Here is a 60,948-nt window from a genome sequence, read left to right on the forward strand (position 1 = left end):
ACTTACTTCCCTTGGCACAATGTCCTCAAAGTCCATCCATGTCACAATGTCAGGATGTGAAGCTCACAATCTTGGGAAGTCTGATCTCTGGACCCAAACTTCTCCTTGGATGGACTCTTGAGAGTCCAAGGACTGCCAACTCATGTCTAAATTTGGATGATAAGTCTAGAGGCATTTTCTCCAGTCCTTATGTCAGTAACAATGTTGACATTCTGATACCCGTAAGTCCCTGTCCTTTTTTGTTTTCCTTTTTCCTTTCTTCCTTCTTCCTTCTTTTTCTTTTTTCTTCCTTCCTTCCTTTTTTCTTTCCCTTTTCTTTCTCTCTCCCTCTTTCTGTCTCTCTCTCTCTTCCTTCCTACCTTCCTTACTTTCTTTAATTGTGAGCCCAGGAGAGAAAGAGAAGGTTATTATCAATACATTGCCTAAAACGCCAACATCCCTTCCAGGAAGAAGTACCCTTCCTATCTCATTCCTCTTTGAATTCTAAATGCCTTGTACATGTCCAGGCACATAACAGACCTTGGTAAATATTTGTTAAATACATATTTACTGGAGTATAATTTCAGTGCATGTAACATTAATATTCGTTAAGTCTTAAATGTGTAGCCTGATGAATTTCAAGCCACATACACACTCTGGTAACCACTACCCCAATTGTTACAGAATTTCCATCCCTCTAGGAAATGTCCTTCTGCTTATTGCCAATCAATGTCTCCTTTCTACCAGAAAAAAAAACCACTTCTCTGATTTCATTAACCATACCCTAGTTTTGTTTGTTCTTTCACTTCATGTAACTGGAACCATATAGTGTGTATTTTTTTGGCAGGAAGGGGAATTGGCTTCTTTCACTCAGCATGATGTTTTTGAGATTCATTTATGTCATCCCATATTTCAGTAGGTTTTTCTCTTTTTGTATTACTGTGTAGTATTCCATCATATAAATATACGAAAATGTTTATTCACTCTTCTATTGATGAGCATTTGGGGTTATTTTCAGTTTTTGATTATATGAATAAATCTCCTGTGAAAATTGTTGTATTTTTTTTGTAAACACATACACTCAGTTCTCTCTGGTATATGCAGGAGTGAATTCCTGGGTCGTTGGTTGGTGTATGTTGACTGTATGAAACTGCCAAACAATTGAATACTGCCAGGCAGTATGAGTAAAGCCCCTAGGAACATCTTTGTATACAGCTTTTTGTGGATACACATACAATTATCTTGGGTATGTACCTGCAAGTGGAATAATTAAGTCATGTGGTAGGTGTATGTTACCTTTATTTGAAACTGCCAAACACTTTTCCAAATTGACTGTTTTATACTCCTGCTAGCAATGGTTGTATACTCATATACTCACCAACACCCAGTACTGTCTTTTTCAACTTTATTTATTAATTTTTAAAGATTCATTTATTCATTTGAGAGAGAGAGAGAGAACACACATGAGTGGAGGAAGGGACAGAGGGAGAGAAGCTTCAAACAGAGCCCCAAAATGCACTTCAGTCTCACTACATTGAGATCATGACTTGAGATGAAACCAAGAGTAGGCCATTCAACTGACTGAGTCATCCAGGCACCCCTGCCTTTTTTAAGTTTAGATATTCTGCTGGGTTTAATTTGCATGTAATTATTGTTAATAATAACATCTATTCTAATTACTTCATTTTTTCACATATCACTTTATTATTTCACATATCATTGTGGCTTTGATTTGCATTTTCCTAATGCAATAATAATATTGAGGATATTTTCATATATTTATTGGCTATTTGGATATCATCTTTTGTCAGGTGTCTAATTAAAATCTTTAGCCCATTTTTTAAAGTTGGGTGTTTTGTATTTTTTAAAAAAATAATTATTAGGAATTCTTCATATATTCTGCATAATAATGAATCATCTGACATATATATATATCTCAGATATATATCTGTTAGATGTATGTATGTCAGATATATAGATACAGGTGGCAAATATTTTTCCCAGTCTGTGGCTTTCACTTTCTAAATGGTTGCTGAATAAATTGAAACATGTTTTTAATTGAGAGGGAACAGTTATTTAAGAAAACAGTAAAAAATACCATATTGGAAAGAGAAATAAATCTCCTTTAAAGGGAAGAATTACCTTGGTAATTTTTTAAGAAGATTTTATTTATTTACTTGAGAGAGAGAGAGAGAGAGGAGAGAGAGAGACAAAGCATGAGCAGGGGGAGGAGGCAGAGAGAGGAGAAGCAGACTCCCCACCGAGCAGGGAGCCTGAAGAGAGGCTTGATCCTGGGACCCTGGGATCATGACCCAAGGCAGATGCCCAACTGACTGAGCCACCCAGGCTCCCTGTCTGTTTTTTTTTTTAATGATGTTTCTATATCTGATTTTCTTAGCACAGACATCACAGCCAGATAAAGTTTACAGTGAGTATGACCTTCACTGGATACATCGGCAGAATGGGTGGTTATTGTCATATTCCAGTGTTTTGCCGTCTTGGGTGGTTCTTAGAATTATCTGGGGAATCTTAAAGTCATTTTTAATATCAAGGCCCTGCACCTGGAGTTTCAGACTCAACCAGTGTAGGATGTGGCTGGGGCACTGAAAGGTTTTATAAAATTTCCAAGTAATTTTCAATTGTAGCCTGCATTGAGAAGCATGGTTTAAATGGTTACTAAGATTTGAGATTAAGAGTCTGGAAGTAGAGGGGCCGCCTGGGTGATTCATTCACTTAAAGCAGCTGACTCTTGGATCAAGCCCTGTGTGGGGCCTCACACTCTGTGGGGAGTCTGCCTGTGGATTCTCTTTCCCTCTTCCTGTCCTTCTGTCCCTCCTCCTACTCACATATGCTCTCTCTCTCCCCTAAAATAAGTAAATCTTTTTTTTTAAAAAAAAGTTTTGGAAGTGGGGGGGCATATGGTTTGATGTTTGAGAGTAACAGTAGGGGCCTTCTCAAAGATAGAGTGTCTTATGGAATATTTAGTTGCATATAACAGAAATCCAGTCAAGTAAGCAGAAAGAGTAGAGAGAGAGAGACAGAGAGACAGAGAGACAGAGAGAGAGAAGGAGAGTATTTATGGAAAGATATTGGGTACATCACAGAATCCAAGGAAAGCTGAACTAAGCCTCAAGAACTGGTGACTTTGTAGGAAAGTATGGACTGTCAGTCTAATGGTCCAGAATTAGAGGACTGCCCATCAGTACTCAGTCTTCTCATCCATTGATTCACATCCACCAGAGATCATCTGACTGGCCATACACAGCCAATGAATTGAATTTCCTTAAGGGCAAAAGTCCATTCCTGGTCCAACCAACTGTGCCAAAGCGCCATGGCCATATAATATGGTTATGGCTACAGGAATTCATTCGTGTGTGTGTGTGTGTGTGTGTGTGTGTGTGTGTGTGTGTGTGTTGGGGGCATAGTTCTCAAAGACAGTGAGTCTGGGCTGAGTAGGCACGCAAAAAAGAGTAAGGACAACCCAGAAATATAAAAGGAAGAATATGGATGGAAAGAATGAAATAATTAGAATATGTGGTGAGTTGCTCAAGGCTCAGCAACTCTTGAGTCTGTTTGTTGAATTTTTACTGCAATTTTACAATCTCAACTTAGCTTCTTTCTGTCTTAAAGCATACTTCTCTAAGCCTATATTTCTTTCAATTATTTTGAGCAGAGAAAACCTAAACTAACTGAATAACTGTGATAAAAACATAGATGAGAATTCAAACTGCTGCAAAATAATATATTTATACATACATCAAAAACCCACTGTGATGATTTGTTTCCTGTTTTGTATTACTTGTTCCCCTGTTCGTTTATGCACACTTCTCCCTCATTCTAGCCCATCAGTATAAAGTGTAAGATCTACATTTTTGTTGAATAAAAGAGGCATTCATACACATAACCTGCTTCAAGGCTCTGACACTGTTGCAGAGGGAAGTTTGAAAGAAGAGAATGGACACTGGTTGCATCATGTTAGTGGAAAGCAAAGCAAAGTCTGGAGCCCCTTTCTCAAGTTGCAGGGACTGCGATTAACTTAAGGGGGTGGTCACTGTTCAATAAATGCTTATTGAAATAATTGGAATAAATGTTTATCGGAATATTTAACTCCTTGGGCTGATGGAGTGAAAAGTAGAGGGCCAAGAATGAGACTAATTACAGCCATATTGCTCTGCAGTTCTCTACGTGTGGCTATAGATCAAGAATGGCAATGAGAGTGCCTTCTGATTGATAATGACGGTGATGACAGGACAGGTGTCACTTCAGACATTTGATATCTGTCCCATCTCTGTACCCTATCTATGCATTTTTAGATAGGCATGTAGTATTCTACTTACTTAACCCAGTCGCTGTCAAATATTTTGTAAAGCATGAAAACTTTCCTCTCTTTTTGAAACAAATGTATTAAATGAGTAAAGCCAATGATAAAACTGACAAAATCAGAGTCACTCTGGTTGAAGTGGAGGTGGGGGACCCCAAGGGCTCCCACTAGGCCTTTCCCTAGCCCCCACTCCCCAGTAGGCCCAGGGCCTCAAGATGTCATCATGGAACCCTGTGTACAGTAGGACCTTTTGAAAATCTAACACAGTTGGTTCGCTTGGTAAAGAATGCAGAAGCAACTGTTGAAGATCAACTGATAGGTACTTAGGATTAGAATATAACATTCAAAATAATATTGAATCAAATGCTTGATTCAAAGAAGCAGGCTTCTGGAGAGATGAGAAGGACTAGTATAGCATGTCAAGAGTTTAGAGATCTGCATGAACGTTTATCACCTTGAAACAGAAGCAGCCAAGAAGTATTTGAGAGAAGATTTAAGAAAACCATATTCCTAACATAAATTGCAGAATGTGGAGTTTAGATAATTCTTTTTTAAAAAAATTCTAAAAAAAAATAAAAAACAAAGATTCTATTTATGTATTCATGAGAGACACACAGAGAGAGGCAGAGACACAGGCAGAGAGAGAAGCAGGCTCCATGCAGGGAGCCTGACGTGGGACTCGATCCTGGGACTCCAGGATCACACCCTGGGCTGAAAGAAGGCGCTCAACCACTGAGCCACCCAGGCATCCCAGGTTAGATAATTCGGATAAAGGAATATCTTTTAGAGTTTCCACAATTCAAAAAAAATGTTCAGTGAGATAAATGATGTAATTAGGTCCTTTATGTCAGCAATTTGCAAACTTTAGAATGCATCAGAATCACCTGGAGGGCTTGTTACAACACAGATCGATGGGCCTCATCTCCAGTCCAAGGACTGGAGAATTTGCATTATCCTGGGAACTACACTTAGAGAATCTTGGCTCTACATTATTCTAATGGAGAAGAAGAAAGAAATGAGTAATGGTAGACATAGCAGGAATTTGGAGTGGGGGGGCATAACCATATTCCTATTTATTTTCCTGGAATTTGTGATAACCATAAAGGGAAAGCCTGGAAGCAATCAGACACATACATTTACCTTTAGAAAAGAATGTTGCAGGAGTTCACAAAAAGGCGGGCAGCATCAGGTGACATAAGACTTGGAGTAGAAAGATGGCCTGAGAAAGTTGGAAAGCCAAGACATTTCATTTCTGCTAGTATAATTGCAAGTAATGATGCCAGTGAGAGAGGAAATTAAATAACTTAAATGAGATTCTGAAAAACTAGGATTTCAAAAGTGCATGATAGAGAGGTAAAAGCAACGGTGAAAGCAAGATGAGCCACAGGTCCTTTTAATAGTATAGTAAAGCTAAAATCCAAATGGAGCTGAAATTTGAAAGAAAAGACAAAGTACAGCCACAACCGCTTTGCCATGAACAGTTAATAGTACAGAGACTACAGTGAGCCTAATTCTCCTTGCTTTCGTTTTTTTTTTTTTGTTGTTGTTGTTCATGAACATAGCTTTTTATATTTTTAAGAGGAAGAGATTGTTGGATAACACCTAACATCTCTTAACACAGTAATATTTTCTGGAATCCAGCAAGAGCTAATAAAGAAAATTTCAAAGCAGTTTCACAAATCTTTAACAAGTCATGGTTATTTCACTAGCAAGATATGATGTCATGGGCAGATTAAAATTATTGTGTCTTATTTCCTAGATTCATACCATTTATTTTATTTTCTCATCTGACTGTGTAGTCAGTATTTCCCAAGACAATACTCAACAACAGTGATAAGAGTGGGCATACCTATCCAATTCCTAGATTTTGATGAGAGATTTTTAGTATTTCATCATTCAATATAATAGTTTATTATTTTTAGTAAGTTTTCTTTGCACATTCAGTTATTTTTTACCATTTGGTCTACTTTTTGTCCATTGTAAATGATTGTGACCTTTAAACATAAACTACCATAGATTATCTAATAGGCAGACCTAGACGGTGCCTGAATGGACCAACGGTTTTTCATTTGAACACCTACAGATGCTCAACTGAGAAGATGAGCTATGATGCTGTCTAAAGGTATGTCTCAAAGCTTTCTAAGGGCTGTTACATGGAAGAGGAATTAGTCTTATTCTAAAAAGACCCTCAGATAGAACAAGTGCTATAAAGCAGAAGCAAAAAACAATATGGACTTTTGTTGCACGTAAGAATTTTTCTAGAAGTCACCACTGTCCAGGTATAGACAGTTTCTGGATACTGTTTCTGGCTCCTGGAAGTACTGGGTGGAAATTACTCTCTTTCCTCCCCACGTCACTGCCTTTTCCTCAAGAGAGCGGTATGATTTCCTGATTGGCCAAATGTCAAGAGTCTAGTAGAGGCTGTTTATGTTCTATATTTCTGTGTAAAATAGGTAGCATGTTGTCTTCAACAGTACAAGGCAGGCCTCTCCCTCACAGGGTTGGGCAGGAATCTGTTTTACACACCCAGTCCTCCCCATATGTATCACAAGGCCTAGGCCTAGACCTACCACCCACTACAACCTAGTTTTACCTTAGTAAAGCTAATATTTTGGTTCCTGTGTTCCTTCTTATAGGTGTTCTGGTCATCAATTTCGATGCAGAGGGCATGGGGCTGGGTGGTTCTCTCCATCAACAAGCAATTCTCTGACACCTAGTGGGTGTCCTACAAATTCAACTCAATTCTGATCCTGCCAACCCAGAGATAGTGTCAGCTTTGGCAGGTTAAATGTTCAGTCCTGCGAGACTGACTCCCCATGCCCCCCCCCTTGTAGACACCAACCACAAACCCAGGCTGCTACCTATACTTCAGACCAACTGGCTACAAACTGGAGGTTCTGACAACCCCCTCCACCTCAGGATACCCATTACAAGTCGAGGCTGTTACCTATACTTCTGACTGACTGGCTATAGATCACGGGTTCCAAAGATGCCTTTCTCGAGTTTGTTTAATTTGCTAGAGTGGCTCACAGGACCCAGGGAAATATTTTACTTACTAGATCACCGATTTATTATTAAAGGATGTACACTTAGAAACAGGCAGATTGAAGAGATGCATGGAGCGAGGTATGGGGAAAGGGCGTGGAGCTAACATGCTCTCTGAGCGTGCCCCTCTCCCTGAATCTCCACCTGTTCACAAACGGGGAGCTCTCTTAACCCTGTCCTTTTGGGTTTTTACGAAAGTTCCATTACAGAGGCGTGGTTGTTAAATCATTAGCCATCGGTGATTGAATTCAACCTGCAGGCCCTCTCCTCTCTCCAGAGGTCAAGGGGAGGAGTGGGAACTGAAAATTTCCACCCTCAGATCACATGGTTGGTTCCCCTGGTTACCAGTCTCCATCAACAGGTGCTTTCAGAAAGACACCTCATTAATGTAACAGCATTGACGGATCACTCTCATCACTTAGGAGATTCCAAAGGCTTTAGAAACTCTATACCAGAAATAGGGATGAAGACCAGATATATATTTCTTACCCTAAGTCACAAAATCACACTTCTTTTATTTCTCAACAGGTTCAGAACCCAGAGGGGAAAGAGAGTAAATTGATTAGCACCGTGATATCTCGATATGGGTACCATAGGAAAGATCCAAGCATTGAATATGGCGATGGGGCCTACAGTTTCTTTCAGCCCTCTGACTGTATGACTCTGTAACGACTGTTCAATTTCATTCCCTTCTCTCACAAGAGAAAGCAGAGTTGTATAGGAGTCATTTGTGGCTTTTGACAGGAGAATGACCCAATCAGGTTTGAAAAACATGGTTCAGATTTGCTTTTTTTTTCCTCTCTCTCTCTCTCTAGGATAATATTCAGGTCCAGCAAACAAAATGTCTCTTCTTAGAGCAGGGAAGACCAACCATCACAGAAGAGAGAAGTCAGTGGATGGACATGGATTAAATTCTGTTTTTCAACTTTTTTTTGGTAATAGAAACGGTGTTTTTGCTTCAGGAAGAAGTCTTAGATATAAAGGAAATGAAAGGAAGGGAGGAGGGATACCCATGAAAAAAAACAAGAAATTCACCAGTACTTCTTGTTCTGTTTCTCTGAAGGTCACAATTACAGATATTTTGATAAAGACATCCTCTTTAATGCTTGTGGTCTTTTCACATGATGGGGAAGATACAGTTTGCGCTGTTTATTCAGAGCTGTCTGTCACCTTACCTTGAAATGTAGCAGAAGGTAGGAGGTTGGGGAAACAGAAGAAAAGGTTTTTCATTTTCCCCAAGACCATATTCATCATATTTTTCCTTTTATTTTTTCATAATTTTTCTAACCACTCCTGAATGTGTCCTCTGTACTTTGCATCTTGATTTTCATGCTCGCTGTTGGAAACAATCCTCTGACTTAAGAATATGCACTTTAGAATATGAGAGTGTAACAGGGGGAATCATTATTTGGAGTTATTACACTAGAAAAAGAATTTAAATCATTAATACACCACTGAAAAGAATCAATAATCTATCATCAAGTTTGAAATTAAACATACTAGATATAATAGGCGATAATTTCTTGAAATCTTTATTGCAAAAGACATTTTTATGTAAGATACTAAATAGTATGCATGCGGCCAGTACACAAATAAGAGCAGGGAAATAAATTACTTTTTGAAATGAATATTAACAAGGGAATGCAAGCCCCCATAGAAGTAAAACCATCATAATTGCCGTGAATCTCTGGGAAATCTGGGAACATGTGCCCAATGAAGATAATGTGTGGGTAAGAATTGAGTGGAATTCACTTGAATGGAATTTTTTAAAAATTCAGTCTGATAAATTTTTGGTTGCTTGTTGAAAGAGTGTGGTACCAGAAGGAAGACCCTCTTCAGAGTTTCCTAAAGGGACCCCACAGAACAAGACTTTGTTATCCGAGGAGAGTGCTTTATCCGCCCAAAACACATGCCTCCTTTGTGCATGAGGATGGTTACAGATGGTACTGGAGGAATCATCTGGAGGTAGCCTGGCCACTAGTTGGCCTTGCCTTTATCCTCCTACATTCCAAATGTCTCTCTTATAGATCCTTCTCTCATTTCGTGTCCCTTAAAAGGAAAGAGAAGCAGATCCTTATAACTAGAAGAGGTCTTACGGTCATCAAGGTTATGATCTGAAATGGTGGTATTTCCTAAATTAGACACAGTTCTCCTTAGAACTTCACTTTGACCTAAATATGGCTTTTCTTTTGACAGAAAAGTAAATGAAAGCACAGCTAGTTCCCATTCCTGCAACTCTGAAGTCTGTCTGGAGTATATTTTGATGTATTGTGTGTGTCATGACATATTCACCTCAGTGACCCTTGTGATGCACCTGGGCTTCCTCTATCTCTTTGTCCCCTTTGTATACATTATACCCACTTGCAAGTTCCCTCTCTGTATTCAGCCCAGAGCTGAGTCATATACACAGTGTGAATAAAGTACTACTGATGATGATGAAATCCTGGATAGTTGTTATGTGTGCACGTTGTCTTCAAATGGCAATAACAGTGCAGGCCATTTGAATAGCGCCAGAAGCAATTTAAGGACTCACTGCCTGCCCACCAGGAGCACTCAAAAGTGAGAGTACTCAGCTCTCTTCTATTACTTCCTAGATATTTCTGATACCTCTGTCTTTGAAGTTTTAAAAATTAGATCAAGTCTTCCAACTTTATGTTGCCTATAAGAAACCCACTTTATTTTTTTCACCTTGATCATTAATTTCTTTATTATTCAACAATTATTGGTGGAACATCTATTACTACATCAAATTATTTATCAGTGATACAGCAGTGAAATATGCTGTCAAATTAGTCACTTTAATGGAATTTATTTTTTTTCATTTTTTCATTATTTTATTTTATTTTTTTATTGAAGTTCAATTTGCCAACATATAGCGTAACACCCAGAAACCCACTTTAAATATAAGGACACATACAGATTGGAAGTCAATGGATGGAGAAAAATGCACTAACAGTATTCGAAAGAAAGCAGGAGTAGCTGTATTAATTCAGACAGAGCAGACGCCAAAGTAAGGAAAGTTATCAGCATAAAGAAAGGCATTACACGGTAAGAAAGAGGTCATTCTTCAAGAAGATGTAACAATTCTTATCGTGTATGCCCCTAATAACAGCATAGCATCATAACTCTGTGAGCCAAAAACTAATAGAACTACAAGGTTTATAGATGAAACCACTATGACAGAGACTTCCACACCCCTTTCTCAGAAATAGACCAATTCAGCAGGCACCCAGCTGAACTTAGCAACACTTTCAATTAATTGAGTGTAATGTAGACCATTCAACATGAGCAGAATACATTTTCTCAAGCTTAACACAAAACATTCAAGTTAGATCATGTGATAGGCATAAAACACATCTTAGCAAATTAAAAAAAAAAAAGAAGAAATCATACAATGCTGCTCTTACACCACAATGGAATTAAGCTAGAAACCAGTAACAGAAAGATAACTGGAAATTCCCCGAAATATGTGGAGATTAAACCACACACTTCTAAATAGCACATAGCTGAAAGGAGGAATTTCAAAATATTTTGAACCAAGTAAAAATGAAAACACAACCTATCAAAATTTGTGGGATGCAAATGCAAAGAAAGCAGTCCTTCGAAACGTAAGAGTTTCGCTCGAGAAAGAAGAGCGACTTAAGGCTAACATAAGCAGAAAGGAAAAAAAATGATAAGAATTAGAGCAGAAATCAATGAAGTTGAAAACAGGAAATCAGTGAAACCAAAAGACGGTTCTTTGAAAAGATCAATAAAATCAATAAGCCTCTAACCAGACTAAGAAAGAAAGAGAGAAGACAAAAAATATTAATATCAGAAATGAAAGGAGACACGACTACCAACATGAACATTAAACAGATGATAAAGGAGTACTATTAAAAATCTATGCCCACAAATTTTATAGCCTAGATAAAATGGACCGCGTCCTTGGAAGACATAACCTGCCAAAACTCACACTTACAAATGTAGATATACTTTTGTCATACAAACCAGCAATTGCATTCCTTGGTATTACCCACAAGAGTTGAAAAGCTAAGTGCACACAAATACCTGCACACAAAATATATTTATAGCAGCTTCATTCATAATCAGCAAAACTTAGAAGCCACCAAAAAAATGTTCTCCAGTAGGTAGATGGACAAACTGCAGTGCATCCAGACGATGGAATATATTATTCAGCACTAAAAAGAAATGAGCTAATAAGTCATGAAGAGACATAGAATAACCTATACATGCATATTACTAAATGAAAAAGGCCAATATGAAAAGGCTCCATCCTGTATGATTCTGGGAATACAACATTCTGGAAAAGGCACAACGAATGGACCATCAGTGGTTGCCAGGTGTTGGGGTGGGGAACGGGATGAAACCGGCAGGGTACAGAGGATCCTTAGGGCAGTGAACCCACTCTGTATGATACCATAATGGTAGATAGATGTTCTTATACATTCATCCAAACCTATAGAATGCCCCAGAATATTTTTAGGGTTCATCTCCCACTCTCTGTGGCTCACGTGTCTTACAAAGGCTTCCAGCAAGCTAGCCATTTCTTGCTCATCTGGCCTGATGAGCAAAATATCCATGTGATGTTCTGCAGGATGTCTCAACCATCCAGATCTCTCCATGAATTATAACAGAAAGTGGGAAAGTTAACATGGCCCTAGGGCAAAACTGTGAATGTAGATTGTTGTCTCCTATGACTAGTTCTGATTGGAATGGAAAAGAACCCATTGGCCGAATCATGATGCCACATGCTATGTACCTGAGGCCACCTTAATCTGCTCTGGCAAAAAGCCCATATTTACTGTGGTAGCAGCAACTGGAACTTATATGCGGTTGACTTTACGGTAGTTTACTATTATTCTTCAGGCTCTGTATGATGTTTTCAGAAGTCGGACTGGTGAATTTAATAGAAATATGATGAGGACCACTGCCCTGCATCATTTAGATCAGCAGTCCCCAAATTTTGGCCTATGGGCAAAATCTGACCTACGACGTGTTTTGTACAGCCTGCAAGCTAAGAATGGTTTTTATTTTTTATTTATTTTTTTAAAAGATTTTATTTATTTATTTTTTGAGAGAGAGAGTGCAAATAGAGAGAGAGGAAGAAGAATGGTTTTTACATTTTTAAATGGCTGGGGGGGAAAATCAAAAGAATAATATTTTATGACACATGGAAATTATATGATACTCAAGTTTCAGTGTCTATAAGTAAATCATTATTCAAACTCAGAAACATTATTTCGTTGACATATTTTCCAAGCTGCTTTGTGCTACTATAGCAAAGACAAATGGTTGTGCTAGAGACCGTATGGCCTGCAAAGCCTAAAATATTCATCAACTCCTGCTTTAGGTCCTTAAGCGTGGCACTCATCTTTGCTGTCCTTCCCATTCTCTGGGGCATGGTATTATATTCTATCTTGACCCCAGAGGAGGGAACTTCAGAAACTTCTTTCCACCTTTCCCACTATACTTGCCCTTATGCATAGGCCAAGGAACCAAGGTGGAGACTGTGCCAGTTCTGAAGTACGTCAATGTCAACTGCACATTCAGAAACTAGAAAAATGTGTCACTAGGTGGGTCCATGTAGGAGGACTTTGGCCAGGACTCCATTTATTGTCTGGTCTCTTATACCCCAGCTTGCACAAGGGAGCCATAGTAACCCTTCAGGTATCCAGGTATCTACGTCAACAGCAATTGTCACATTTTTTTTGTTGTTGTTATTTCTCTTTCCTTAGTACAGTTGCTTTAAAAAGGGCCACAAGTCGCTTGGGTGAAGGACAGGAGAGTTATTTTTTTTTAATTTTTATTTATTTATGATAGTCACACAGAAAGAGAGAGAGGCAGAGACACAGGCAGAGGGAGAAGCAGGCTCCATGCACTGGGAGCCCGATGTGGGATTCGATCCCGGGTCTCCAGGATCGGGCCCTGGGCCAAAGGCAGGCGCCAAACCGCTGCACCACCCAGGGATCCCCAGGAGAATTATTATTATGTGTACTTGCAGAGGCGTCCTCTTCTTCCTGAGGAATGAGCCTCCTCGTCTGTTGACGGGTTCTGGGTCTGCTAAGTGGCTCAGGTCTGGCAATTGGGCAAGGGATGATGAATTGTTATGAGGACAAACTTCACTCAGCCACCTGGTCAATCATCCTTCATTTTTTCTGATTGTGCAAACTGAGTAGTACCCTTGCTGGCTGCCCAGCTAGGCTTCCTCACAGCCTTCCTAGGCTTCCTTCCTCTTCCTCTATAATAGAGGCCAGGTGCCCGCTCTTAGTCACCAGAAGACAAGGAGAGCCCCTTTGTAAGCTAGTAGGGAATTTCCCTGGCTTTCAAGCTTGGCTTTATTAAATGCCCCCAGACTTTTATTTGTTTTTGTAGAATATCAATGGAACCCAGGAATAGCCATTTGCTATGGTCTGGAGATTTGTATCCTCCATACCCCCAAATTTGTATGTTAGAATCCTAACCCCAAAGGTGATGATATTAGGAGGTGGGGCCTTCAGGAGGTGACTGAGTCACAAGGGTGGAGCCCTCATGAATGAGATTAGTGTCCTCATAAAGAAGACCCCAGAAAGCTAAACTCACCCCTTCTGCGTGAGAGAACCCAGTGAGAAGATGGCCATCTATGAACCAGGAAGTGGCCCCGTCAGACTCCGAATCTGCCAGCACCTTGACCCTGGACTTAGAAACCTCCAGAGCTATAGGAAATAAATTCCTGTTCTCTGTAAGGCACGTAGTGTAGGGTATTTTGTGCTGGTAGCTCAAATGGGCTTAGACACACCCATCTCTCTGTGGTTACAGCTCCTATTTCCTGGAACTTCTCAAGCACCCGCTCCCTCATGGCAACTAGTACATTCCCTTCCACTGGTGTCCCACTGCCATCCGCCCAGAGAGCACATTAGAATTGCAACTCCATTAGCATCCACTCAGGTTGGCTACCTTTTCTCAGCTTGCTGTGTTTTCAGCTGGGCCTATTATCAGATGTCCCATTTCCACTGAAACCTTTGCACTAATTTCCTGAGCACAAGCAGCCTAGGTTTCATATCTCATTTCCCCATCCTATCTTCCCTGAAATCTCTGTTCTGGGTCCTTATTTACAGAGGTCAGTGCTTTGTTACGCTTTAAAAATTCATGGTAATATATTTGGTCGCAGGACTCGCCTGTGATGTCACAATATTTATTGTGGGTAATTTTTTCTTCCCTTTTTTCTTGGTTTAGCTTTATATTGATCTGTGCTGGGAACATTTTCCATTTGTATCGAAATTTTGATGAGTCGAGTCCTTTTTAAACAAGGCATTTGCAGGGGGCCCAGGTAGGGAAGATCCTGGGGTCATGGTCCAGAGTAGCAGAACCTCTGAGGCATGGAGAGTACGCATTGGGGCCTGTTCTTTTCTTTGACTTTATTTCTCTCAGTCAGCGGCTGCAAGGATAGTCACAGTTGTGGTTTCTTCCCTCCACCCTGCCTCAGTTACAGAAAGCTTCCTCCAAGAGGGCTTTTCCTCAGCCACCCCACTTCCTCTGCTGCTCCTGCATTTCATTTCTACTGGTTCAAACAAAGAAATATTGGGGTTACTCACTGGTGTAAGCCACTTACTCTCGAGAGCTGTGTTCTTTTGACATACTGGGCAGCAGAGCTTTATCCTGTGCAGTTTTTCTTTCCCTGCCATCTGGGAACCCTTGCCCAGAGTCCAGAGTCAGAGAGATACATTTTTCTTAAAGATGGAGCTTCTGCTTCTACTTCTGATCCTATCTGAAGCTTTAGGTAGATATCTGAGAAGACAAAAAGCAGTGCCAACTCCACCTTTCCCTTTCAAAACTGGAGGGCTCATTCAGCCTTGGCTTTGATGTTCAAAGTTAGGTAAAGTTCCTAGTTTCCGAACCATAATACTGATCTCGGATGAGTTTCTAAGAAACTGGGCTCAGAAATTCCGAGATGGGATTTAATAAAATCTAAGGAGGCATCCAAGAATTTTAAGTCCTACTGCAGAGTTAGAAATAAAATGGTTACCTCAGACTTAAAAATCTTTTTCTCTATATGGACACGGTATGTTGGAGTGAGTTTGAGCTCTTTGCATGTTTGATTAGTGGAGTAAGGCATAGAGTTTCAGAGAACAGATTCTGGAATCAGGGAGCTCTGGGTTCCTATATTTAGAACCTCGGGCAAATAATTTCTCTCAGCTCCCATTTCTTCATCTGTAAATGGGGTTGATGATAGCGACCTTCTAGGGCTCTTACGAAGAATAAATTTAGATGATATATGCAAATCACTCAGCCCAGAGCCTCCTACGTAGAAAGTGCTTGATAAACGGCATCATCTGTCAGAGTGAGAAGAATGGGAAAGTTCCAATGGAATGTGGAGATTAAACTGTAGAGAAACCAACTGTAGAGTACCGGAGGCATATCTGGTGTAGCATCACTGTCCAGCACTTCGTTAAATTGCCTCCTGGTCGGGAGGCAGCTTCCTCTAATAAAAAGCATGCTAACAGAGTCCTACAGACCTGGTCTCTCACCACAGGGCAGCCAGCTCCTAAGTGTATAACTTGAGCACATTACTTGACCTATTTGGGAGGTTCATCATAACACCCATCTCAAGCGGTATTTCAAGATCAAAAAAAGATGATTTATGTTAAAATTCCCAGCATAGGTCAGGACTGGCTCTCTATGGTTCTGTGGATGTCTGACCTCCGTGCTGGGCTGTCATTGCTCCTCTGTGCACTGCTTTTCTCCACGGAGGAAGAGCATAACTTGAAAGGGTTACTAATCCCTCGAAACCCTCTGATCACAGATAAATTCATTTCCCGATCCTGCCACGTAAGCCACTGATCTGGTTTTGATGACCTGATCACACATTGAGGACCACATTAAGGTTGTCAGTCAAAGCTGTACTCATGATCAAAGTTCTGGAGCAAGGCTTGCTCCCGCCCACACACTGTGGGGATGGCACCAAACGACATGATGGAAAAGATAACAGACCCCCACGGAGTCATTTGCTCACAGATCAAGCTCTTGCTCTGGCTGCTTGAAGAGTGGGAAACTCAGTGCTGGAAACTGATAACGACAGTTCACAGTTGGGTTGTTGTTGTTTTAAAGATTTTATTTATTTATTTATTTATATTTATTTTAGAGCTAGAGAGAGGGAGAGAGAAGGAGAGGAGGAGAGGAAGAGAAGGACAAGCAGACTCTGTGCTGAGCATAGAACACGACGGGGGCTTGATCCCACAACCCTGAGATCATGACCTGAGCCAAAATCAAGAATCGAAAGATAAACTGATTTAACCACCCAGGCACCCTGACAGGTCATAGTTTTATTGACTGTTTTAGATGAATGCATATGTAGACTCAGCATCAAAAAAAAAATCCACATGAAAGTTATAAAACATGCACAAAAACTATGGTTTTTTTTAATAATAAATTTCTTGGGGCATCTGGGTGGCTCAGTAGTTGAGCATCTGCCCTCAGCTCAGGTCATGATTCCAGGGTCCCGGGATCGAGTCCCCCATCAGGCTCACTGTGGGGAAACTGCTTCTCCCTCTGCCTGTGTCTTTGCCTCTCTCTGTGTGTCTCTCTTGAATAAATATATAAAATATTTACAAATAAATAAATAAATAGTAAATTTCTTATTGAAAAGGTTAGTTTTCAACTAATCAACCCAATTAAAAGTTTATGGAAAATCTGGTCAAACAAGCAGAATGGACAACTGTGGGTAGAAAATGAATTTAAAATTGCTTTTTTAGGGTTGCCTGGGTGGACCAGGCTGTTAAACGCCTGACTCTTGGTTTCGGCTCAGGTCATGATCTCAGGGTCCTGGGATCAAGCCTCACCTCGGGCTCCCTGCTCAGTGAGGAGTCTGCTTATCCCTCTTCCTCTGCTCCTCCACCTGCATGATCTCTCTCTATCTCTCTCAAATAAATAAATATATAAAAATCTATTTTTAAATGGTTTTTAAACTCAGAAAGCCCTACAAACCTGTAAAATCTTTTACTGGGAAAACATACAAACTAGCAAAAAATATAAAGAACTGATTTTGCATTCCCACGTGTGTGCACCTAATCTCAGTGGTGTCCACCCTGAGAACCCGGAGCTCCAACCCCCCGCCACCCTATCCCATTTCCTCTCCACCAAGATGAAAGAAACTACCCTGAACCAGGAGAAACTTGCCAAACTGCAAGCACAAGTGCTCAGTGTTGGGAAAGGAGCTGCTCCCCAAAAGAAGGTGGTTCACAGAACTGGCTACAGTGGGTGATGAAAAACTTCAGTTCCCCTTAAAGAAGGTAGGGTTACACAGTATCTCTGGTATTGAAGAGGTGAGTATGTTCACAAACCAAGGGACAGTGACCCAAGGTAACAACCCTAACGTTGAGGCATCGCTGGCTGAGAACACTTCCACCATCTCAGGCCACCCTGAGAAATGCTACCCAGTATCTCAAACCAGCTTGGTGCAGATGGTCCGACTGGTCTCAGAAGTTTCGCTGAAGCTCTGCCCAAACAATCCATGGATGGAAAAGCACCACTTGCTACTGGAGATGAGGAGGAGGAGGATGGAGTTCCAGATCTTGTGGAGAATTTTGATGAAGCTTCCAAGAATGGAGCAAACTGAATTGACGCAACTTCTGAAGAAGATAAAATGTGAAGAAGTTACTGGGAGCTGCTGTTTTATGTTATGACTGCTTTTTAAAATTTTGTTCATGGATCTGATGAAATCTAGATCTCTGATATTTTTAAGCCCAAGCCCCTGAGACACTGCAGCTCTTTCCAATTTTTGCTTCTTCACAATACATTCTTTGCAGCTAACTATGCTAAAGAAACCTGGGAATAAAGTTCGGAACAAGGTTAATATAGTTCTTTGCCTAGAATACAGATTGATTGATTGATTGAAGGGAAATCCAATGCAACATACACTTATTGAGAGCCAAATATGCAGAACAAACATTTTAGGAAGTAAGGGCTAAACCTTTTCTATCCAGCTGCAATGATTTCCCTCATCCTCAGCTTTGTTCTTCACCAAGCCAACCAGATTCATGGGCATGACTTTCCATGGGGAGTTGAATGTTCTAGTTTGAATATTTTCTCTTCACTTGCTCTGGAAAAACATCCTCCCACAAAAGATGTTTAGATTAAAGGTAGTTGTAAGGATGAAACAAAATAAACCACCACCACCAACAACAAAACAGAGAGAAAAAGCAGAAGTAGATTAAAGGCAGAGAGTGTAACTGAAATGGTAGGTTCTTTTGTGTGTGTGTGTGTGTGTGTGTGTGTGTGTGTGTGCACGTCTATCATTCTTTTTATTTTTTCTTTCTTAAATATATTTTTTATTGGAGTTTGATTTACCAACATATAATATAACCCCCAGTACTCATCCCGTCAAGTGCCCCCTCAGTGCCCGTCGCCCAGTCCCCCCGTCTCCCCACCCACCTCTCCTCTCACTACCCCTTGTTCTTGTCCCAGAGTTAGGAGTCTCTCATAGTTTTATCTTTTATTTCATTGTCACATTGATTTGTACACAGAAAGCAAAGTTGTTTATAGAAAGCTAATTCGTGGCATGTAATATGGCTGGTAATCTTTGATGAAATTTGATTAAAGATTTTAAATGGCAAAGGAAGATGAAAAGAAAGAAAGAAAGAAAGAAAGAAAGAAAGAAAGAGAAAGAAAGAAAGAACTGCTGTGACCCTGCATATATCCTGCCTGCTGGCTGCATGGCCCCAGCTGTACTCCTCCATCCCATGAAGCCTCTGATTCTCAGTTTGTGAAATAAAGGTAACACTGGCTTCCTTTGACAGGAAGCAGGAGGAAGAACGAAGTTTCTAATACACTTGACAATGAGGGAAAAAAAGATTTCCTCCTGGAATTAAACTAGAAAACTCTCAGCCAGGGGAGGGGATTATGTCTGTGGCCTTTAAACCAGAATGCTGTCTTGTCAATGCGTGTTGCAGTGATTGGGCAATGTGCAGGATCCAACCAGAAAGGCGGGTGTAGCGTGCAGCCCACAAACCAGAGTGGCACATAGAGGCTTGGAAGACAGCAGATTCCCCTCCGAGGGTCCTGAGGGTCTACACTGCAGGCCCCGGGCTTTTGCACACCCACTCCTGCTTTGATTGGGGGTGGAGAGACCCAGCCCAGGCTCTGTCTTTGTTCTCAGGACCCTTCCCCACTCAGCTTGTGGGACAGCCGGACACTATCAGAGGCACTCGGTATAAGGCCATGTTCTTTCTTCAGTGTTCAATGAACATATCCTGTCTCATCAATGACTTCCCCTCCCGTTTTCCAGGAACCACATCGTGAGTGGGCCTGAAAGCTTGGCTGAGCCTCCCTCTCCCCTTGGTGCCGCTGAGACGGAGCACCCGCTTTGCAGTCGGGTGTGTGTGCTCCCCTCCTGGCTGTGCCACCTGCTAACTGTGCTCATGAGAAAGTCATTTCACCTCATGAAGGGTCCCCTGGAAAAGAGCTAATACGCCTGATCTCGAACGGATTTGAACTGCGGGGGTCCACGTACATGTGGGTTCTTTTTCTTCGATAAATACAGTGCTGTAAATGTATTTTCTATTCCTTATTTACTTATTTAGTCATTAAAAGTAATCTCTACACCCAACGTGGGGCTCAAACTCATGACCCTGAGATTAAGAGTCACATGCCTACTGACTGAGCCGGCCAGGCACCCCCTTTATGATTTTCTTAATAACATTTGGTTTTCTCAGGACTCCTGGGGGGCTCAGTGATTGAGCATCTGCCTTCAGCTCAGGGCGTGATCCTGGAGTCCCGGGATCGAGTCCCACTTTGGGCTCCCCACGGAGAGCCTGCCTCTCCCTCTGTGTCTCTAGTGAACAAATAAATAAAATCTTAAAAGAAAAAAAAGTGTTACCCAAATAAAAGCCAGTCCCTCCCCTCCCCTGCCCGGTTTATGTGTGCGGTAACAAAAGACCAGTGGACACTACTCTAGAAACTTTGACCAAAAAAAAAAAAAAAGTAGATCATTAGCATATTTTCCTTTTAAGGGCAAAATGCAGCATTTCGCACAGTGATTCAGGTGGAAACTTTGTCAGACTCTAGTATGGCTGCCCCTCCCCACCCACCCGTGGTTCCTAAGAGAGAAGAGGTTAAAATCTTGTCCTCTCTCACTACCCTGCTACTCTTGGCCCTGTGTCCCTGCTGGAAACCTCCCTGGGGCTTCGGCCCCCGCACCTGGCCCCGAGGCAGCAGCCGAGCCAGCCCATGCTTCCTACTTCTCCCTCAGGCTCCTGTAAAAGGCGGCGTCCAAAGTTTTTCAGAGCCCCTGACCAGTGTGATTCTTTTCTCACTCATAGGCTACATGTTTGTGTGTCCCCAAATTCCTGTGTTGACGCCCTAACTCCCAGTGTGACGGTAGGAGGAGGTGGGGTCTTTCAGAGGCAGTGAGGTTGAGGTTACATCACGAGGACGGGGCCTCCAAGATGGGATCTGGATGCTTACGTGAAGAGAAAGAGACCAGAGCTCCCTCTCTCCATCAGGGAGCAAGATGGCAGCCGTCTACACCCCAGGAAGTGGGCCCTTTCACCAAGAACCAAACATGCACTTTGATTGTAGACCTCCAGCCTCTAGAATCGTGACCAATGAGACCTTACGCTCCTGCTGGGGCGAGCCGTTGCCTGAGTGTCTGAACCAAAGTTCCTTCCACTGAGAATCCAGTCTCACCGCTTCCCAGTCACTGCGCATCTTCCCGCCTCTGGGAAGGGCGTGCTCCCTGGGGTTGTACACATCCTTGGTTCGTGCCCTGACCATCTCTTCCTAGTTGTTACCTGCCTCTAGCAAAGTCTCCAATATGTCTAGTGCACTTTTCCTACCCCCCCTTTCTCCTTCTGCTAGGCTGAAATGCTTCCTGGTTGCCCACAGGCTCCTAGAAGCAGCAATGCCTTTTGAGAAGCCTTCGGATTCCGCAGCTCGGTGTGAACCTGCGAATCAGGTCTACGTGTGACCTTGAACCTAAGCCTCAGTACGTTTGGACCAGCCATCTGGAGTAGGAACGACACCCCAGCTTTGGAAATCCTCACCTCTAAAGTGGAGCTGACCCCCCACAAACCTAGGTCTTCTCCAAGCCAGCCCTGGAAACGAGTCCTCCCAAGACAGGACTGGTCCCTTTCAAACTGCAATTGAGTGAGCGCTGCAGCCCTAAGCACGTTTGTCTTATGGCCAGAATGTCCCCCTTCTCACCGAGGGCTGATGGCCACGGCTCTGGGAATGGCCTCACCCTAGGACTGACGATCTCTGTCCTAGTGCCATGCCATACTTCAGTTAGGGTTTTTGCCTTGACCATCATGAGAATGGCGTGTACTTTTCTTTGGGGCATATTTATTAGGTATCACGACTGTGCTGGCTCATTCAAGAAATTCGAAACCTTCCTTCATTTTCTATGCCCTGGATTCACTGGCCCTAAGGATTTGGTAAAAATTCCCCATGTGGACTTGCTGCCATTTTGGACAGGAGGTTTCTGCTCTTTTTCCCTATTTCTCCTGTGATAGTTGGTCTCCTTAAATGTTATAACTTGTCTAAAGCCCATTTTAAAGAAATTATACTGTCCTTCAATAACTCCTTGATCCAGATTTCCCAACTTATTTGATAAAACTCAACAAAGTTTTCTCTTGATAGAAACTTAAGGGATGCCTGGGTGGCTCAGTGGTTTGGCTCCTGCCTTCAGCCCAGGGTGTGATCCCAGAGTCCCGGGATCGAGTCCTGCATGGAGCCTGCTTCTCCCTCTGCCTGTCTCTGTCTCTGTCTCTCTCTGAGTATCTCTCATGAATAAATAAATAAAATCTTAAAAAAAAACACTTTACTTTCCTCTGTGTCTGGAGCTAGTTGCTTTTATTCCATACTTTGTATATCTGTACTTTCTTCTTGTTTCCTTGTTTAGCTAATATCTTACCAATTTACTTTCAAAAAATCAGCTCCTGGATTTATTTTTTTATTCTGTTTTTCTGTTTTATTCTATGTTATTCTGTTTTGTTCTATTTCTAACTTCTTGCATGGGTGTTTAATTCATTCTGTTTATCTAATTCTTTAATTAATATGATCATTTAAAATCATGAGTTTTCCTCTTAGGAATGTACCTAAATCCCATGGGTTCTGGTTTGTCATTTTCACTTCTGTAGTCTTGCAGGTATTTTCTTTGTCTTTGTTTTCCTTTTTGATCCAAAGGTCATGTAAGCCTTTTAAAATTTCCAAGGAGTAGGGATGTTTCATTTTCTGTTTTGTCATTAATTTTTAGTTTTATTGAATTTCTAGTTTATTGACCATATAATATTATCCATACGGTTCTACTTATTAGGATACATTAAGATTCTATCTATGGTCTAGACTATGCCCAACCACGAGTGTTCATTCGTTTTTAAATCATGAGGCTCCAAAATATATTTCTTTATATAAGTAAAAATGGCAATGAAGATACTAAATGATTATTTTTCAGTAATGGTTACTTTTCAGTGATGGCCAATGACTCTAATTCAGCATTTCATATTATTTCCTTGTTGCCACAGATGGTTTGAGGCAATTACAGAATTCTAAGTCCACTTATTCAAGTTGCTATTTTCCTATATACTGCCCTGCACTTTTTAAAAACATTAATGTTTGGCATTTTAAACGGCATCATGATTTTATTTTAGTTTATTATTTTTTATTTTTGGCATCATGACTTTATTTATTTATTTTTTTTTCATTTTTGGCATCATGATTTCAAACTCGTTCACAATACACCAAGTCTAAACATTTATTGGGTCCTATCTATAAAGACATCGTCCTCGCCCTCAAAGAGTTGACTTGATTGGTAGTTTACAACTGGGGCAAAAATTCAGAAAGGAATGTTTTCATCTTTTAATGTCACATAATGATCTGTGCTTTATTTATCTTTCCTTCAATAAATAGCAGGTCTGGCAAAAAAATATTAAATAAATACATAAATAAATCGTGAGGCTTTAATGCCACTTGCGTTGTGTTGTGTGACCCCTCGTTCAGCCACCGACGTCGGTGCACTGGCTTTGCAGCAGCTTGCCCGTGCACCTGCCTACTTGGGCTCTGCACCAAGGGGACTCCGCGGGCTCCCAGGCCGTTTGTCCTCCTTGCGGCGTGGGGGCGCTGCCAGCCTCTCCCACGAGTCTGAGAGCTCAGGAGCCGCGCCACGGCGACCCCTGTCGGCGGGAGGGGAGGACGCCGGCGGCGGGGGGGGGGGCGGCGGCGCGGTCCTCCCGCCAGCAGGGGGCGCGGCACCCAGGCGGCCCTCGGCGCAGGCGCAGGCGCGCCCCTCTCTCGGCCGCACGCCCCCTGACCCCGCGCCGCCGCGCGCGCTGCGGCCTCGGCGTAAGGGTTGGCGCCGGCCCGGGTGCTGCGGTCGCGGGCTTCCGTCTCCGCGGCGCCGCGGCCCATGGGGAGAGTCGGCCGGGCGGGCCGGGTAAGTGGCGCCCGAGGCGGCGTCCGTGCGCCCGTCCGTCCGGGCGGGGAGGGGGCGGTGGCGGCCGCGGGGGCGCGTCCCGGGCGGCGCTGGGCGCGAGGCCGCCGCTCTAGGCCGCGCCGCGGGGGGGGGCGGTGGCGAGAGGTCCCGGCCGGGCTCCCGCCGCCCGCGCCCCGCCGCCCCCGCCGCCCGCCGCCCCGCCGCCTCCGGCCCCCCTCCGCCGCCTCCGCGCGCTTCCCGTGCGGCCCGGGCACGCTCTGTCGCGCTCTGTCGCGCTCTGTCGCGCTCTGTCGCGCTCTGTCCTCCCGCTGCCCCGCGCGCACCTGCGGACCCCGGGGCCCCGACGGCCGCTCCCCGGCGGCTCCGCGCGACCTCTCCTCCCGCCGGGACCCCGCGCGCCGAGCCGCCGACGCCAGACGGAGGCGCTTGGGCCCCGGGGGGCTCCCGGGGCGCTGCTCCCTCCCGGGCCGTGCGCACCGCCACGGAGAGGCGCCCCGAGGCCGCGCGCCATCAAGGGCCCCTCGAGGGGCTGCGAAGGGGACTCCCCGGGGGGGGGAGCTCATGCCGGAGCCAGGCCTGCGGGGGGAGCAGCGGGCGGGCCCTGGAGAAGGGCAGCGTTCCGCGTCGACCTCGCGGGGGCCGTGACCCCTGTCCTGACCCTGCCGTGACCCCTGCCGCGACCCCTACCGTGACCCCTGCCCTGACCCCTGCCGTGACGCCTGCCGCGACCCCTGCCACAGGTGGGCTCTGCAAAGGAGAGAGGCCCGCAGCCCTGGAGATACCTGAGGAATGGGGGGGGGGGGGGAGAATGAGCTGACGACTTAAGCAGAGGGTGGGCTTTGGAATTTCATTAGGAAATGTGCTGCCCGCGGAACAGCTTAAGGATTTTATTTATTTATTTATTCGTTTATTCATTCATTCACAGCTTAAAGATTTCATTCATTTATTCATGAGAGACAGAGAGAGGCAGGCTCCATGCACCAGGAGCCGGACGTGGGGCTTGATCCCGGGTCTCCAGGATCATGCCCTGGGCTGAAGGCAGGCGCCAAACCTTTGAGGCACCCCCCCCCCGTTCCCCCCCGTTCCTCCCCTCACTGTACAGCTTAGGGCGAGTGGGTCGTGAGGCGGGACTAGAACAAGGCGTGCCGGGTGTGTGACCGGGAGAAGCTGAAGGTGCAGCGCGAAAAGGTGGAAAGCAAGACTGCGGGAGGGGTGCTGGTGTGTGCTCCCAGCTGCACAAACCTTTTACCGGGTTTGTCTTAAGTCACCTCCAGAAAACAGGTGGCCAGGCCTGGCAGTCCCGCAGGCCTGTCCTGCAGTGAGGAGCGGGCTTTGTTGGAGGCCTGAGTTAACAGGTGACGCTCTTGGGCTCCGCCGGGCCCCCCCAGCCTTGGAGCAGACGCGACCACGGTGCCCCTGGTGGATGTAGGGGAAAAAATGTTTTCACCCTCTAAAGAGTCATCATGGGTTTTAGGTAGGGCAGGTAGATGCCTTTTATTGCTTGTTGCCTGGGTTTTCTTGTAAACTTCAACATGCGCCGCCCCTCGTGTTCCCATCCTCTTCCTTTCTATCCGTGGGTACTTCGCACAGTCCCCGCGCTTCCCTTTTGCTTCAGGATGCATGAGTATTTAGTGACTGAGAAGAAAAAGGCCTCATCACGCTGTTTCTTCAGGTGCTCAGAACTCAGACCTTGACTCATTGTCAGTTGTATGGTCCTGGTGGTTTTTCTCCTGTTAGGATGGTGTGAAATTTAAAACTTAGCACACGAATGTCAAATGCTAGTAAAAATAAGTTGTGTCCTTAAAAAGCACATCTGACAATCTCGTTTCATAATGTCATTTAAGTAGGTGCACTACCATTTTCCATCCGCTCACTTCATTTAGAAAATATCTATGAGGGCCCCTGGGGGGCCCAGTCGGCTAAGCGTCTGCCTTGGGCTCAGGTCATGATCTCAGGGCCCTGGGATCCAGCCCCACGTCGGGCTCCCTGCTCAGGGCGGGGTCTGCTTCTCCCTCTGTCTCTGCCCCCCCCCCCATCTCTCATGAGTAAATAAATATTTTTTAAAAATAAAAGAAAATACTACAAAGATGAAGGCAAAACCAGCCCTTACCTTGAAGGGGTTTATAATGGAGGAGAAGCAAGCCTGTCAACCAGGAGGCAGCGTAACGCGCAGAAGTTGCTCCGAGAACGTTCAGGGGAAACCAGCTGGGGCTGGCTGGCTGGTTTTATGTGGGGGTGGTAGCCGCTGAGGGCTTCGGAGATGCACGGGTGTGTGTGTGTGGAGATGATGTACGTGGGCTGCCCTGAGGACGCGCCTTCCATGCCCTTTTTCTACTAGTTGTACATTTAAAAAAAAATCTCTGCTGGTTGAATTAGAATTTTAACAAGTCATTCTTCTGGCAGAACCACATTTACTGTTTCTTCTTTAAAAAAAAACAAACCAGGGAACCCTGGGTGGCACAGCGGTTTGGCGCCTGCCTTTGGCCCGGGGCGCGATCCTGGAGACCCAGGATCAAATCCCACGTCAGGCTCCCAGTGCATGGAGCCTGCTTCTCCCTCTGCCTGTGTCTCTGCCTCTCTCTCTCTCTCCCTGTGTGACTATCATAAATAAATAAAAAATTTAAAAAATGCTTAAAAAAAAAACCCAGCATATATAAAAGATGTGTCAAAGTGTGGTGTTACCATAAAAAAGAAATAGCAGCTGTTTGGAAGTTCTAAAAGTCACGTGTCTGTGTTTGTGTCTGACCCTGGCTTAAAGGACATCCAAATGTCAGAAAGCGCTAGTTTTTATCACCCGGCACCAGACTCCGTGAAATAGATGCGCTCTGGCATCTAAGTAGCATCTCAGCAGCAAGCAGGTGAGGTTCGGGTCCTGGCCGCCCCCTCCACGCTCGCTACACTTCGGCTATTGCAGCGTGGAGAACGCAGGACTCGGCCCTGACCCGTTACAAGTGCCTCAGGTGGCTAAAGGCAAAATGTGCACGCCTTTTATAGGGAGATCGCGTTACATAAAAGGAGGCTAGTAAGGAATTAATGGGAATGGGGTTCCAGGTGCCGCCCACCCCTTGGCTGGGGAAACCACTCGAATGGGCTAGAGGGGCATGGGCGGTGAATGTGGTTTGTCCAGGTTCTGGCTCCTGTTCTGCCTGGGAGATTCCCTGGTGCCTGTAGCCATTAGAACAGGCCATACGTGTGCAGCTGGGTAACGAGTGTGTCATTGCTGTGATGGATCCATTTCTGTGAATTTGAAGTTCCGTCCGAGTGGGAAAAGCGGAGAAAGCTCTTCCTCGTTTACTCTGGTGACGGATCTGATCTATAAGCTCTGTCACAGAAAACAGGCAGATGCTGCTAGGATGACATCAGTTGCTAATATTTAGAGTGTGTTTCCGAAGCTCTTGAGAGCAGAAACGGGGAGGTTTAAATGAATGATTTTGCTGCATAGTGATTTTCAAAAGTCGGAGAGGGATGCAAGTCAAATGGAATTGTTAACAGACCGTCTTCAATTTGGAAACGGAATCACCAGAAATAGGGTCCCATGGGACCTCATGAATTCAGCTACCACGTCCTCGCTAAATGCTAGATCCCGGATGGAAGAGCTCTGGTCCAGGAGGAGAGCCTCTATACTGTTTGACTTTTTTTTAACCCCGCAGATTTGGGGAACTATTTCCATTAGAGTCACTCTTCCTGGTAGGGAGATGCACTGGTGTTAATTGGCAGGCTGTTACCTCACCCCCCTCCCTCTTCCCTATCCTTCTATGTGGCTGGGTGGTCAGTGTAAGTAACACAAACCTTGGGATTTTAACCGTTTTTAAGGGCCTGGGACCGTGGCAGTAAGCACACAGGTCGTACAGCCGCTGGCACCATCTTTCTCCAGAGCCTTTTGCCTGTGGAGCCTTGGGCCTTGGGTGTTCTCCCTGCGGATTCGTGTGGCTGAGCGGACTTCACTTAATTACTATTAATACCTCCGCAAAAGTCCACATACCGAACCCCTGCCGTGTGCCAGAAACTGGCGGTGCACAAATGGCCAGGCTGGTCTCTTCCCTTCGTAGATCGGTGGGCGTTTGGTTAACCCGTTTCCGCTGGCACGAACATAACCGTAAATACCATTTTCGAGGAGGTGGTTGCGTTTCTTAGGAAGAGGTACCGGGAGAAGGAGAGTTTGGGTTGCAAACACATTTTGATGATTTCTCTCTCTATAATTTCCTAGGGAAGCTTCCCTGTTGACAGTCGTTTCCCAGAGCGTGTTGGCGTTCCCTCGCCTTTCTGAGAATAAAGGAGAAAAGAAACGGACCCGTCGCTGGACTGGGCGCCGCTGGCGACTGGCTGGATAGAGCCCGGCCCGTGAAGCCGGCTCGGGGGAAGGGTGCGGGTCGCTGGCGCGGTGCCCTGAGGGCCACAGGCCTGGGCTGCAGCCGGCTTCGTTTTTCTCTGCTGTTGCTCCGAGTTCTTCCGATGAAGTGGAGAGCGGAAGGCTACGTGTTTGTGAGAACGAGGAGTTCCCAGCCCCGCGTAGGCTCTGAGAAGGTACCGGGCAGCCCCGGGCTCTTCCTTCCGCGCGGTCGCCGTGGGCAGAAAGCTCAGAAAGCTCAGGAAAGACGGCTCGGGAGGGTTTGCAGCGGCGCCCGAACCGCGCAGCCGGCCTGCCTGCCGTTGGGCCCGGCGCCGGCGGGAGCAGGTTCTCGGGGGCGCCGGGCTCCCTCACTCTTCCTTTGCTGCCTCAGTGACTCAGGCTTCCCGCGAGCATGGGACCGTGGGTTGCCAAGTCCTGAGTCAGGCGCTCACTCCTCCGTCTGGCGCCGCGGGCAGCGGGCTTTTCTTTCCCAGGGACGTGCCGCTGTCTAGGAATGCGTGTTGGCGCCCTCCGCGGAGCCGCTGAGCGCCACGGTGCCCGGCTTTCCCCTTTATTCCCCCGGCCTCTGTACTCCCTTGGGGGCCCTCCACCGCGAGGGGACCTAGGAGCTGCAGGCGGCCCGAGGGCCCGGATGTAAACGGGACGGAAGGAACTGACGCGGCGGCGTGGGGCCCTGACGTCCGGGCTCAGCTGCCCGCTCGGAACCAGAGCGGCTCCCCCCCCCCCCCCCCCCCCCCCCCCCGCCCCACGCAGGTGGATCCAGGGCCAGCCAGGGTGTTGCAGTGGCGGGGTCAGAGAAGGGCGGAGAAGTAAGCACATACCGGAGAGGCGCGGGCGGGGGGGGGGGGGGGGGGGGCGGGGAGCATTCAATATCTCCCTTCTCCTCCGTCTCACCATCCTTCTGAGACAGACAGGCGGAGCAGGATTTGTTTAACACAGTTTCTATGGCAAAATGCTGTCTGGACCTGGGGACGGACAGATTTTTGAAATGTGTCCATAAATCGGAAACTACCCATGCAAAGTATGTATTTGCAATTTCGGAATTTCAGTCATATTTTTTTTTCTCTTTGCGTCTGTGAGAATGAGATTGATTTCTTCCTTTGCGAAGAGGGCTATGTCGCGGTTGTCGCGGTTTCACCCAGAATGTTGAGTTTTTTAAAAAGGTGAGAGTATAGGGGTTTAGTGGCAAGGATTGTGGTGGACTAGATTTAAAACGGGTCTTCTCACCATGACCTTGGGCAGATGACCTCCCAGAGTCTTAATGCTGCACCAGCCCAGGCTTCAGTGTAGCCTCGCACGAGGCTTCTCCAGAGGTTTCTCTAGCAGATCCTACATTTCCTACCACCCTGGCTCGATAAGGCTTTATGAAGCTTGATCTGGCTGTTTTGTTGTTGTCTTATATCCTTCTATTCTGCAAGGATATTATGTATTGACCATTCACATGCTGATTATTGATGATCTCTTTGTAATCAATGTTATTAAAGATTACACATTTCAACTTGGTGGGCTATGAGTTAGTTGAGGCGTTTATGATCCACCTCTCTACTTTCCTCAGTAATCAGTCATTTATGAAAATACGGCATCAGTGATAGCATTTCTTTTTTATTTTTTGTTTCTAGGCATGTGTTTACATTTCTTCTTCATAAAAGGTAGCTAATAGTGCTAAATCAACCTGGTAATGGGTTGTTGTAAAGTTTCTACTTTTCGTTGTTGAGTCAAAAAAGAATTTTTAAAAATTGGATATGTGTAATTGACAATACGTAATTATTAATAATGACCATTATATGCAATCGAGCAGAATGATTTCACTCATGAATTACTTGACCACATGATCTTATAGGTGGAAAAATTAATTCTTCAAGTGTATTTGTAAAGTAACATGTCGATATGGCGTCGCGTGTTAGGAAGGGCACTGATTGGTGGTATTGGGCGTTTTGACGTCTGTTGCTGAAGCTTTCTGGACCAGGTGACCTCTTCCACTACCTTTTACCTCTAAAATTCCATGATACTAAGCTATTTTAACATGAAAAGATAGGAAATCCTTCCTGTATTTTGCATTCTTTAAGCCTCATTCTCCTTGCCTTTCAGCATTAAACTTGAAAGATGTCCCTGTACGATGACCTGGGAGTGGAGACCAGTGATTCAAAAACAGAAGGCTGGTCCAAAAACTTTAAACTTCTGCAGTCTCAGCTTCAGGTCAAGAAGGCAGCTCTCACACAAGCAAAGGTAAGATAGGTCCATGGTGTGAAAGTGGAAGTCTACACAGCAGGTTCCTCCTGAGGATTAAGAGTAATTTGGTTTTAGCTTGTTCTTCTGCCTGTTTATCAGATATGTAGGGTTAAACATCTATAGGGGGAGAGGCTCTGGGTGGAGAGAAATAAAGAGTTTGAGATCATTGTGCTGTTGATGGAATAGAACTGTTTCAGGAAATCGGAATGAAGAAAATCAGGGCTCTCCATTTCCAGTGGTGACATTGGTTTTCAGGCTTCTGTGAGTCTTAGCTTGGCCAAGGATTTGACTGAAATGTTGCTTCATTAGCCATATTCCTGGTTTGGGGCCTGGGAATCTGCCTTTTTAAGTAGCATTCCTGCTGTTTGTTGTAGGTGGTTTGGAAGCAGTGCTTTGAGGAGCGAGGCTCTGCAGGAATTAAGAATTTGTATGCATTAGTGAAGGCTCCAGTTAGTTTTGAACGTGTTGGGCATATGTAGTCTGGGAGTAATTGGTTTTGTTCCTGTTGTTTACATGTTTGGCACTGGCAGTGTCTTTGGAATTGAGTAGCATATAACGTTAGGAACATAGTTGCCCATCGAATATATGATCTAAACTGTTACTGTCAGATACTTTTAGGAAATGAAAATGTTACTCTGGTGTGCATGTTGTTTTAAGGGCCCTTATATGTTAGATCATATGGCCCAGTGGAGGCTATATCACCCTAAATGTTCTCCTGGGAACATTGTCCCATCGGGAAATGAAAACTTTGCTCCTCTTACGTGTGGAGCACACATAGGCGTAAGAGACATAAACAGATACATAGTATATCTGTGACAGTGGTAAGTTTTATGGGCCGGGGAAATATGTATTAAAAGATTTCTTGAGAGGGAGGAAATAATTTCATAATAATGAAAAAAAACAGTTAAGAAAATCTGCCTTAGAGCTATATTGAGATACTTATGAAGTGTTTGAATTTAGAGGATTTGCTTTAAAATAACCCATTATGGGGCAGAGGTGGTGAGGATTCACATGAACACAATTGCCCGTGAGTTGATAGCTGGTGCAGCTGGGACATAGACATTTAAGGATTCATTAATCTGTTCTCTTTAAGTTTCCTGTTTGAAATTTTACATTGTAAACATTTTTTAGAGTTGGAATTATTTTTCTTTGCCTTTACTACCTCCTCAGTAGTTGTTTCTGTTGACGTGCTTACATTTGAGTGCTCAGAGCTGCAAAAGGTTTTAGGATTAGGATACCCACAGGTAAAGGAACAGTGTCTGAAAATTTTAGTTTGTTTTGCTGATTCTCCTGATCATGGTTTTTGTCTTTTTGAAATTCATCATGACAAGATTTAAATTTTTTTGCCAGTATTTTTTAAACAGATAATTTTGTCTTTTTTTGTTGTTGTGTTGTAAAAAGATTTTATTATTTATTTATTCATGACAGACAGAGAGAGAGAGAGAGAGACAGGCAGAAACACAGGCCGAGGGAGAAGCAGGCTCCATGCAGGGAGCCCGACGCGGGACTCAATCCCGGAACTCCAGGATCACGCCCGGGGCTGAAGGCGGCGCTAAACCGCTGAGCCACCTGGGCTGCCCGATAATTTTGTCTTAAAACAGGATCTCACCCCACTTGAAGGGAAGATTAGCAAAACAAATCTTGTTTTTTTTCCCTTTTAATTTTTTTAAATTGGTTAATTTTTTAAATGTTCTGAATTTCATGTGACTTACTTTGCACATGAGATTTAGGAAAAAGGCTTTAATATTCCAATGCCAGTGACGTTTAATGTATTCTCCTTGAAGGCCTAATATTCCCTTTTGTAAAATGGGTCTGGCTTAAGGAGCAATCTCATAACTAATAACATAAATTTAATTAGACCTTAAGTGGACACAATTAGTGGACAATCTTAGGTCAGTGGGAGGTAACAAAATAGAAGAGCAGAAGTCAAAATATACTAGATATATACAGATTAAAAACTGGGCTGATTCTTCAAAATTACCAACATAAGTATTGACAGCTTTGTGGATTATTTGCAGCCAAATTTTAAAAATCCTAACTAATTTGTTTCTTCCTGCCCAGAGTAACTTCAGGATCACTTACCCTATCCAAACAGAGAATATTTATAACATATCAGTTAAAAACTAGCTTATATAAAATACAATTGAGAAAAATAGATCCTTTCAAAAATATATTAAAAAGTTAAATGAAATTTACTCATTATGTACTGATTTGGATATCCTCTTTAGTATCTGCTTCAGTCTGTTTAATTTATGCTTATCAGGTTTTCCCTTCTCCAGTATAGTAATTTCAGCTACTAGGACATCTCCTGAGATTTCAAATAGGTTTTTAAAAGATAGGTCAGAATAAAAAGTGGTCTGTGAAATCATTTCTGCTAACTTTCTAAATCTTTCTGAGATTGCTCTGTGAAGTTAGCATTTTGTTTTTCTTGAGGGAAGTGAAGATATGTTGCACTGATTCTCTTAGGTTTAATTGACTAATTAATTACTCAGTACTAGGTTGGCCTAACCAAATCTGTAAAGGTGTTTGGTAAAGAAAACTACCTACAACTGAAAGATGGAGCTGTGGTCTCATGTGGGATATAATAGAAAATACGTGATTTGGAGAATCTTCCCATTGTCTTCTAAATTTTGGTATTCATTTAGTGGATTGTATATCTAATGATTGGATTAAATTGGTTTCCTTAACATTATAAGTACTGTTAAATTCAAGACGATAGTGGTTTATTTTGAGCCTTTTATAGTAATAACAATGAAAGCATATAACACTTTAAATTGCATTTAACACTTCACGCACCTGTGAAGTATTCAGTTTTCAGGAATTACAAGGACATAGAGGAATAAGTGAAACTAGACCACCAGGAAGTTAACAGACAGGTCTAGAATGTGCAGCATTTTACAAGTGTCGGGGAAAAGAGGAGGAGACAAAGACGCGGCTCTGGTGGTGATGATGACAACAGCGGGGGAAGGAATCTGTTCTAAATTGAGAGATTTAAAAATCAGATGCTTTGGAGAACTTTGGTATGATTCTAGTTCAAAATAAAATCAGTCATTTTAGGGGACAGACTGGAAAATCTGAGTATGAATTGGGTAGGAAATGATATAGGGGATTATTGCTTTTATGAGATGTGGTAATAGTACTGTGCTTATGTAAGAGAATGTCTAATTTTAGGAGATTAAGGGAAAGTGTCATGAATCTCCAACTTCTTTTCAGATGGTTCAATACAAAATACAGGTGTTCAGTAAAGAAAACGTGATAACAGTGGTACGTGAATGAGTATTGTTCTCTTTAAAACATTGTTTTCTATGGGCTCATAATAAAAGAGGAGTTTAGATTCTAGTGGGAGGGAACAACTTCTAATTCACGAATATCTTTTGCTCAGGATATAAAAGCATATCTATTCCTTGTGAAAGAGTCCCACTAGTCTAAGTGTGATGTGCCCTCCTGGGGCCAAAGGGAAAATCAGTGTTAGAGCTTTTCTCATTTATTATTTTTCATGAAGATTTAAAGAAAAGAGACCAAGCTTACTGTAAACCTTTTATAAAAATAGAGGAAATTTGTGTTAAAAAAAATGGCTATGGAAACCAGTATATGGTGGTAGTAATAATAGAATTAAAAGGCTGTTGTTTCAAGAATGTTTTTCTGATAATTGAAAGGTTCGTTACAGAGGCCAAAAAGCTTTGTTATAAACAGTGTGAGTTTTAATTTGAAGCTTCAGTGCACTCCTTTTGTTTTTCCATGATTTTAGAGCCAGAGAACGAAACAGAGTACGGTACTTGCCCCAGTAATCGACCTAAAGCGAGGTGGCTCTTCAGACGACCGGCAGATCGTGGACACCCCCCCGCACGTGGCGGCCGGCCTGAAGGTGAGCCGCCCCGGGCCTGAGCGGCTCTCCTGTGTTACGCGCGTGTCCCCAGAGCACGGTCTCCTCAGTGGGTCTTTGCAGGCTAGCCAGTGCTCTTTTCGGCTCAACTGTAAAAATTATTATTTAAAATAAAATAGTACATTATGGAAAAATCAGAAACTGGTAATAGGCAGAAAGGGAAAAACAGTCGGACCTACTGTTTCCTTTCTGACAATGCTACCCGCTAGAAGTTAAAAACTTTATATTTTGGAATATCTTTCCGTTCTCTGCCTCCTCCACCTTCTGTTCCCTAACCTTGGTTTTCTCACTTTATGTGCTGTGACCGTGTGTGTATGTCAAAGAGTGTAGATTGTCTGATCATTTTACCGGCTTCACTCGACTTCCTCACATGCGTTATACCACAGTTTATTTGGTTCACTTCATGCTGAATATATGGGTTGTGTTTAATTTCTGGTGTCATAAGGACAGTTACAGTTAGTGCTTATTGTCTTGATTACAGACTACAGTAGAGAAGAGGTTCAAATTCTACTAGCCTGACCTTTACACTTCAGCGATTTTACACAGTCTTTAAAACAAACAGATGTGGTCAACTCTATAAATGGCCTAGTGAGGATGAGGAGGATTTGGACCAGGGTAACTGAGAAATGATACAAAATGAGGGATAAATGAATTCAGTGTAGAGCAGTTGAAATCACACCCACTCCTCAGGTAACCTAACCGTGTCCCTCTACAGATGGCGGGCAAGTAATAGGACTGCAAGAGTTTAGTAAGCATCACACACACAAATTGCTTGATGAAAAATGACCAAACGGTTAATAAATAGAATATGCTCTTATTGCTGTTTCTTAGCAAGGTCCTCTCCCTACCCCCACCCCGATTAGAAGGGACCCAGATCAAGCTGAGACATAGTCCCACTGTATGCCCGCTCCTTTCAGTATTTAGTTTCAGTCAGAACTGTTCTGGGTTGGAATCTGCTTCCCAAATTTGCTTTTATTCTGAGATTTTTTTGGCCGGAAGAACTGGTGTTGGTTGTGCAGGCTGATAGACTGTCAAGAAGGAAAGACATCCCCTAGTGGAGAGGTTTCTGGGGATTCTTTGTCATTTAACACTTTCCCCCCACAGATTATCTAATTTTTCCCCACCGCATTTAACCAAAAACTAGGGTTGTTGTTTCCTGTTACTGGGTCTTGACTCTACAGCAGCACCACAATATGTAGTTTACTTTTACCCACTCCCCCCTCCCCAGCATTGGGGCATTGACATTTTCATTTCTAAAAATTGAACAGATGACTTTATTCTTAATGGCATTTAGAGATGATGGCTCTTTGTTCAGCTCAGCAGGGTTTATACAGTAAAAGTTGTTTACTTTCAGATTTTGAAATGACAAAGAATTAACCTTGATATTGACAGTTGGTTCAGTCAGAAACTCTGTGGTAATAGTATTGTATAAATTGAGTAGCTGATTGTTAGTTTTTCTCCTGTCTTAATAATAACTGAAAGGAAATCTTGTGTATATGCCTTTGTGTTTTTAAAATAGCTTTTATATGAATACAAATTCGTAACTACCCTTGGGAACCTTGCCTTATTTGATTTGTATCAACTTTTCAGTGTTCTGGCCAGGAGCTGATTATAGTTGTTTTTCTAATTTCTTATATTCATTGGACATCATATTTCTGATTTTTAGTTATAAGAAAGCATTGAAATGTTTGTTTACAATGCAAAACATCACATGCAATAGTGTAATACAGGAATTGTCCAATTTAGATCCCTTGATAATGAACGTAAGCTCTCTGTATCACATCAGTCTTGTGTTCACATACAAAACACATTTTACAAACAGCTGTGCTGCCTTTGCTGGTCTGGGGCAGTGTACTTCCTGAAGGAGGTGCAGAATGGGCCCTCAGAGACTCTAGTCCCAACCTGTGCTTGCTCACAATATCTGTGGAGACCAGTTAGGGCATTCATTTTTACAGAAAACTAACAAAGCGTGGAGGTTTAGAGCCCCATTTCTGGTCACGTATTTTCAGGTCAGCTGTGCTCGGCCTGCCTTTTGTTTTTCTGATTTCTTTAAGACTACCTGTTTTCTCTCAAAGGGTAGCCCCAGTTTCTAAATGTACAGAAAAGAAATGCAAAATGTTAACATCCAAACCTGATCTTAGTGGATGTTAAAAGAATTAATGATGTGAAGGGAATTGTATCCACCTGTATGAGACTCAGTGCCTGAAATGCATCCTACCTGGAAAGGATTGTGTTCCAGAGGCTTCAAAAAGTCCAGGAGGATGCTTTTTATTGTGAAGTCTTAATATATCCTGTTTCCACTTAAGCAGAATCTAAAATTACTCTATTAAGTGGCCACAAGAATGATTATTATTCATGGATTGTTTATTTTTAAGTTTTCATAGGGACATACAAAAGCAGAAGTATTCATTGTTTCTTATGAATAGTCTAATTTATTGCTTGAAATTTTAGATGGTGGCAGCTTGTTTACGAATTCCAGGAAGATGCCATAGGGTATTTATGGAATTCATACTCAACTGAAAGGTGAAACTCTTGGTTCAGCTGCTTCAGATAGCTAGGTGTGTGGCCACATCAGGTCACTAACCCTCCGTAGGCTTCCGTTTCCTCGTCTGTAAAGCAAAGGAGGCGGATAGATGGTCTGCAAAGCCCCTTCTAACGCTCATATTTTTTTACTTTAATTCTATGAATAAAATTGTAAAACATGAGGATGATACAGTTTGGTATTTTTGCCTTCCTCAGGATCCTGTTCCCAGTGGATTTTCTGCAGGAGAAGTTTTGATTCCTTTAGCTGATGAATATGATCCCATGTTTCCTAACGATTATGAGAAAGTAGTGAAACGCCAAAGAGAGGAACGACAGAGACAGCGGGAGCTGGAAAGACAGAAAGAAATAGAAGAGAGAGAAAAGTAAGGCTTTGTCTGGATTCGAGGATATATTTAGCATTTGAAATATTCTTTGGGTTATTAATGAATGAACTTTAGTGCTGTCTGTAAAGGCTGAAGTTCTCATGGTACATCTGAGCAGTCATCAGAAGGAATCAGTTTATTTTCAAGAACTTAACACAGGCATGCCTCATTTTATTGTGCTTTGCAGATGCAGTCTTTTTTACAAATTAGAAGTTTGTGGTGGGACGCCTGGGTGGCTCAGTGGGTTGAGCACCTGACTCTTGCTTTCGGCTCAAGTCATGATCCTCAGGGTCGTGAGATTGAGCCCTGCCCCGGGCTCCACGCTCAGTGTGGTCAGCTAGAGAATTCTCTCTCTCCCTCCCCTCTCCCCTCCACCTGTGTACACAGTCTCTCACTCTTCTTCTCTCTCCCTCAAATAAATAAATCTTTAAAAATAAAGTTTGTGGCAGCTCTGTATGGAGCAAGTCTATCAGTGCCATTTCTTCTTTTTTTTTAAGATTAAGATTATTTGAGAGAGCATGGGCAGGGGTGGAGGGGGCAGAGGCAGAGGGAGAGGAAGAGAATCCTCCAGTGGACTCTGTGCTGAGTGTGGAGCCCAGCACAAGGCTCTCCGTCTCACCACCCTGAGATCACGACCTAAGCTGAAAGCAAGAGTCAGATGCTCTTTGGACTGAGCTACCCAGGCACCCCTCAGTGCCATTGTTTCTAATACCATTTGCTCTCCTCATGTGTCTGTGTTACTTGGTAATTCTCAATATTTAGACTTTTTTCATTATTATATTTGTTATGGTGGTCTGTGATCAGTGATTATGACTTCCTGAAAGCTCAGAATGGTTAGCATTTTTTAGCAATAAAGTATTTTTAATTAAGGTATATACGTTATTTTTTTAGACATAATTCTATTGCAGACTTAATAGACTACAGTGTAGTGCAAACATAACTTTTCTATGCACCAGGAAATCAGAAATTTCATTTCTGATTTCATAAAATTTCCTTTTATTCTCTTTATTGCAATATTTGCTTTACTGCAGTGGTCTGAACCAAACCTGCAGTGTCTCTGAGGTGTGCTTGTGGTTATGTTCCAGCATGAAAGCAAACACTAGAACAGATCTCACATCTAGATGTAGGAAACTTGAAGTATATTTTGTGTGAGTTGTTAGAAAAGTGACTTAAAAATCTGATGTTGAATAATGAGATGCCACTTGAATCATAACCATTTAAAATACTTAAAATATTATGGGCACCTGGCTGGCTTAGTTGGCAGAGCATGCGATTTTTGGTCTCAGGGTCATGAGTTCAAACCCCATGTTGGGCAGGTAGAGCTTACTTTAAAAAATAAAATATTTAAATGCTTCTTTAATTTTGAGCCAGATGGAATTTTGAAAAGCTTATATACATCTTTCATTTATAATTTTTGAAAGTATGAGTAGAAAGGACTTACTTGTATTGCTTATTTTGAAAATATTGACTGTTAATTATTCAATAGTTATATAAAGTTAATACTTTTTCTCATTTATTGAATCATTTCATGAGGTGAAAGCATGTTCTGCAGAATCAAAAATATTAAAGTGTTACCTATGTTGATATGCTTTAAAATTAAAAGAGGTAAACATTGAGTAAACTTTTTTCTTGCTACTTATATTCATATGGCTGTTAAATTTGTTCAACTTATCTTTTGAATTTTTATCACTTAATTTTTGCTACTTCCGCCTTCAACCAGTATTTGGTCATGTGCCCCCCCACCCCAAATAGTTTAGTGAGAAAGAGAGGATTTGAGAATTTTCTAGCCAAGAGCAAGTCAAGGTGACATCCATGTGTTCACATCTCAAAATTGGTTCTTCTGTAACGAATATTTGGGTCCTTTGTTGTCACAGGAGGCGTAAAGACAGACATGAAGCTAGTGGGTTTTCGAGGCGACCAGATCCAGATTCTGATGAAGATGAGGATTATGAGCGGGAGAGGCGGAAAAGAAGTAAGGCGTGGGACATACCTGTCGCATCTCAAACTTGTGACATTCTACTGCTTTTCATAGTCATAGACAAGTAATTGAGTTGATATTGATTAAGGTAATTTTGTCTGGAATTCCAGCAGTCCATATTCACAGAACAGTTCTAACCTACATCCTCTTTTCATGTGCATTCCTCTGGGCTTCTCAATCCCTCTCTCACCTGTGTTGCTTGGAGATTTGGAGCATACCTTACGTACGTGCGCACAGCCACATTGATCTCTTCTCGTTGCCAGCTGTGTATGCGGTCAGCACCGAACAGAGTCCAGGCACTCGTTTCCAGTGTTTGCCACTGACCTGCATGAATTTGAGGAAATCGCTTAGCTTCCCTGAACATTGGTTTCTTCTGGGGTCTGTGGAGAGTAGGGAGACAGGAATTTGAGCCAGGTACTTCATTAAGCCCCTTCCATTTCTAAGATTTTACACGCAGAATTGTACTTGTGTCAGAGCTGAATTCTTCCTGCTTACTGGATAGCTAAGGAGTGTTCATCGGGGAGAGAACGGAATGCTTCTTACATTCGCTTCGTTGTGTTTTAATTGCTGAGATTTCCTTGGTTTAGTTGACCAGTTTGGTTGACAGGTTGAGATTTATTTGAGAAATTTAAACCTTCTCCTTGTCTGCTAGATACCAGGTTGTACTGTTCTAAGAAGCACTTTCCATCACACAGCTCCAAGTAGGAGCTGTGATTATCCCCATTTTAAAGGTGAGAAATCTTAGGCACGGAGGGAGCTAAAGCGCTTTATATAATGTAAGTCCACTGTTCAGAGGATCCAAGATGTTTGTTTGCCCGAAAACCTCCCTTATCTTGTGGTCATCTTCAACACAATGTCACAGAGCTGCAGTATATTTCCACATGCATGAGCTCAGTTGTATGAGTAGTAGTGTGGCCAGCCTGTTCCTCCCCAGTGTACAGTGAGGCTGATTGAGGGTTTTATTTAAAATACTAATTGAGTTGGAAAGGAACACGTCTGTAATAATTGAGAACTCTTAATCTTCCAGTGCAGATATAAATTAAATGTATTTATTGGATGCTTACTAGATGCAACAGCAAAGAACCAAGTTCATAGATACACAGAGAACGGATTTGTAGTTGATAGAGATGACAGGGTTGGGGGTGGGCAAAAGGAACAAACTTCCAGTGATCAAATAAGTCATGGGGATGTAACATATAGCATTAGGTGTAGTTAGTACAAGTATATTGCGTATTTCAGAGTTGCTAAGAGTAGATCTTAAAGGTCCTCATTATAAGAAAAAACACTTGTAACCATGCATGATGGATGACAACTAGACTTATTGTGGGATCACGTCACAGTATGTTATACACTTGAAATGAATGTGTCATGTCAGTTATACCTCATTAAAAAAAAAGTACCACATGCTGAGCAGTGTCAGGTTGCACTGTGTTGTGTTTCTAACAGGGAGGAGAGTTAACATTTGGGTGCACTGTGTATGTCAGGCATTTTGGTAAACATTCCATATCCATTCTCTTGCTGGCTAACAAATGTTAATTAACTTGTTTTAGAATCCAGTGTATTTGTTCATCTTACTTTTCCAGTTTACAGATTGGCTGCCCTTTGCATAAGGAGCTGTGCTTTCTATATTAAGGACATTGTTTTTAACACAATCTATACAGACTAGTAGTAGGAGAAAATAATGGCATTATTTTCACGCTGCTGTTAACAGATTAATGTTCACATTTTAACCAGATTAGTAGCACATTTCCAGTAATCACCTGCACTTTTTATATTAAATTCAGAACTGATTTTTTTTCAGAATCGGTCAGTAATCACCTAGGTCTCAGTGACAAGGTAAAAAAATGATAATAGGTACATCAGAAGAAACATAAGTTTCTTTTAGGTTCTTATTTCTCCATAAGTCTAGTCCAGCCATGTTCATTCATCGTGATGCACAAACACTAGCTTTAGAGTTTCTTTTGTGAAACCTTACATGTGCTGGTACAGCATGGTTTGTAATGTTTGGGTTTTTTTACTTTACATTTTATTATTATTGTTTCATTGGTGGTTTAAGTTGTAATACCTATGTTAGGGCCTAATGAATCTAATGAAAATCCCTTCTATCCTCCATGCCTGTTCTCCTCCCGGTTGCTGGATAGCAGGTGGAGTCTGTTTGGGTTCGTTGTGTCATCATTGTCCAGGAGACAGGAGCAGGAATGGCGACAACACAAGCACCAAAGTACCCACATTTCCAAATAGGTGTTTAGCTGCAGTGGTTGACGCCCTAGACAGGAGGGTGCTGGGTTGTGGTGGACTGTGTTGGCGCCTCAGGGAGCTGGGTTTTATTCTGTCTCTGCTATTAACTCCTCTGATCCTCTTCTCATCTGAAAACTGGAAGCAGTAAGACCTCCTTCTGAGGTTTCTTGGACCTAAATGAGATCACACGAAAGAAAACACTTCACAGGCAACAGACTTCGGGGAGAGTTATGTTATAGTGTCTCAAGTAGCTGCTAGTTCTCTGGGCTGTGTTCTCTCACCTTGCAATTCACTTATTAGCTGCATTCTGGGGCTTTTGAATGCCTGCCATGAACAAGATGATTTTGTCTGCCTGTGTTTTGCCCATTTTCTGTGTTTTTAATCCTAGACTCAGAGATGAATTTGAAAATGTTAGTAGGAGGGATGAGGTGGCTGGTATCTCTCCCTCCCCGTCCCCCAGGGAAAGGGTGCAGTACATCGCAGGGCGAAGGGTCAGCATGTCTGCTCCTCTAACAGTGGATTATTGTCTTGCAGGCATGGGCGGAGCTGCCATCGCACCACCCACTTCTCTTGTAGAGAAAGACAAAGAGTGTATGTATCTGTTTCTTGTCATTTTTTATTCTGACCCACCTCTTGGACCGAGTCAGGGGAAGTCTTAGCTTGAATCAGCCAGGTGTTTTGAGTGTAAAGCGTAGTAGCCTGAAAACCCACCCTCTGGCTCTACCACTAAGGCCCAGGGGGAGACCACCCTTCCACTCTGTGCTCTAGAAGTTTTCATGCCAGGCCGAGGCTTGGATTTTATAGGGTGAGATGCTTTTCTTTTCATTTAAGTAATTTATTTTCTCTAACATTTCATAGTTGGAGTTAGGTTAAAACAAATGCAGCTCATTTTACAGCTTTCATACTCTGGTTTAGAGGTCGTTAAATTCATGACCTTCCACAAGGTGGCAGTGCCTTCCTTAATTAGGTTTTTCTGCAGTGAGTTTCTATTTCCTTCTATGTGTTGTGCATATTTACTTAAATTGCCAAAACATACTCATGCAGCGTTTCTTCTCCCAGTAGTCTAATTTAGAATATTTGGATTGGATTTGGACTTTGATAGAGCATCCAGACCATTTTCATATCCTCTGGGTTGGACCATACCTAAACTGTCCCAAGAAAATAAAATTATCTAGTGCTTTTTAGTACCTGTTGCACAATTTATGTCATCTTTTTAAAGAAGGTCAGTCAATTAAAAAAAAAAAAAGGATAAGTCAAAAGATACTGTTAAATACGTTTTATGTGGAGCACCTAACAAACCATAAGCCTGAGGAGCAAAGCGGGAATCAGGAAGAGAGTGTTCCACCTCTGATTTTTAAAAAAAGAAATGTAGTGGCTATAAGATTAATTTGTTTTTTATCTTATTCCTTGTAGGTAACTGATCTGTGTAAGTATAGTTCAGAATTATTTTGTAGTATTTTGGTAAGCCTGTTTATTTTTATCCAACAGTACCCCGAGATTTCCCTTACGAAGAGGATTCCAGACCTCGCTCTCAGTCTTCCAAAGCTGCTATCCCTCCTCCAGTATACGAGGAACAAGACAGACCCAGATCTCCAACTGGACCTGGCAACTCCTTCCTTGCCAACATGGGGTAATGGTTCCACTTGCTCTCACCTCAGCAAGTGTGAGGACAGGACTCAGTGAGAAGTGTTGCCAGCCTTGTCAGTAGATGCGGCTTTTGGTGGAAAATGAGGCACTGTCAGGTTTATGGGGGGCATGCTTGGAGTGTGCAGTCATACCGCGTTCTTCAAAAGAATCAGTGCTTGAGTCACGGGGAGGATGTTCCAGCATGGCACTATAAGGTTTTGTACCACACATCAAGCCTTTTCATGTAAGATTTGAATGATTTAGACACTGAACATTATGTTCTCTAGGTAGGAACAGTTTCTGATAATTACTTACATTGGTTTTCATAACATTTGCAAACAAAATAGCTCATATGAATTAGAGCTGAGTTATGCTGTAATCCAAAGGGTGAGTGACTTTTTTCTTGATAAAATGAGCCATTTGCTTTACTTTATGGTCATGGTTCGGCACTTTGAGTTTAAAATACTTAGTCGTTCTAACTATAATTAGAAATTTGTTTGCTGGCATATATAATTCAGTTTTAAGGTGACTTTCATATAGGGCTTGTGGATTTGTTTTTGTGACCCCCCTGTGGATTTGGCATGCTTTTTGGTTTAAGAATGTTTTATTGTGTTTCTCTGTGTCTCATGCGATGAGGAGCTATCAGATGTAGCAGCATTACACTAAGGCCTACACTCTGCCTATGACATTGCTGCTGGAACTGTAGCGTGACGCTCCTCTCCTATGTGCATGTGCTTGGATTCCGAGAGCCATTGGAGAGGGGACCAGTCAGTGGGAGTAGATGGCGGGGGTTTATACCCCGCGAGAGGGTTTTCAGTGTCTGGTCATCTTGGTATCCATCTCCTTGACCTGCACTGCTTTCTGTGGTATAATTGGTGGCTATTAAATTACATGAAGATGAATACAATTTAAAATGCATTTCCTCGGTCACAGTAGTGTCCTCTTGGGTGCTCAGAAACCATGCAAGGCAGTGTAGATAGCATTTCCGCTCTTGCAGAAAGGATTATTGGGCCGCCCTAGAACATGTGCTGGAGGGTGGACAGATGTGAAGCTGGGTTTTGTTCTGAATTCCCCTTTGAACAGAGATTAAGTGTTCACCACACACCCAAGGAAAGTACAGGGTGGTGTAGCTCAGCCACCTTCAGGGTTCTCTGCTCTGGATCAGCTTGTTCAAGTGGAATTTGTAAGGAAATTAATGACATGTAGGAAACCGTGTAGGTGCGCTGTTACTTAAAACAGGATTTTGTGATTCAAGCTTGAAATAGCAGTAGTTGTGCTGGACTCCCTGGAGACCCTTGAAGCACCTCTAGGGGCAGTTTGAACGCTCAGTACTAAGAGCTGTGGGCAGGTTCCAGCTTCACTTTACCACATGCACCTGTGAAGGAATCTCTAAATTGGGGGTCTTGATTTGCTCAGAGTCAGCCTTAAGCTGGTCAACTAATCTGGGCCTTAGTATCTTCCATTTTCTCATCTGGTAAATGGATGTGCTCAAGAGTTCTTTTGTTTATAAGGACTGTCACCAATAACTCTACTATTTAGAAAAATGTAGTCGTCTTCATTGTGTGAAAATCATGCTTGTTTTTTGACGGGCACACTTGGAAGTAAACCGTGGTCATAAATTGTATAGCAGTGCAGTCTCTGGAGCACACAAGACGTCTAGTGTTTTCTAACAGTGATACTGGGAGAATTTGGGGAGAATATGGGCATTTTCCTTACCTCAGAGATAATCTCAGGATGTCCAGGATTTCAGCATTAGCTTTTTCCATTTTTTTTTTTTCATCCTGAGTATCCCCACAACCTCCAATGATTGGCCCGTTGGTAATTATGTGTGACCACATCGAAGCCCATGTGAGATTTAGACTTTTTCGAGGGTAATTGCTATGATATAAAATTGGTTTATGCCATAGCTGGTGACTTCAAGGCCAGGAAATCCTTCTCTTTTCCTTCCTCCCAGTGGCACAGTAGCACATAAAATCATGCAGAAGTACGGCTTCCGGGAAGGCCAGGGTCTTGGGAAGCACGAACAAGGGCTGAGCACAGCACTGTCAGTGGAGAAGACAAGCAAGCGAGGAGGCAAGATCATTGTGGGTGATGCCACAGAGAAAGGTGGGTCTGTTCCACGAGCAGGGCTTCTGGGGTGGGAGCAGGGGGAACGTGGTCCAGCATGAGAGGACCAGCCCTCTCTGGAGTAGACCAAGAATATGGGATTATGATGTATTCCACTTCTGTGTTGTGGAAACAGAGGCTCGGGAGGCTTATCGGAACAGATCTAGAGATAGGAAGGTTCATGGGGAAAAGACGATAGACTCACAGAAATACTACTCAGAGAAGTGTTTTCATGCCTATTTGTACTATGCAAAGACCTTGTTAAACTGGTAAAATCAGAGTTATGGTTTTAGAGCATGAAAGAGCCCTGTGCAGTGTGTCCGTGATGGTACTGGTGTATTTCCATCCTTCATGCGTTTTTTACTTTTTGCTTTTTCCTACCCTTTCAAGAGTGATTTCTCATTTTCTTACGGATTGATTGCTCTGTGAAGTCTGGTGTTATTTCACAGTCTGGTGGTAGATGATGCCTACTTGGTGTTTTATTTTCATCTTATTATTATGTTCTGTTCTGTGCTGAGGGCATATTGAAATGAGTCAAACGTGTAGCTTCACATTTTAAAAAGAATTGAGTTTATTTTGAGTATCTTAGTTTAGCTCCCTTTCCTAAAGAAAGAAGAAAACTTTGCTGGCAGCCCTGTCAACACATGGCCTGATGAAGCAGCTGGTTGGCCTGACAGGCTAGAAGCCAAAATCAGCCATCGCCCTGATTTGTAGGGTATATGAAGTTAGTCTGCCAGTGGCTGGCTAATTCACTGCTTATTATATTGGACTGGTGACCTTTGGCCACACTGCATGTGCCAATACTCTGACCTGTAAGGTTTGTGGTCTGTGCTCTGTCAACTGTGTGAACTAAGGAAGTGACCCTAAGCAAAAATCCCAGGTAATTAGAGAAGCTGAAAACTTGTAGAAATTATGGTAAAAACCTATGCTGAAGCAGAGCAGATATTTTCATCATGGATAAGGTGACATTTTTGCTCAGAGACTGATTGCATAAATGCTTATAGATGAATCTAAGGACATAAATAGTGGGAAGTACTCTTGAAATTAAATTAGTCATTGTAACTTGGACTCCGTGTTCTAACACGCCTACGTCTTAAATGTTTTGCTACAGATGCATCCAAGAAGTCAGATTCAAATCCATTAACTGAAATACTTAAGTGTCCTACCAAAGTGGTCCTCCTAAGGGTAAGAAGCAGAATTGAAGAAACCCGTTTTCCTACCTTGATTTTTGCTTGTCACTCCACCTTGATCCATCTTTGCATGCTTTCAACCCTATTGATACAATAACAGTTAAAACTGAAAATAATTTTTTTGCAAATGATCGTTCTGGATAGATGCCATCTAAGGTTGATATCTTAGGTTCCCTTTTCACTAATGTTTCTTTGCTAAATGCAGTATTCAAGACTGCAATGAGTAATTGCTTTAAAATTTTGAAGTCGTTCAGTTTAGTTTATCTATTTTGGTTTATCTAGCATAGATGCTCTTGTGACTCTCTATGAAACTTAGTGTATGTGTGTGTGTTTAGTGTTTCTCAAAAGATTTTCTTATTTCACCTTTTAATTTTACAACAAAATGCGTTCACTTTTGCCTTGCGCGGTAAGCCATGTTTAACTTGGGCGCCTGTCCATGTAGGATACTCTTTCAACTCAAAGTGGAACATCAACTCAAAAAATTATTTTTCAGTTAAATGAGTAAAGGGAGTGTACCTCTGTACGGTGTTACGTACTGTGAGCTCATAATTTGATTTAATTCAACATGTTAAAAACCATAAATATTTTTTTGTTAAGAAATACCAACTTTTGGATACTACAAGGATGAAAATTCTCATTGTGTCATTTGGGATTGAGAACATTTGCCATCGTGAAACAAAGTTATTTATTCATCTCCTTTATTTGTAAATTACACTTGAACTTATTCATTTTTGTTCATAGAACATGGTTGGTGCAGGAGAGGTAGATGAAGACTTGGAAGCAGAAACCAAGGAAGAGTGTGAAAAATACGGCAAAGTTGGAAAATGTGTGATATTTGAAGTAAGAGGGCTTTCTTTTGATTTTTGTAACCTAAGTTGTAACTGACAGGTTACCAGACATTTTCTGCAAGTAGAGACAAGTTGTACTGTGAGTAATATCGTCGAAGGTCACAGATGATGCCTAGATACACTTCTTTTACATAGTTATAACAATTTTAAACATAAAGACAGGAAGGACTTCACATTTTATTTGGTGAAGAAATAAATTATTTCCTTTTATGATTGAGGTTTAGTTTGACGACTAAAGACTTACTGTCATGTGCTCAGTAGTTGAGTTAGTTGGACGTACCTTTGGTTTCTTTCATTTGGCAAGTGTAAATTTAGTGCCTCCCACATGCTTTTGGAAGACAGGAAACATGTCTGTGCTCTCAGTGGTATGTTCAATTGAAGAAACAACAAAACACATGTAAAAATAGGGAATGTTCAGTTGCTAGACTCTGTAGTATTCACTATAAATACAGGAGTCAAGAAAAGGATTTGATCACAAAAAATAGAGCAAGCTTTGTGAACAGTATCAGATGTGGGTGAGCTTAGAATGTATGGGTAGGATTTGGATAGGAGGAACAGGTATCCTGACAGGGTCACAGCTTCTGGAGACTAAGGGGGCTGCAGAGTGGAATGTTTGGGAGTGCTGTGAATGAATGGAGTGGGGGTGCTCACCTCGGAATGAATGGGGGACATGCTCACCATGGGGCCATGTTATACCAGGCTTGGAGAGCGTGACAGAGGAACTTAAGCAAATGTGAGAAGCAATTAGAGCACAGATCTTTTCATCTTAAATTTCTGCTCCCACTGCTGCTTCTCTTCTATATCACGTTCTGTTTGTTGACTGCATAGTGATTTGTTTAGGTGTCGACTGGCATAGGATCTCTTCAGGGTTAAATGTGGCTGTGCTCAGTTAGCTCTGTGTTCTCTGCCCCAAACACAGTGCTTCTCATAAATAGACATTCAAAAAAAAAACCCCAGATGTTAACAAATTTTGATGATGAAAAAATCAGTTATTTCCTTGGTATATGACTTGTTCTGTATATGATAATTGTAATACTTACTCGACAAAAGATCAGTTAAGGAAGAAAGCTTGTATTCAACTATATCTCCGTTGATAACTTCACCTGTTACACTTTCATTTCTTTCCCAGATTCCTGGTGCCCCTGATGATGAAGCAGTACGAATATTTTTAGAGTTTGAGAGAGTTGAGTCAGCAATTAAAGGTAAGTTGTACAGCTAAATGGAAAGAATAAAGAAGTTGAATTTGTGATCTAGATCCTTATAATTAAAACAATATTCTTGGAATGCCTTACAGATCCCTGTATTAACTGACATTCTTTCTGTTTGTCTTTTAGCTGTTGTTGATCTGAATGGGAGGTATTTTGGTGGACGGGTGGTAAAAGCATGTTTCTACAATTTGGATAAGTTCAGGGTCTTGGATTTGGCTGAACAAGTCTGATTTTAAGAACTAGAGCACGAGTCATCTCCGATGATCCTTAAATGAGCTGCAGGCTGAGCAGAGAAGGAAAAGGCCTCAGCCAGCCTGTGTGGCTGCTGCGTACAGAGACTCTTGGAAGGACTTCTAAGATATATGTTGATTGATCCCTTTTTTATTTTGTGGTTTTTTAAATATAGTATAAAAATCCTTTAAAAAAAAAAAAAACAATCTGTGTGCCTCTGGTTGTTTCTCTTTTTTTTATTACCACTTCTGAGATGATTACATTTTTTGCTAGGATTTCATGATAATTCTCAAGTGCTTCAGTAATACAGCATTTCTTGCACTAAAAAATCTAGAAAGTTTTGGGATATGGGGTTGTATTGTTATCCTTTTCTTTCTTTTTTGAATCATTTTAATAAAACCTGCAAGTTACTAAACTGTAGCTTCATAAATTCTATAATAAAGCATCATCTTGGCAGTCTGCCAAAGGTGAACATGTTTGCTTTCTCTAACAGAGAAGTTCTTATTGACTCCAATCTTAGAAAACTCTCTGTGACCTGAGCTAAGGTTGAATTGCGAACCTACCATGATTGGATAGATCATCTTCGGTGAAATTAGACTGTGGGGTGTGTGGTTGGGGGTAGGGGTAGACGGGTGTAGAGACCATGGATCTAGCACTTGTTTTCAGAGACTCACCTATAGTCTCAGTGCAGGTCGGAAATGACATGTTGATCCTAGAATCCACAGGTACATTGTAAACGTGCGTCCAGTTATATTTTGGAAACGGTGGCTCATAGGGGGTCACGTTTCTACTGGCAAAATTTGCAATAGTGTTAGTTCTCATGTGTAATTTTTAAATTTCTAAAGTGCTGCTACAGAAGCTACTTAAACTGTACTGCCAGTTGATAGAATTCTGGAATTGTGAAAAATTGTACCATTGAAGTGTGGTGGTATGTATGGCTTACAAATGTAGCAGGACCACAAAAACAAAACCAGATAATGATACTTGGTACTGAGGTTCATTGCCAGCACAGGAAGTGTTTCCAGAATATACTGTGCCTGTGTTCTGTTCATTGCTTGCCCAAATACTGCATGTGACTTTCCTGGAGTGGCAACTGGAGAGCACGCATCTATGTTGTCTCTAGGTGATCACCACATGGAAGTGTGTTGTGACCCCATGGGTGAAGAAAGCACTCAGCAGTTCTTTGCATCCGTGGTTTGGAGACATAAGGAATATTCTGACCCTTTTTAAAAAAGGATTTTCTCATGTTTTTATTTAACATAAATAAAAGAATAACATTTTCTCTTTTGTGGTATTATTTTACTGAGTAAAACTGAATTGAGACTCGGTTTTTGTGATAAAAGTGCACATATTCTATAAAATAGGTTTGGGTTAAAGAATATAAGGTATAAAAGAATGACATAATTGAATATTTTGCAGGAATAAAAATCAACAGCCCTGAGACTTGAACAGGTCCTCTGGTGGACCTGACTACCTGGACCAAACAGTAAATATGGGTGTATTACCTTTGGGTTTACAGGTACCTAAACGTGCCTGTACTGAGTACAGACCTTCCTCGACTTATGATGGGGTTACATGCCGGTAAACCCACTATAAGCTGAAAATCCATTTAGTACACCTTCCCTGCTGAAAGGCCTAGCCTAGCCTCCACTATCTTAACTGTGCCCGCAGCACTCTCACCAGCCTTAAGGGGGGCGAAGTCCTCTCGCACAAAACCTATCTGATAGTCAGGTGTTAAGTGTCTCCTGTACTGAGGACTGCCTGGAAGTGAATAGAACGGCAGGATGAGTCATCTGCCCTCGTGGTCGCAGCTGCCACTGCCCAGCATCATGGAGAGGATCCGATCTCTAGAGAGCCCACTAGTATGGTTTCTACTGAACGGGTATCATTTTCACAGCAAAGTTGAAAAACTGTTGAGGCCATCTGTATTTATTACGACAGCTTAATGTTCTTAAAGTGTAAGTTCCAAAACGTCTCTAATGACTGCATAATCATCCTGGTTTATAATAACATCATTGTTCATTTGTGTTTTTGGTGGCTTTTTCCAGTGTTCTCATGATCAACTGAGGGAAATGCAGGTGCCTTACACTACTTTTTTATTAGCATGGGCACAACTTAGTGTCTCTCTCCATACCTCTCTGATGATTATTTTTTAAATTATCCATGACTACATTAGTGATTTAGGGTGTTATTGGCAGTGAATTTCTAATATAACAAAGTGTCCTGCACGATACTGCCTGAGAACTTTGAACTTAATTTCCAATATCAACTTCAATGTAAAAAATCATTGAAGCTACAGTATAATTAGAAAGGGTCAGCATAATAAACATCTGTCACCCCTGGCCCACCTGTGATCAATGAGCCCTTCCTGTCAGTTGCCTGCATCCACCTCCCTCCCTAAGGTCAAGACCAGAAAGTAGCTTTCCCTGCCTGTCTTGCAGCCTGGCCCTGAGTCTTCCCATCACTTGTGCCAGCTTCTAAAGAAGCCGTCCTCCCACTGGCAGGGGCAGGTGGTCCTTGGGGCAACCGTGGCAGAGACCTTGTCATGTTGTCATGGCATGTGTTGTGGGAGCAGGACAGGCTTTGGAGCAGTTTCGAGGTGTAGTTTGGCAGTGTTCTTGCTCTAGTTAAACCTCCAACCATGACTGAGGCCAGTCTGGAGATTCTTGTTTTCAATCTAGTTTTTTGGGGTTTTTTGTTTGCTTTTTGTTTTGTAAATTCCATTTTCTTCTTAAGCCCTCGTGCGTTCTTTCAATTGTAGCTAAGAACAACTGGCTGATAAACATGTTGGTATCTGGAATTGCAAATGACAAATCGCAAAAGATGAAAGAGCTAGGACAGGATTAGGGAGGACTCCCTACCTAGGTTAGTTGGTAAAAAAAATTGGTGAGCCTAGTTATTTGATAGCAGACCGTTTTGCCAAACCATTACTGTGCTTTAGCCTAAGGGCCAGACCGGTGTGAAGGGAAGTCTGAGGGAAACCACAGCGCATTAGCACGTGTTGGTCACTTCTTAGGCAGCCGTGGTGGTGGTGGGGCCGCTGGAGCGTGTGGGGTCCAACCCTGCTGCTGCTTCCTTGCTCTGTGACCAGGTGCCTCGGCTGGAAATGAAGATGAAAACCGCCCCTACCTAGGATTGTTAGGAAGATGAAGTCAATCATGTGTATCCCAGAAGTGTTGAGTTAAATGAAAGCTGTAAGGTCCTGCAAAAGAACATAAAGCCAGACTAAGGGAGTCTGGCTCAAAAGCAAGTGTGAAGAAGAGTAGCCAGCCTTGCCGCGGGAAAAGCCTCCAGTGCTCCGGCCTGTGTCCTCAGGTGACTGAGATCTCCGAGTTAGAGCCCCACCGCTGTGGGGAAACCTCCCATCATGGAAGCTCAGCCAAGGGCCCCAGCAGCAGCCTTAGCAGGAGTCCAGATTGGAGATCCTAGTCTTGCAAAAACGAATCTGAAGGTACTGCTTTTTCACTTGAAAGGTTGGTTTTGAACTGCCCAAGACAACAGCCTTAACTGTGAAGTAAGGTGAGGGGGTTGGACAGACCCCCCAGAGAGCAGGTGCTGTAAGTGCTCGGGTGCGGGGCCCCCTCGGTGAGCTCGTCCATCAGGCTTGCTGGGGCGTGGAGCCGGCAGTTGGCTGGGCCGGGCCTGCCTCTGTGCGCCAGGGCCTGTGTTCAGAGCAGGCCGCCTCGCCTGGTGGCTGCAGGTGTGTACCAGGTGGGGCCCCATTTGGATCTGATGGGGAAAGCCACTGTTCACTCCCAAGACTGTGGCTGCAGTCAATAACTGGAAGAGACTTGGAGTCGGCTCTAGGTCAGGGGTGAATGCTTTCAAAGTGTATGTGTGGGAAGAACGATGAAAATTTGGGGGAGCCTAACAGGTCGACTGGCAGACACTGCATAGCTTGGTACCTATTCCCAAACTTCTATCTTGGGCCTCTTTTTTAAAGGCTGGAGAAGTTATTAAAGTCTTACCTGGAGTCGGGCTGGCCAAGTGACACTTCTGGCCCGTGGGCTGTGAGTGGGGATGTAGTGTTAGAACTCCTTTTATTCTCCCGGTGAAGCCACAGCCACCATGTAGCCCAGGTGATTAGCCAGCATGCCAGCGTCAGCGGGTCTCATCTTTCAGCTTTTCCATACAGTTGTTTCTCTTTCGCTTGAAGGTGAATTTGCCTCTTGCTGATAAAGTCTGTTTCCAAAACGTGTGTAATATTTTTGAAAACGGAGATTTTTTTTTTTTGGCAGGTAATTAAAAATCACCTATTAGTATGAAACCTTGCAGACCCTCCTCAGTTTGCTTTTCCTAGAAGCAGTCCCTACTTAAACCGAAAGAGAATTTTGTTTGTTTCAACAAGTGTCTGTGTCGGCTGCTGTGCACAGGTATTGTTTTTAGCATTGGGAATGAAGACATGAATGAGGTAATAATCTGCGTTCTCAGAGAGTTCATGGTTGATTTCAGAGACACACACAAGCAGAAACCGTACAAGGTGAACCGTGCTGAGATAAGATATGTCACTCGACTGAATTCTTTGAGGTTAATGACAGCGTTCTCTTCCCAGCATCTAGCACACATCCGGTAAACAATAAATTGGCAGTAAATTTGCTGACTGTGAGGTCACAGATGACAGATGACTGAGCAGATCTGTTAGTGGCAAAGTCTGAGACTGCAGTTGAGTAGGTGACTTGTGCTGTGGGTCTTGAAGGGAGAGTAGGGATGGCCCGCTGGAAAGAGGCAGGAAGACAGCTTCCCAACTGCCGGGAATGGGTAAGGGAGTGATGGCACTGCCCCTGCCCGCCTGCCATTGCTGCCTTGCAGCATTCTGACCTTGCAGTAGTGATGGTTTCGTCCTCCGCTCTATTAGTTACTCTTTTCCCAGGTTTTTTTTTTTTTTTAAAGATGTATTTATTCATGAGCAACACACAGAGAGAGAGGCAGAGACACAGGCAGAGTGTCTGCAGGCTCCCTGCAGGAGCCCGATATGGGACTCGATCCTGGGCCTCCAGGATCACAACCTGGGCCAAAGGCAGGTGCTCAACCACTGAGCTACCCAGGGATCCCCTTTCCCAGTTTTTAAAAAAAGTTTTTACTATAGATTTACAGAATTATTACAATAGTACCGAGTTCCCTTGTACACTAATATCTTACATTCATGTGGTCTGTCACAATTCATGAACAATATTGACAGACTATATATTCCTTATAGAATATATATTATAAATTATTAATATATAGCTAAATCAGATTTCTTTAGTTTTTACCTAAAATCCTTTCTCTATTTTGGGACCCCATTCAGGACACTAGTTTGCATTTAGTTAGCCCTGTCTTCTTAGGCTCCTCTTGGTTGTGACAGTTTCTCAGACTTTCTTCATTTTTTTGATAATTATGACAATTGACTACTGGTCAGGTATTTTGTAAAACAGTCATTGGTTGGGATTTGTCTGTTTCTCTCCTGGTTCGACTGGGGTAATGTAGTGGGGGGGGGCAGGAGGAGAAGGAGGAGAAGACCACAGGGGCGGGATGTCCATTTCATCACGTATCAAGGGCACATACTACGAACATGACTTGTCACTATCGAGGTTTACCTTGATAACTGGACTGAATCAGTCTTTGTCAGGTTTCCCCGCCCCGAAGGTTCTCTTTTCTCCTCCATTCTGTGCTCTACTCTGGAAGGAAGTTACGGTGCACAGCCCACACTTAGGAATGGGAGGTGTGCTCACCTCCTTAAGGAGGACTAGCTACATGAATACTTGGAGTTATGCCTACAAGATGTGTCTTCTCTTCCATCATCGGCCTACTTTTTCAGCCACCTAAGGTCAGCATGAACTTACTGATATGTAGCTTATACTTCAGGTTATAAACCAGTATTTATTTTTTCGACCCAAATTGTTCCACCTTTGGCCATTGGAAGCTTTTTCAGTTGGTACCTGTATCCCTTTGGCCTTCAACATCCCCATCATTGTGGAGGGTCTGTTTACAGCGCTTCCTTATTTTCTGGCACTGCATGGTGCTCCCCGTTCAGCTTGCCAATTTCCTGCCTGAGTCATAGCATCAGCACTTTCCCCAAGGAGCTGCAGTCCGGTCCCTTTTACTGGTGTGCTCATTGCCATTAGGGATTGGGGTGCCATCACTTCCAGGCCCTTTCAGCTCCTAGTGCCAGGAAATACATGTGTGTGGAATAACCTTGTATGTGTGACCATCTGTATGTGCATAGAGTAAATATGAACCCATACTGATGTCCCCAACTCTGACCCTTGGCCCCTGGATCGTTCTAGCCCCCTTTCCTGGCTTATCTGTAACCTCCTCCTCCCAACATTGAGAAGCGCGAATCCCAGCTTCTAACATCCGTTTACTTGTTTCAATTCTGATACACATTTATAGCACTTCCAGAATTCTTAATCCATACCCTCATGGGACACAGCTTTATCAACTAGAGTACAGTGGTTCTGTACAGTTTGTCACACTTTTAGTCTTACAGACTTTGCTCATTTCCATTTTTTCTTTTTTAGGTCAACTCCTATTCCCCTGCCCCAAGCTTCAGAGAGGTGGTTTTTTATGTTTGTAATACATTTAGATTTATCTGTCACATTGTGCACTTCACCCTGGGATCCCCCAGTCTCCTAGATGAGTTTTTAAGTTTTTATATACACATGAAGGTTTACTCCTTGGGCTCGGAAGTCTTAGAGGTTTTGACAACCACCTTGTGCCTCGGGCTCACCATTACCATATCCCATAGAATGGTCTCACTGTCCTGAAAAACATCCCTGTGTGGCCCCTGTTCAAATCTCTCCTCTCTGGCAGCCCCGGTGGCGCAGCGGTTTGGCACCACGGTTTGGCGCCGCCTGCAGCCTGGGGTGCGATCCTGGAGACCCGGGATCGAGTCCCACATCAGGCTCCCTGCATGGAGCCTGCTTCTCCCTCTGCCTGTGTCTCTGCCTCTCTCTCTGTGTGTCTATGGATAAATAAATAAAATCTTAAAAAAAAAAAAACAAATCTCTCCTCTCTCATGCCTGGTGACTACTGACTCTGTAGTTTTGCCTTTTCCAGAATGCCTCATAATTGGAATCATACACTGTGTATGTGGCCTTTTCAGAACTGGCTTCCATCCCTTTACATTCCTCATTTGAGATTCATCCATTGCTTTGTGTGTTTCTGTGGCTTGGTAGCTCAGTTTCCATCAGTGAGCAATGTCTCATTGTCCCTGTTGCAGGACATCCTGGTCACTTCTAGGTTTTGGCAATTACGAACCAAGTGCTGTCACTGTTTGTGTGCGGGTTCTGTGTGGACACAAGTGTGGACATTAGTTGGATAAATCTCTAGGAGGGTGATTGCTGGACTATGTGCTAAGACTCTCCCGTCTTTTCAAGCCCTCCCCAGACTGGCTACATTTCTGGAGCATGTGAATATTCTCAAATCTCTCCCTTCTGTAAGGGAGAAAAGTTAAACCCTTGAATTTTTAGCTCACTCTCCTACTCCCCAGTACCCTGACTCTCAAAGAATCACATGCTGTCTGTGGCCACCTGCTGACTTTGCTCCCTGCCCCCCCTCAGGTCAGCGCACACTTACAGGATGGGGACTGTAACTGACGAGGAGTCAGACCTCTGCTGCCACCAGACCTTCTCAGTTGCTCCTGCAAAGATCACCGTGAGCCACTTCAAAGGGGGTCTACTCAGTTCCCTTTCTTGACCTTTTATGGCGTTTGACGCTGTTAACCACTCCTTGAGGCCTGTGACCACTCTTCCTGTTAGTGTTGGCTTATCACTCACCCTCTCCCTAGGTGATTTTATCTGCTCTCCTGGCCTTTAGTTTCTGCCGTGACTAACATACGTCTTTATCTCAGCCACTCATCACAAAACTTCTCATCTGTATCCAAGTGCCAATTAGATGTCTCCCTCCCATCTGAGACGTGTTCGAACTTCACTCACTTTTCCCTTCCAAACCTCCTGGTAAGCTCTCTAATTTGGGAAAAACATCACCTAAGTCAGAAGCCTTTCTATCCCAGCGCTGTCTGTGATATAGAGACCTGTTGGTCTTCTTTCTTTTCTGTCTGTCACATTAGCCCAGGGTACTGCCTTGATTTCAGAGCCTTCTTCCCTCTTGCCTGGAATGGATGGTGGTCTCCCAGTTAGTCTCCCGATTCTGACCTCGCACACTTCTAATCTGCCTAAGTCATACCTTACTCCCAAATAAAAGAGTCTTTGGTCTAGCCAAGCCTCGGCTCCATAAGCTAGTAAGCTGGGGAGCCTCCCTCACCCTCGTGCTCACTCTCACCCCTCCGCACCTTCACCTTATATTCCAGTAGGTAGAAACATTGGCAGGTTGTTTTGTTCATGTTCTTCCCTCCGCCTGGAGAATTGACCCTTGCCTGTGTTCTCCCAACAAATATCCCACACCCACCCTTCTCATGCAGGGCTTGTTGGCACCACAAGCCTTATGATGGAAAACAAAAGTCCTCTGCTCTATACCCCACCTGTGGTAACTACTTCTGTTTTAGCGGGGTCGCTTCTGGTTCTGCCTCCTTAATCCTAAATATATCCTCGTGAGGTTACTTTCCACCAACCCCCCCCTCCTCCACGGCTCCCGTTCTTCGCCTTTCTCCTCCTTAACACATGTATAAGGATAGTCTGAACTCGGTTTCTGCCTTCCTAACTTCCATTCACTTTCCAACCCACTACAACGTAAGGAGAAAATCCAGGAAAAGGAAGACACCAACTCTGGGCAATAGACCCCCGAGATCTCTTTCCCAGCACAGAAGAGAGGGAAAAGTAAACCCCACGATGATGATGAAAGAAGCCTTGGCCCCGTAGCTGTGGAGAAGGTCCTGGAGAACTCGGTCCCCGTGGGAGCAGGAAGGTGAGGGCTCTCAGAATGGACACCTCCAGGGAGAAACGGGATACTCTGACTCACTGCCAGGAAAAATTTGACTCAACTAATTCCAGGAAAAGTTGTACAATAATGAAAATTAACCACGGTAGGCAAGTGGCTCAGCTGAGAATAATATACAGAATGTTGCAACAATACACATAAATACTCATTTCTGGTCTATTTTTAATGCTGCTCTCTGACTAAACTGAAAGGACAAATGGGGGGGTGGCGGGTAGAAAGGCTAATGCTGCCATTTCCCAGAAGGTTACCGGATTGTTAAAATTATCTTGGGCTCCCCCACGTTGGATATCTGTGCTGGATTCTCTGTCTTCATTTTCTGGATTTCTTCCCAATTTTTGGTGGGGCTTACCCTCTAGTAGTTTCCTGAGAAAAGACACTTGGGGGATATATTTTTGGAGGCCTTCATCTGAAAATATCTTGATTTTGTCATCTCCCTTGATAATTTGATTAAATATAGATTCTTGGTTAAAACTCACTACCCCCTCCCTCAGAATATGAAGGCATTGCTACCTTGGCCTCTTTCCTTGGTGCTGTTGAGAAAATGAATATTATCCTTGCTGATCTGTTTCTCTTCTCTCTGGAAGGTTTATGATTATGCGTCTTGGTTTATATATCTTCATTTGTTATGCTAAGCGTTTGGGACGGACTCATTCAACCTGGAAGTTCATGTCCTTTGAATTCCAATCCTGGAAATTTTTCACATAATATGTGATATTTGATAACTTCCTCCCCTTCTATCATTACATCTTACTTCATTGTATCTCTTTTGGAGATTTTATTAGTTTGCTGTTGAATTGGTCTATCTTTTCTTATTCGCTGACCTCTCATCTAAGGCAATACAATACAGAAGTGGCTGAGTCCTGGACCAGAACCTTAAGGGTTTAGATGTATCTGAATTGTGGAGATGCATGTGTTGTTTTATTTTTTTAGAAGCAGTGCATTATGGAGATTTTCCACACCTTTTGAAGAACAATTAATTTAATAATGACATATAAATGCACATACACCGACAATGTGGGAAAGTTAGCAATTTCCTTCTAGAAGTATATTCCTTTTAGCATTTAGTTATTAAGAGGTAGATGTTATTTGCTAAATAAAGAGTAAGACATAGACCTTATTCGGTGAAATGCAATTTAGTAAGTTTCCTTTTTCAGTTACCAGCTAGACATTCGCAAAATAGATCTTATTTTTTATTTTTAAAAATATTTTATTTATTTATTCATGAGAGACACACAGAGAGAGGCAGAGACACAGGCACAGGCAGAGGGAGAAGCAGCCTCCCTGCAGCAACCCCGGTGGGATTTGGGACCCCGAGATCATGCCCTGAGCCAAAGGCAGACACTCAACCACTGAGCTACCCAGGTGTCCCTAGATTTTACTTTTTAAAGATAACCTAAAACTTTTTTTTTTAAGTGTGAGAAAGGGCAAGATTAGAGAAATATCTTACATGGGGAATGTCTTGGGTTCGTACAGCTACGATCAGAGAACGACCCTGTTAATGACATTATCGTCCCTCTCAAAGGTGTATAGCTTGCAGATTATTTTTAAATGTTTCAGGAGACCAGTGACTTCCAAATTTGGAAACAGCTGGGTCCTTCTCTTTAGCAACCGCCTTCTTCCCCTCCTCTGCAGTATCGAATGATATTAAAAATACCTCTTATTAAACCCCTTGTATTCTCCTCTTCCTGCTGCACTTTTTTCCCACCTCATCAGTGTCCTGATAAGCAGGGAACACCTGATTTTTTCTTTTCTGATAAGCCAACGCCTTGTAGCCTGTGGGCGGGTCCCTGGCTTGTTGAAACTGAAGCTGACATGAGGGGAGGAAGTAGGTCCACAAGAGTGGAGTAGCTGAGGCCATTTTATCACTACTGACTTATCTTCAAAAAACAGAAGGAAGAAACAGAATCAAAGTCTGATAACCTAGTAAACAATCTTAAACCAGCAAAGACACACTTCGCAGTTGCTTGCAATGCTGAGCTCTTACTCAAGAACTAAGAAACGAAGTTATGCTGCTGCTGTATCATTTGGAGGTAAACAGATGGCAAGTCAATGAACCCTTGCAGGCGAGTGTGGATACGGGTACTTTATGAGGGGCCAGGTGTATTGAGTCATTCTGACCTGGATTTTGCATAATTCTTATCACAGTTCTGGTTGGCAAGTAAGTTCAGGGCTGTTATTTCTACTTTCAGTTTTCATTTTAATTTTTCAAAATAATATATGCGCATAATTATAAAATCCACTAAGTGCTCAGAGGCTCGAAGCCAATTAGAACAGCCCTCTGCCTCACCCGTCTTGCTGCCCTCAGGAAAACACATTCAAGTCTCATAACTGACTTTTTATAGCATTTATTTCTATTTTGAACTCATTTGCTCATAAGTAAGCTGTGTCTTGACTTATTATTTGTAGATATGTTTCTAGTGCTTTTCTGTTAACAGGAGAGGAGGGTTTCTCCCTCCAACTCTTGTAAACTGCTTACATCAAAATTCTGTGTTAAAGCAGTAGTCACTGCAAACTCACTAGGACATAAATATGATTCATGCACGATCTGAGTAGTATATTACAGTTCATTTTTTTATACAACCCTTGGGTCTTCTAGAATTAATAATTGCCCAGTTTTTTTTAAACAATTGTTTAACGTATATATCTATTTTAGGATTTTTCTAATTTCTCCATTGGAGTTTATCTGCCATCTAATATTTTCCCCCAGGCCAGGCATATCAGTTAATCTCTCACTTTTGAATTTTTCCTGGCGTCCTCCTCCCCAGTCTGGACCACTCACTTCCAAGACCTGCTGCGTGTTCCATGCACTTCCCTTGGCCATGTTTCCTGTTGGGCCTTAATTTTTGGAGTCTCCTACCTTGTATGGTCTCACATCCTCCAGGCATTAATGTGATTGAAAATTGACGGCTGAGCGGAGTTGCATACAGCGTTGGAGAAGGAGCGACTTGGCATGTACGTTCTTGTCAGAGCATCGTTGCCGTGACGGGGAGGCGCTGATGGACAAGGCCATACGCGCGGGGGGCTGCTGCCTCTGCCCTTTAGCTTGACACCTGACCTTTGTGTCACGAGGAGAAGCAAAGGGCAAGGCCCTCGCACATTTGAAAGCACCTGTTGCCTGCTTAGCTTGCCATGGCGGCTGTCCGCCTACAACTCTGGCTGCTGCTGCCTTCTGCTCCAAGTCCGTGTGGTTACACATCTGGCATTTGAGAGTGAAGAAGGCCTCCTTGGGTCTAAAGTACGCTCCCCAGGGAGCTCTCTGAGCTTGTTTCTGCAGTGGCCTCCAGCTTCCTAGCATAGCACGGAAGGGTCAGCAGGGGAGGGTGGGGCAGGAATGGAGGGCACCCCTGTGTTAGGAAGTGAGCTCTGAGCCATCTCGTTGATCAGTTTTCCTACCTCATCTGGCTTTTTTTTTTTTTTTTTTTTAATGAAATTGTAAGGAAAAGTGTTCACACAGAACAGGGCTGAGTCTCTAGGCATTGTAGAGAGGAAGGTTCCGGGCAGGATCAGAATGGAGCTGGCCATAGAAC

General features: G+C 43.0%; 2 protein-coding genes and 1 pseudogene across 3 annotated transcripts; 2 read left to right on the plus strand and 1 right to left on the minus strand.

Annotated features, from left to right (window-relative positions):
• Positions 1-17,459: 17,459 nt before the first annotated feature.
• Positions 17,460-17,939, plus strand: LOC129514217 (transcription factor BTF3-like; annotated as a pseudogene).
• Positions 17,940-23,366: 5,427 nt separating this feature from the next.
• Positions 23,367-24,313, minus strand: LOC129514119 (basic salivary proline-rich protein 2-like). Its single transcript, XM_055332668.1, has 2 exons — positions 23,937-24,313; positions 23,367-23,859 (listed from the first exon to the last, which is right to left on the minus strand). The coding sequence occupies exons 1-2, from the start codon at positions 24,311-24,313 to the stop codon at positions 23,367-23,369; spliced, it is 870 nt and encodes a 289-aa protein (XP_055188643.1).
• Positions 23,633-49,824, plus strand: RBM17 (RNA binding motif protein 17). Of its 2 annotated transcripts, XM_055332203.1 has the most exons (13): positions 23,639-23,750; positions 27,958-28,274; positions 30,190-30,327; positions 34,079-34,195; positions 36,953-37,119; positions 38,994-39,091; positions 41,870-41,926; positions 42,824-42,965; positions 44,916-45,067; positions 46,179-46,252; positions 46,999-47,097; positions 48,235-48,307; positions 48,440-49,824. In XM_055332203.1, exons 3-13 carry the CDS (start codon positions 30,205-30,207, stop codon positions 48,541-48,543), a joined length of 1,206 nt encoding a protein of 401 aa, XP_055188178.1. In that variant the 5' UTR covers positions 23,639-23,750; positions 27,958-28,274; positions 30,190-30,204; the 3' UTR covers positions 48,544-49,824. The 2 variants fall into 2 exon arrangements, with proteins under 2 accessions (XP_055188179.1, XP_055188178.1); XM_055332204.1 differs by lacking the exon at positions 27,958-28,274 and having other exon boundaries at positions 23,633-23,750.
• The last annotated feature ends 11,124 nt before the right edge of the window (positions 49,825-60,948 follow it).

This window comes from Nyctereutes procyonoides, unplaced genomic scaffold (assembly GCF_905146905.1).
Source record: "Nyctereutes procyonoides isolate TBG_1078 unplaced genomic scaffold, NYPRO_anot_genome, whole genome shotgun sequence".
NCBI classification, from domain to species: Eukaryota; Metazoa; Chordata; class Mammalia; order Carnivora; family Canidae; genus Nyctereutes; species Nyctereutes procyonoides.

Excerpts from the sequence above, each read along its gene's own strand:
- LOC129514119 (XM_055332668.1), bottom strand. The coding sequence starts at position 24,313 with ATGAGCTCCCCCCCCCGGGGAGTCCCCTTCGCAGCCCCTCGAGGGGCC. Across the intron at positions 23,860-23,936 it reads AGGCGGCGGGGCGGCGGGCG|AGCGGCGGCCTCGCGCCCAG; the intron begins GCGGGGGCGGCG and ends GGCGCGGCCTAG.
- RBM17 (XM_055332204.1), top strand. The coding sequence starts at position 30,205 with ATGTCCCTGTACGATGACCTGGGAGTGGAGACCAGTGATTCAAAAACA. Across the intron at positions 30,328-34,078 it reads CAGCTCTCACACAAGCAAAG|AGCCAGAGAACGAAACAGAG; the intron begins GTAAGATAGGTC and ends CCATGATTTTAG. Across the intron at positions 41,927-42,823 it reads TGTAGAGAAAGACAAAGAGT|TACCCCGAGATTTCCCTTAC; the intron begins GTATGTATCTGT and ends TTTATCCAACAG.